The 72,089-nt window shown below is 36.1% G+C and overlaps 1 protein-coding gene and 1 non-coding gene across 5 annotated transcripts; one reads left to right on the top strand and one right to left on the bottom strand.

The window, feature by feature from the left end:
* Window positions 1-2,177: 2,177 nt before the first annotated feature.
* LOC131161809 (putative 1-phosphatidylinositol-3-phosphate 5-kinase FAB1D) lies at window positions 2,178-12,493 on the bottom strand. Of its 4 annotated transcripts, none has more exons than XM_058117791.1 (14): window positions 12,470-12,493; window positions 11,159-11,424; window positions 11,017-11,050; window positions 10,198-10,908; window positions 8,806-8,950; window positions 8,385-8,726; window positions 7,404-8,243; window positions 6,540-6,871; window positions 5,991-6,117; window positions 5,682-5,834; window positions 4,031-5,509; window positions 3,693-3,953; window positions 2,952-3,273; window positions 2,178-2,431 (listed from the first exon to the last, which is right to left on the bottom strand). In XM_058117791.1, the coding sequence occupies exons 2-14, from the start codon at window positions 11,397-11,399 to the stop codon at window positions 2,406-2,408; spliced, it is 5,013 nt and encodes a 1,670-aa protein (XP_057973774.1). In that variant the 5' UTR covers window positions 11,400-11,424; window positions 12,470-12,493; the 3' UTR covers window positions 2,178-2,405. The 4 variants fall into 4 exon arrangements, with proteins under 4 accessions (XP_057973774.1, XP_057973776.1, XP_057973773.1 ...); XM_058117793.1 differs by lacking the exon at window positions 12,470-12,493 and adding an exon at window positions 11,968-12,228 and having other exon boundaries at window positions 11,159-11,437; XM_058117790.1 differs by lacking the exon at window positions 12,470-12,493 and adding an exon at window positions 11,968-12,209.
* A 55,235-nt stretch (window positions 12,494-67,728) lies between these two features.
* On the top strand, window positions 67,729-67,835 carry LOC131163283 (small nucleolar RNA R71). The gene has a single exon (XR_009139053.1). It is a non-coding gene; the product is annotated as a small nucleolar RNA R71 (small nucleolar RNA).
* Window positions 67,836-72,089: the final 4,254 nt, after the last annotated feature.

Here is a 72,089-nt window from a genome sequence, read left to right on the forward strand (position 1 = left end):
GAGGTCTAAGTTAGTGAATAAGTTTGAGATCAAAGTGAGAAAGAGAGAGAAATTTCTTAGAGCCAAAATTTCCTCCATGGTTAAGTGAACTTACCTCTTTCATTCTCTCCTCCCCCCCCCCCCCTCTTGGTTCCTCTAGAATTAACCATCTTTGGGACATGGATCTCCTTATCAGGGAATATATAGTAGTGTTTACATTTGTGGACACATGCGTATTCAATTGCTCTTGGTGATTTTGGTGGATAGTTCCCATTTATTTCATTCCCTATATGAATTTAACATATAAGCAATGTGCATGCCTTGCACATGTACCTAAAAAAGCTCAATTGAGTAGGTCAACCTTTGAGGTCCAACATGCACGTGCTTTGGATGTGCACCCAAGTGAGGTCGATCTTTAAGGTTAGCCTTTGGGATGCACATGCTTATTAGGTGCACCTAAGTGAGGTTGGTCATGCACATGTGCTAAAGTGAGGTTGACCTTTGAGGTTGGCTATACACGTGGTTATCACATGCATCGAGGTAAGGTCAAACATGCACGTGCTTTTCACGTGCACCAAGGTGAGGTCAGCTTTTGAAGTCGACCTTTGAGATTAGCCATACAGGTGCTTATAATGTGTTCCAAGGTAAGTCCTTCCTTTAAGGTCCGCTACACACGCGCTTATCACATGCACCAAGGTGAGGTCCCCTTTAAGGCCGACTATGCACATGTTTTTCACGTGTGCCAAGGTGAGGTCGGCTTTTGAGGTCTGCCTTCGAGGTTGACCTTTGAAGTTGGCTATACATGTGCTTATCACATGCACTGACATGAGGTCGGCCAAGCATGTGCGCCAAGGTTAGGTAGGTTGTGCACATGCTTTTCATGTGTGCCAAGGTGAGGTCGACCTTTGAGATCGGCCATGCATGTGCTTATCACATGTGCCAAGGTCACACGCTTTCGTGTGCACCAAGGTGATGTTGGCCATGCACATGCTTTTTATGTGCGCCGAAGGGAGTTTGTCCTAAAAGTTCCCCTATGAATCTATATAAATATCATAGGAGAGATAAGAACTAATTCTTTTTTTTAAAAAAAAAAAAAAAAAGATCATTTTTGGCATCAATAAAGCAACTGAAAACCCATAACAATTTTACGTTATATAGTGGGAAAATGATTTCAAGGCAACTAAAAGCCCGTAACAATTTTACATTATAGAGTAGGAAAATGGTTTCAAGGCACCTTTACTGACTACTCTTCAAATTTACGTTATACAGTAGGATTATTCTTCTTCCTCAATTTTACGTTATATAGTAAGAAAAAGATTTCAAGGCGCCTTGACTGCCTTGGATTTGTGTTTCACTTCTTCTTCTTCTTCATCTTATTGGTTTAGTGGATTCTTATTACGTATTGGAGCGTATTGGAGCATAATGTGATGATTTCTTAGGGAGCTAATTTCCAATTTTGTGAACTGAAATTAAACTAGGTAAAGAGCAGAGTCCCTTTTTCATTCTTTTTCCTTTGATGCACATTTCTTTATTTGCAATTATTAAAACGAAGACAGTTTGACTCATCGTTGACTTGGTGCTATGCTTCATAATGGTTGTTGTACTAAAGCTTTCTTAGAACTCATTGCAAAGATAAAAAATCATAATGACGACAGTTCATAATGTAATGCTCCACAATAATTAAATTGAAGACAATTTGAAATGCTTGATGCCTACAAGTCCTCAGGGTGAAGCATGACTTTATGTTCCTAACTTATGCCACAAATAATAGCAAATAATGGCATGCACTTAAAGGCCTGGCTGTCTGAAGCCGGGAACACAACCCAAAAAAGGCTAGGGCATTATTTGGCATGCATTTGAATTTAGCTACTTTTTTGGTTCCCCTGTTTCTTTTTCAGAAGCCATTCCACCTCTAGATTTCATTAGTTTTATGTTAGTTTAGGATTCATTCATCAGAGACCACACCATTTATGTTGCAGCATAATTATGTGCTGTAAAAAATGTTTTGATACTATTTAACCAAGAATTTGAGTTCAGTTAGGGTTCACTTATAAATTTAGTCATCCTGCATTTGATAAAAGTTCTTTTCAATAAAAGTAATTTAGACTTGCGGATTTGATTTCTTAGGCAAAAAATATTGGACCTGCTTAATTTCTAGTAGTTTTACTCTATCTGCCTAAAAATGGTCGCATAGTTAATTGGCACAATAATATACATTTATTCTAAAGTTTTCCTTTGGGCTGCTCACAGAATTTTATAAATAATACAGTACTTTTTAATAAGAAAGAAGAACAATATATATTAAGAAGAATACCTCTTCAAAATATATATTAAGAATAACATAGACTACACACAAAAATCTGCATTACTTTGATGCTTGGGTCTCTACTATAATAGATTGAATGGTAGATCCCCCAGCAACTGCTTTAGCATCTCCCTCTTCCAATAATAGCTGAATATCAAAATCACATTAAAAAAAAAAAAAGAATAATAGAAACCACCAGGCGCAAAGGTCAAAGAAATAGACCCATGAGGTACAAAGGTCCAAAACCAATACAGCATAAATATTATGCTGCTGCTAACTTAAGACGAAGAAAAATGAAGCTGAAGAAAAAAACACTGGGCATTAGTGCATATGATGCCAAAATCTCAAGTGTAAAAGAAAATTTTCATTGATTCCAACATCAGGTAATCAAAAGGGTATGTTCCACTATAGCAGCTTCCTAAAAGGCTGAACTGATAATTCACAAAAACTATACAAATATATACACTGCTCGAAAAACATGGTGCAGCTATAGAAATAAAAACTATACCTAGAGATTTTGCAAAAATAATTGCAGGACGAACCAGCTGGGGTACAATGACAACCATCGTGTACAGTAATTCTAAGCTGCTAACTAAACACAAAGCTAGAGAAATGAATGAACGAGTGAACAAGGACTGCAGGACAAAAAAAAAAGGGAATTAGCTACCTTGCTTTTGGGATTTGGATTCAGAAGAATGGTTTTCTCCTGTACCATGAAGTTTGCAGGGATCATACGATCCATCTGAGCACCAATAATCTGGGACACTTAGGAAGTGTGTTGACATGAACTTCCTGAATCGCTTCTTATACTCTGTTGGAGAGATGACAGTAGGCATCATATGTTTAGGGACAACAAGTGAGGACTTAACCCATGTTTCGAGTTGCTTGTCCCAAGTATATTGCCTGAGATAATCAATAATGCCACAAACAAGTTCATGCCGCTGATTGTCCACCACCACAAGCAGAGAATAATCCATAACATTAACAGACTGCACACAAAACAGACATAAAAAACCATCAGCTGTCAAGTACATTTTTCACTTGATAAGCATGGGTGCTCTCTCTCTCTCTCTCTCTCTCTCTCTCTCCCTCTCATTGTTCGACTTACATAAATTATACTTAGGTTCTCTAATTTTGAACATGGACAACATAAATCATAATTAATGCGCCATATACTTAGGTCCTCAAATTTTGAAAATTAACAACATAAATCATAGTCAATGCACCCCACCACCAAATCTAAGACTAAAATTTGAGTTTTGGGAATTAATCTGAAAAATAGAAAAACAAACAAACAAGTAGGAAAAGTAAGATGGGCCATTTTAGAATCAGATTTGGGATTTTCTTGGGATTTGGGGAGTACTGGAGCAAAAGCAATTTATTTCAGTTGGTTGAGCTACAAACTCACTTTGAGGAAACTTGTGTCGTTCCAAACAGCCCGCTGCAGCAGACGCTTTGATTTATTGCTAACATACAAAGGAGAGATATTCATGTCATTAACAAAGTTCTGATCCAAAAGAACATCCTCAGAACTAGCACCAGCCGAATTGTATCGAGCATGCAGAGCCCCTTTAAGATCGTATTGACGAGTAACTTCTCGACCAAAAGTAAGATTCTCCATTACCATTAGATCATGCTTCATCTCTTTTCCATTTTTCATCCGTCTAACCTGCAAACAAACATATGCCAATTATTGCTTAGAATGAAGGCAAAGTCATCAAAGGTAAATTATTAGAGCAAACAAACCTGATAAATCCCCAGAATTTTTGCAAGGCAAGTCTGGCTCCCTGAATCGAAAGACTGATTGATGTGCTTAAAATAATCCAAAGCAAACTTCATGAATGAATCAAATTCTGTTTTCTTAATTTCCTTGATAATAAACCTGTCATCCAGTGTTTTAGCAAAGAAAGATTTACTCTTCCCACCTTTGGCATCCCAGTTTCTACAATGACTCAGTGAAGCAATATAATCAAGCTCAGATGGACAACATCGGCTTCGCAAATCATGAAACTGGTTCGCATAGAGACAAATTACTGAATATTTACCCTTTCTAGGTAATTTCCCAGCCCCCAGAGAGACTTCTGGGTGGAGAGCACTGAAGGAAACTAGAGAATTCAACAAAGTAAGCCCATCAAAACTAGATAGGCGCGACTCTTCTGAAGAGACATTTGATGTAGAATGAGGTCCATCAGAATCCAAAGAACCAGTTGCAGGACAATGTGTCGCAATTTGAGGCAGGCCATGAGAACTCTCTGTTGTTTTAGGGGTCATTCCTTTGACTTTCCTAGAATCCTCAACTGGATCTTCTCTAATTACAGGTGAATCCTTCAACAAGGCCAGAGCGCAGGCAATTATGCTTGAGAGCTCATCCTCAAAATCCAACACCATAAAATCATCATTGCCGAGACAAATGTGCAACCTTGACCCCTCCTCACTGATCAATTGATGACTTAATGGCAAGATTTCTGAAGTATGGCTGCTAATAGGTTCAAATTTCGGCAAATATCCTCGCTGGAGATCCTTCGTGCAGTCCTGTCGAATCTCTGAGAAGGGAGTCCAGACATATTCCCTTGAACTTTCCAAATTGGATAGCGGAAAATGCAGAGAATTTCCCCTTCGAAATATGTGCATGTCAACATTGCAGGTTTTTTCCCCAAGATCATCAATAATTGGAATAATTCCACCCGATTCTAAAAGTTCAGACGAGGGAAAATCTTCTTCTCCACAATTTTCGGCTGCAGAAGGAAGATGTGCAGAGATATTATCTCTCTCCAAGAAACCTTGGTCAACCAAATCATCTGGGCTTAAACTCCCCACAGCAGACCTCTTAATATCCTGAATCTTGGTTGTGTTGAACAGATCATTTTCCTCTTGAGATCCTTCAAGTGGACCTTCAACTGGTATATCTACGTTTGGAAATTCACTTTCTTCTAGAGATGTTTCCAACTTAAATTTTACCTCTGTGCCATCATGTGAAACTTCACAGCCATTTGCTGTTTGTTCATGTCTTCGACTAGCAACTTCAGCATCTAAATTATATTGCCCTTTCACTGCTTTATCCAGTCTTCTGCCATCAATCATTCTGGATTTAGAAGTGAGCAGAAAGTGCAAACGTCGATCCCACACGCATGATTCAAGCAGAAGTTCCCAGAGCAATCGATTCAGGCTCAGAAGCTTGCATACAGTCTTGCCTGAATCCCCATTCTTAACATTCCTAATGTTTACCTAATATTTTTTTATTGTGAATGATGGAGAAAAAAGAACTTAGATTTTGCAACATGCAAAAAAGAAACATTACCAAATGATAGATGATAACAGTAACTATACACAAAACACACCAAAACAAAGCCAAAAAAAAAAAAAAAGACGACGTATCTCCAATTTCAACAACACTAACCTCAAACTCGGATCTTTCCTGCTTTAACATATATTCAATATCAGATAAATTTGTCAAACCACTGAGGTTCAGAGCCATATCATCGAATCGAGATCCAATACGCTGCAGAGTGTTCTCCACCTCCACAAACAGCAGTATCCCTTTCTCATGCACCTTGAAACAAAGCAGAAAATAAAAAATAAATAAATTCAACTTCTAATTATAGGAAAGGAAAATAGTCGGGAAAAAAATGCCACTTCCTGTACTGTTCAAAAAGACATTAAAGCATCATCAGATTTAAACAAAAAAAAAAAAAAGACTTTGACATACATTCTCAATTTCCTTATCCAGCCAGCTTTTTCTAATTGAATTGCTGAAGTCCAGCTTCTGAGGTGGCAAGGCCACAGAATAAGTTACCACGGGCGAGTATCTGAACATTGCAACCATCGACCCTAATCTGCATGATGCACAGATATAGCTTAGAGTTGCGAGAGCCTAAAAACATATAAGCTAGTTGTATGCAGGATGAATATGGAACCAACAAACAAGGAATGGAATGTAGCTCATTTGTATCTTGCAACTGTAACTGATACGGTGCATTACAGCACCAGTGTGCATTAATATCTGAAAGTTCTCATATTAACTGATATGGTGCATACAACTGATAAGATACATGCCTGAATGTCACTCCACCTTGAAAATGTTTTCCAAGCCCAACCATATTCTAACCACCAAACCACCCCCCCAAACCCCTCATTCAGCTCTTCAGAAAATGGAAATCCATTCTTTGAACAGAAATTGATTTTTCTCTTATCAAACACAGCTTAAAAGACAACAAAACAATTGAATCTTAGTTGACGTTACTAGAATCATCCATACCCAAAGAAGTACAGAAAGTCCCATTCAAGGGAATGCCCACAGCCAGATGTTGTAAATGAAGAATCAAGTGCAAAGCTCATCTCCAAGAACTTTCCGAATGACAACCCCCGGGCAGCAGTGGATATTAGCACCCTTTTAGTAGATTTTGAGATTCCATTCCTAGGTTTACATTTACCACAGCGACTCCACATCCAAAGCTTTCCTTCTGCTTCCCCAGGCAGCTGCTTTCCTGTATGAAGCCGCTTAACTTGTATAGTAAGCTGCTTCTTATGGTGTGCATAATAGTAAAAATGGGCTTCGGGCAGTTCACCACAAGTTGTGCAATGATGCCTCTACATAATGCAAAAGTTTAAATCAGTGGAAACCAAGTCAATAGGACATAATTTATTTTTATTTTTATTTTTAAAAAAAGTTAAGAACGCAAAAGAAATTCCCAGAAAAGTTACTAGACCAAAGACCAATCATATCCTGCTACATTATGGATATAAGGATTGCACTAGAAATCACAAAAAATCTTTTCATCCAAGGAAGTTACTTGAAATCGGAAAAAATAATTTCATCCATAGAAATTACTAAGCAAGCTTCAGCACCCTGCTGTTGTGAATCATTCTTTTATTTCTCAGTGATTTGGTGAAAAGTCCCCAAAGAAATGCCATCATGCTTAACTCATATAGAAGCAAACAGTAAGTCATACTGCATTTGGGAACTTGAATTTCAGGCCTTGGATTTGGACAAAACTCAATACCCCTTCTCATGGAATTTTTTCCAAGTCCACACAACTCCAAATCCAAATCTCCAAATCCATGTTCCCAAACACCACATTATAGAATTTAAAGTGCCTCAATAGATAAAATTTACAGAAACCTGATTGAGTAAATTATCTTCCAAAAACTTTCCAAGGGGAACATCAAAATTCTTATAGAACTTTATACGAGAAAAATGGCTCTGCTCACAAATAGTCCCCCTCAACACATTACGACTAGACATCAGAACCAGGATACTCTGAGAATCCAACAGTGTGCCAATGTTATTAGATGAAATCTGGTCTTCATCATGCGCATCAGACTTTCTTGTGTTCAAAGGGACATCTTCACAGCTCCATGAAAAAGACGAGAGTGCTCGCTCCCTATCAATTAACTTCTCTTCATCAGAACTACACCTTTGTTCCACATCACAAAAGTCAAGTGCCACTGGAGATGTTAAAACTGGAGCAGCAATTGTCATCTGACTATCTTGTTTCCTTCCACTGAAGCAAAAGTATGAGGACAGGGGCTGAAAGGAAGGAGAGAAGAGAGGGTAGCTGTTTCCTATAACTTTCTTCAAAGATGCTTGAAGATATGGTATGTTAAAAAATATAGCTGGGTTGTATGGCTGGCAAGATATTGTGGAACTGCCTTCCACTCCCAGACTTGATATCTCCGACCCACCATTGGAAATGGGAATATCAATTGTACATAATGAAGAAGGTTTGTCAGTATGCTCCTCAAGACAAGAAACACTTGAATTTACAGGGCCAACAAATGAGGATTGTTGATCGATTGGTGAGGAATTTTCAGCTCCTATAAAAGGAATGGTATAGAACATTGCTCTTTGATCAGCAAGGAAAGAAGTCTCCAGTATTAAATGGTATGCCATGACAAATGCACAGTAAACAACAGATTTAATCTTCTTCAATTCATCACTGTGACTCCCCCTTAGTAAAATCTGAAACATAAGAATCATGAAAACCATCTATCCATTAAGTTGAGCGCTTTCAACAGAAATACTGTAAGAACTGCCTACCAAAAATTCAAATTAACCTTCTAGAATGTATGAGAAAACTAGCATAAAAAGGGATATGCTCACCGTACAACCAAGACGAGTAGGACAGCCCTCAAGGAACATCAAGGTCTTACTTGGCCGCTTTCCCCCTTCACCAGAGGTTGCATGTTCTTCAATGAATTTTTCAAAATGAAAGTACTCACACTGTTTTAGTTTGTGGCCCATCAGAGTGTCAGAGGATGAAATTGGGGAACCAATACAACGAGCAATTCTTTCCAAGCGATGGAGCTTCATATCAAACACTAGTGTGATTCCTTTTTTGAGAATAAATTCTTGCACATCACGAGAAACAGTTTTCTCCACTAAAACCACATTTGGATGGCACATTTCAATCATTTCTACCACAGAATTCAAAGAGTTCTCTTCCTGTTTGTAAACATATTGTTAGAACACATAGTAGTACACTTTACCAAGATAAAGGCTGAGAACATTCCAATCTTATTACCTGTTCCATTAAATTAAATGACGACAACCTACTCAAACACTGTCCAAGCATGCCCCGGATCAGCAACAATCTAGGATTCCTGTACTTGGTTGGCATGTGCTTGTGAGCAGCATGCTTTTTAAAGACCACTCCTTTTATTACCTGACTGCAAAATCAAAAAAGTTGGTTTAATTTTCAAATATACTCTTGGAACCTTGATGAAACGTATGCAGGATTTTGGCACTGTATTAATAAACACTCAATTGCAATTTATATATGCAGTATTCAAAATAGGGCTTGACAAAAAAGCCATTTGATACTTGTGTGTGCATGTTTCTCCACTAACAACACATTAACTAGGCATTTAACGAATGAAATCACATTCCTAGAATCCTATAGATGGAAATAAGACTCCATTCCCATGGGAATTCAAGGTTAACAAAGAAATAAGAATGCCATTCCGCAAAGCTTCCTTGAAGCAAACAGCTAGAAAATGTGTCAAAAAACTAGTCTATTTAAGTAGTGCAACTTGCCAAAAAGGGGAAGGCATAAATTTATTTCCCGGTTAAGTCCAGGGGTTCTCGACAACCAGAAAATACTAATTTACTCATATTTGATCAAAAAACCTTTCAGGAATAAAGCATGTGTTTCATGAAAACAATTACCACTAACATCAAGATGGATTCCCATAATGGAATGGAACTAGTGTCACTATTCTATATCAGATATGTACTAGGGAGATATTGGGCTATTAGTTCATTCAAACTCCAACCATGTGAGGCACCTTATATAGGATAAAACCATAAGGCTAGTGGATCAAAGCAGGTAATACCTAACTGGAGTTAGGCCGAGATCATTACATTTGGTATCATAGCCACCTCGGGGTACTATCATGTGGGTCGACCCGACACAGAAGTGTGGGCCGCTCTGACGAAGGAATCAAAGATCAATTGAGAGAGCATGTCATAGTCCCACTTCAAATGTATACTAGGAATACTTTGGACTTATAAGATTGGTTTAGACTCCAACTATAGAGGCACCTTTTATAGGACAAAACCGTGAGGCAAATGGGTCAAAGCAGACAATACCTCACTAGAGTGGCCAAGACTATTACAACAGAGAATGGAATGAAATAAAGTAAAAAAGTAAATTGAGAATATTAAAAAATCAAATAATAAATTAGATTTTATTCCATCCAAATCTGATGCCATTCCCTTTCTACGTACGAAACATGTAATAGCGTCTCGAGAACATGTAATAGCGTCTTTTCTCGAGATAAAAAATTAGAAAGGCATACAGCTAATAAACCCTTCAAAGAAATGCAAATATGTGTCCAATTATAAACTTAGGCTGCCTATTTGGTCCAATAAACGTTTACTAGAAACTGAAAAATCACTGGAATAAGCATACCACCTTTGGCTGCGAGACCCGCTTGCGATACACTTCACCTTGACATAGCCACTTGGATCCATCGCTTTACCCTCAGTAGCAGCTGGCTTCACAAATGAGGCAGCCTGCCATGATAAGCAAGTGACCACATCTACCCAACTTTCACAATCGTCATTTGAAAGGGCAACACCAACAGATTTGAGAAGTTGACCCACAAGGGCCTTTAACTTCCCAATCATCACCTCTACCACTGCTTTTTGCCATTCCTCTTTAAAACAGTAGCTTCCAATGTCTTCTCCAAATTTACACAAAGAACTTGGCTTGCCCCACTTTGTTCCATCACCACACTCGTCGTCATAGTCATCATTATTAGCCACACCACCTTCCATGTCATCATCTAAATCTTCTGGTTCAGGGGGTTCCCAAATTTCGGCATCCAATTCTTTATCAAAAGAATGAGGCACATTTGTTCCTTGACTAACTTCATTAAACGATCCACCAACACTTTCAATAGCATTATCTGTTGCTTCTTGACTATTACTAATAATTTCTACATCTCTTGCAGAGTATTCAAGATCACCCTGAATTTTTTCCTTAAGGTTGTTTTCCATTGTTGCGGTAGCTCTATCACTTCCGTCTAAAGTAGTTGCCAAGCTTGAATTCTGCAAATGTCCATCCAGTCCAAAACTGACAATCTTATTACAGCCATCTGAAGAACCCTCCACTTGATTACTCCTAAAAATTCAAATGGGAACAAAACTGAATGAGCCACCAAGAAAAAACAACAATTCACCAGTAGTATTTTCCAAATATCAGAGAGAGAGGAGCGAATTGCTGTTGTACCTGCCATAGGAGATTATATCAACAGACGACTCACCTGAAAGGCGAGAAGATGAAAGATAACACAACACTAATCATACTCATAGGCAAATAGCAGTCTAGATTGTTTGCTTTGTGAAGACATATCCAAAGGGGGAAAACTTACTGCAGCTTGAAACGCAGCTATCAGTGCTCGACAGAGGAACTGTGGGACTGATCAAAGGTGTTGTATAGGGACTGAAATCATCCTGCTTTACAGATTCTTGCTCATGCTTCTCTATACACAATTTACAAGGCGAATAGGGGTCTCCGCAATTTATTTGTAAGGAATTCTCATGATCTTGATTATTATTGCACTGCTTTTCCTTCGCCAATTCCAGGCCGCAAAACTGGCACATATTACACATCTAATCCCAAAAAACTCCTCCTGTCCTGCTATCCGATTCTGGATAAGATTAAAAAATAATCGCCAATATGATTCAAGAAAAATGGAAAATTAGTTTCTAAAAAGAATAAAAAATAAAGCATTCTCTCAAATTATATTAATATCTAAAGCTTCCCCAGAGAATTGAAATGAAAAGCTCACATGCTCCAAAGCATAACCCCAACCCTCGGAATCAAAATCAAAAGTTTATTAGTCTTCCGCTATACCAAAAATGCTTAAATTCCATAAACAAACAAAAAGGACATTAAAAAAGTGAATAGAAAGTAAAAGCCCAAGAATCAATTATCCAACCTTTCAATCGCAGGAAATACCATAGAACCGAAAGAAGAAGAAGAAGAAGAAGAAGAAGAAGAAGAAGAAGAAATCGCGAATATGAACATATATAAAAGCTTCAGAAAAGGACCCAGATTTCAAAAAAGCAAAGACACCCGTGTGGGAAAAACTCTGGAAAAGGATAACAAAAGAATTCGAAGGCAAATTAACATTTCCATCTTTAAAAATGGAAATACTTAAGCAAATAAAAGCATTACTTATTATTGAAGAAACTCGGTGAACAAGAACACGATGGCCTCCAAAACTGTCTCAAGTATCATCACCATCATCGTTGGCTCTGCTTCACCTTCTTCTTTAATCTTTGTCTCGAAAGAAAGCAAAGCATAAGGAGAATTTCGGGTTCAGAAGTAAGAGTGGGTGAGAGTTAAGGATTAACAAAAAAATAAAAACGAAATAAAAAAGGGTTGAAGAACAGAAGGAACTAGGCCGAAAGCGTGTAGTGCGGGGTCCGCCGGCCTACAGCTACTAGTTTGCAAGTGCAGACTAGTTAACACGGATTGAAAGGACGGTGCCCGACATCTGTGCATGAAAGTCAAAAACTGAAGCTGGATATTTGGAGAAATGACGATAAATGTTTTTGAAAGAAACGATGATCATTAATACTTCTGCCAAAGATTACGAGAGCATTTGTCTCTAGGCATTAGTAGGCCAATCATTCTAACAAGAAATCAAAGAGCAGCACTCGTATTAGGTGCATACCTTGCAGCCTCATTTAATCATTCTTGCAGATACAAACTAGTACGTATTGAACTTTGTTGTTAATCATTTAGTATATATATAATATATATATATATATATATATACATTTTTTCTTTTTCATTTCCACCACTTCACTCCATCAAAAATTTTATGGGGCTACTAGTGTCCTTAGGGATTGCCCACACTTCTATTCGATCCTTATATTGTTTTATTTTCCTATATTTTTTATTATTATGAGTGTATAAACATCATATGCCCAAATAAATTTATATTAATTTTCTTATAATATTATTCATATCACATCATATTAAAGCTGTATTAGCTTGCAATGTATCTATGTAGATGAATAAGAAGATAATTTCATATAGCATATATAGGAACATCAATTTTAAGTGTCAAAATCGAAGAATGAATAATACTGGTAAATATTTCTATCAGTAAGGTGGAATGTATAGCTCTTATCAATGCTGGATGTACGTGGTCTTGTACAAAAATTAGATTTCCAAAAGTAACTTGGGAATAAGAATCTTCAAGTTATAATTGATAATAATGCATTACTCCATTTATCAGATAATTTTCTTTTGGCAAGTAAATTCCTTAGGAAACATCAACCATTAACGATATTTTCAGAAGAAATAATCCTAAATAATCATTTCATTTTAAAGTCCTCAGGTACTATTATAAACCCTTTCTAAATAGGAACTATAATTTGTAGTTTAAATTTATATTATAATACTATAACTTTTTAAATTATTACTATCCTACTTTATTGTAATGTTGATTTAAACATAATACTCAAGTAATAAAAACAAGTAACACCATATTAAATATTGTAACTACAAAAAAGAATTCAAGAAAAAAAAACGAGTCGATGTATCTAAGTACTTTCAATACAAAAATTTCAAATCAATTAGAATATCTCACAATTGTCTTTCTTTGGAGAATTTTCATATTTTGGAACCATTTCATAATTAATTCATTTTCAATTCAATCAAATATTTCTCTCTCAATGCACATAACCAAGTAGTCATTCATCCAAGCATCTATTTTATAATTACAAAGTCCATTTTTCATAATTTTCATTCTAGAAAATACCCTTTCTACATTGCTATTACAACTCACGATATCAATGCGACTTCACAATTAATAAAGCTAATGGATAATTAAAATCATGCCTCCACACCAACAAACAAGTGGGAGTGGCAGGATTTTTTTTTTTTTTTTTCTTTCTCTCAATACCCGCCTTTAGTTTTGTAGACTATCGTACAAGGTAGAGCTCAATGCCCGCACCTCCAATTTCGACAAGCTAGCGAGAACCCTAAAATAAACAACTAGTTTAACCTTGAGAGGGAATTATGGATCACTAACGGTATCCCCACTGTACGTGGTTGCCTTGGGGACAATTTCTCTCTTAATTGCGCAGGAATATGAACAAAAATATATGTTATCTCAGCTAACTTTTTTGCAAAGTAATCAATTCCTCTAAAATTCAAAATGCACAACTAGAACACAAATCTACATAAGAAGTCTCAAATTGATTGTGTGATCAAAAGAGAATAAATTTTTTTAAGACAAATCATCTTCTGCTTATCTAAAGCCAAGAAAAAAACATTGTTTGAATTAAGTCATGCCACACAGAAGTAATTCAACTACTCTTTTTTAAGTTGCATAGATATGATGCTTTAAAATATATTAACACAATAGCAGTGCAACTTTGTTACTTGTTGAGCTTTACACAGTGTTCGCCCAATGATGACAAAAAATTCACCCCATGTTGAGAATTTCAATATAACAATTGTTAAAAAACTATGAGACTTCATCTATTAAAGGTTTTCATCCATCCTCTCGCATATTTTATAATAGCTCCTTTGATACCTCAATCAATTTCATGGCAGTAATGATATCACGGTCTTTCCTTTGCAGTGGTACTGACAATTCATTTCTAAATCCAAAAATATTTTTCATTAATTGTAAAGTGAATACAAAATCAAATGATTATAACTAATCTAGCACACTAATAACTTCAACTCTTTACTCTAAATATGAACCATGTTCCATAGATAATGATGTTGTGCAAGTTAATGCATGCAGAAACATGATTGTGCAATGCAGCACTTAATGGTGAATTATACAGAATCACAATCACATAGATAATAAGAGTAATAAACACACGACACAAGATGATGGGGATCGACATGTCCTATCCATTCCCTTTGCAAACATGGTGACACGTGGACGAACTCCCGATGTCCACTCCTTTTCCGCCATGATGACACGTGAACAACCTCCCAATATTCACTTTCGGTTTGTAACTATTTTGTTGGTACACATGGATTACATGAAGACTTTCGGTGCATGAAGACCCTAATTGATATGTCGAAACAAGTTTGAGTTCGAGACCCATGTGGGCCCGCACAGTCATGTGGGCCCCACACAGCTCCAATGGGCCTCCTTTTGATATATGTTTTATATTTAATTTGTAAAATGCAAGCATACTTTGTCCCCCCATGATTTGTAACCCATGAATATTTTTCCCCATACTTTGTTTCCCCCATGTTTGTTTCCTCCATACTTTGTCCCCTCCCCATGATTTGTAACTCATGTTTGTTTCCCCCATACTTGTAACGCCCCGAACCCTTAAACTCGGTCCGGTGCATTAAACCTAATTAAATCCTAATAATCCATTATAAATAAATACATATGCAGTAGAAAATATAACTATGATCCTCAATCATAAAAATAAATACCAGAGTTTACTATATCTATCTATAAACCATAATAACCATTCATCACCTATATTCTTATATATACACATATCTCCAAAACATAACCTACACTTCCAGTATTCATAACCTTCCATTTTCCAGAAGATTTAAAACATAAAACATAAAATATTTACATCTCAAATATCATCAAAATGTTTATACCCTTTCTCTTTCTATAATCCCAAAAATGTTATATCCAACTTGAGCTCTCTAAGTTCGATCTCGTGGAGGTCCTAAAAAAAATAAGTTCATATTCGGGTGAGACACATCTCAGTAAAGGAAGAAACAATATATTAAAAATAGCGTGTGGTCAACATGAGATTTATATATAACATTTTATTCATCATTTGCAAACCATTAACATAAATTCTAAAAAATATTTCCTGATTCTATTCAAACACATGCAAAGTATTTACCCACGAGACTACCCAAGGATAAGGGTAATTATCCGCCCATACAAGTAGTACCCCTCTGCTCTGATACATTAGGCAACCCAAAGGTCACAATGGAAGCATATTAGGGCACTCACCTGACTCAGTAAGCTCTCAAGTGATAGATAAATCCCGTACTCACACCATTCATACAAAAATTTACCAACGAAGGCCCCCGAGAATAGGGAAATCTACCCATCCATACAAATAGTTTCCCTCTGCCCTAGTGCATTACGCAGCCTACTACTACATTTGATACTACTAGTGCACTCGCCTTTCTTAACAAGCTCTCAAGCGAAGAGTTTGCCCCGCCCTAACGTAACATGTTCTACTAGTATAAATACTGATATTACCCTAATACATTATTCGGTCTGTCGTTATTCAACCATCCATATCTGTTATGTTCATAACTTTAGCATTTCATAACATTTCACTTTACGTAACTTTTCACATTTTACATCGTTCACATTTCACATTTTATATCCATTTCATTCACATTTCCATTTCATTTCATTCATTCGTATTACAGCTCCTTTTAGTTGTACATCAGTTAGTCCACATAGATATGCGCTAAATCTGCTAACAGCTCATTTTAGCTGTCATCAATTAGTCTACAGCTCCTTTCTCCTATTATTGTATACATGGTTGCATTATCAAACACAAGCAACATAATCCTTATAACATTTTATTATCAATGCATTTATTACATAGCCTACATCTCATACATATAACATATGTTTACACTGCATTACTCTCCACTCATGTCACACAATTTTGTAGTAAAATTCATACATTGCTTATAAAATAAGTCAACCAACATTTAACGTTTATATATTGAAAATATGCCTTCATTTCTTACATAATTATCCTGAAAATATTTCCCACTTTCATCAATTTATTTTCACATATACATAGCTAAATGAGCAGCCCTAAGCTCAAAAAACATAATTTAGATGGTTGACATTTTATACCCACATGAAAACATATATACATATATATAACATAGTCCATTTTCATTTAATTCATGAAAACCTTATTAAATATATAAATTTCCCCTTACCTGAACCTTGAACTACACCAATAGGTATCCCAAACTGATGTCTGTGGTGCTCACCCAGACCCTAAATCAAAACCCTAGTTAGATGAGATAAACCCCAAATAACCTACTATTTTAGTAATTTCTCAATTTATAAACTTCAATTAAACCTTTAAAAACCCAAAAACTATGAATCTAAACCCTTACCTCAACTTAGGAGTGTTTCCCAAAAAGCTCAGTTTAGAAAACTGATCCGCTAGATGTGTAAAGAATCTTCTCTAGAACACCGTAGCGATCTTCGATCGTCGATTCAGACTGAATCTAGGTTGGAAAGCTAGAGAGAAGGTAGAGGAACTTTTAGAAAGAGAAAGAAATGAAGGAAAATAAGTTTCCTTTGCGTGGAAGCTTCCCCAAACCTTCTTATACTCAACTTTGCCACGTGAACTCATCGACGAGAAGACAGAACTTGTCGACGAACCACAAAGAACACTCGTCAATAAGGTCGTAAGCTCGTCGACGAGTTTCAGAACATCTCAAACCCTCTCAGTTAATCCTCATCGATGAGACTTGCACACTCGATGACGAGGCTCACACAATCTCTCGTCAACAAGAAAATCCTGCTCGTCGACGAGCATTTGCTTGTTACCCTTTTAAAATTCCTTTTCCTTTTTTTTTCTATTTCCCTTTTGCTTGTATTATCTTTCTTATTATTTTAAATAGTTAAAATTCTCCGAGTCGTTACTGTAACATCCTCAAAATTCTAATCATTATATATATATATATATATATATATATATATATCTGCATATCTATATCCATACCTAAGCAGCGGAAACACATATCATATAACCATTCACATATTTACTATACAATACCAGAATCCAGTATATACAGACCATAGCCATATAAAATACCTTTCCAGCATCATCTACCCAAAAATATACACAACTCTGTCAAAAACTCACCTTATAACCAGGGAAATCAGAACACTCTCTATCCGCAAGCTTGATCTGCTCACCTAACTGGCTCTCCTGAAAAATGTTAAAGTAATGGGGTGAGTCCATGCTCAATTAGTGGAAATATGCTATTACTAGTGTGTGCCAACTAAGTTAAGGATACTTTTAAAATAATAACTGAACTGTAATGCAACAAATAATCTGTAAAGCATATCTTTCTTTAACAATTAAAATATATTGTATCATTTGTATTTTCTACTTTTCATACTGATAATATCATACTATACTCATTATATACTGTAAAACTGTTTACATATACATATCTATGCTTTATCCCTGGGACTCTGTACATCATGATTTGACCCTTCATGATAGGGTTGTGCAGCCCGTAGACGGGACTTCATCTGGTCGGCCCTCCAGATTAGTCAATATACTCTACACTACCTCAGCCCGGCCAAACTGCATCCTCTCCTAAGCTCGAGACTGGCTACTACCTCATCAAACCGGCCCCCTCCACCCAGTGAACTGGGGAGCTGCATACTCTCCGAGCACGGCTAACGGTACCTACATACTATCTAAGATATGTGGTTGCACTCTATCTATATCTAGCAACGGTACCATGCTCTGTATTCTATATCTGTACTGTATCTATCTGTAATCTTTTCACAGGGATCTGATACTATATATATATATATATATATATATGCATATATATATATTCTTTTACTGTTTTCATCATGTTCCCCAAAATTACCATGACGTTATATTTCTGTACTGTAAATACTGCAATCTTAGTATACTATATCTGTAGCATCTTGATGCTACCTCTTTATTTCTGTCTATATACTCTGTCTGTATACTCTGTATGTTATGGTAATAGGAAACATGACATACTATAACTCTGTATGTATATTGTTCTGTATAAAACTGTGATATAATATTGATTTGAATAAAACTTTATACATGTATATGTGTGTGTGTGTGTGTGTGTGTGTGTATGTCTGTTTCATAAAACTACTCATATGAAAAAATGTATATGCATGTAAATTTCTCTGTATGCTCTCGGTGTATATAAATCTATATCTGTATATTCTGTGTAATCTTATATACTGGAAAAACTATATAAATTGTATATACTATCTATATCCGTGTACTCAGTATAGTATGATACTTATAAAAGCTGTATAAATTCTTCATCACATGAAAATCTACTCAGGTCACACAAGCATTTAAATTCATATTCTGTAAATACTGTATAATAAACTGATATGAATATATGTCTATGAAATCTCTGTTAACTCTATTAAAACTCCTGGCATAGCATATTTCTCTTACCTTAATTCTGAAAAGCCCCTATAAAACTCTGGCTCTATACCCGCATGGTTTCTAATTCAACATCTTGAAAACACAATCCCCTAGAACAAAACATTAATATTTTCTTACTTACAACATTTTTTATAACTGAGGGAAAGGCAAATATTGAATAAAATGGCTTACCCTGAGATTGAGACGAAATCCAACCAAACTTTTCCAACGATCAGCTCCGGTAGACTTGCAAAGAATTTCGCCAGGAGCGTCGTGGCAGCCTCAGATCTTCAATCCGGCGAGAAACAAGCCCGGAAACGAAGAGAGAAGTGAGAGAGGGTCGTAGAGAGAGAGAGGAGAGAGAGAGAGGGACACTTAAATTGAATAAAAATCTCAGTTTTCCACTATTTATACTGCCAGATTCGTCGACGAGGCACGTCACCTCATCGACGAGGCACGTCACCTCATCGACGAGTCCTTTATTAAATTCGTCGACGAAATCCTATATTCGTTGACAAAATTCAGAGCAGCCCATATTCGTCTCTCAGTATTTTCTCGTCGACGAAACCTTATATTCGTCGACGAATTTCCTTATGTACTCGTCGACAAACCCCTGTATTCATCGACGAGTCCAGGCAATTCCTTGAAATTATTTTTATTATTATTATTTCCAAAATGTAATGTCGTCGACGAAGTCTACTGCCTCATTTTGTTCCTATTTCCATTTTCCTCTCTCTTTAATATTTAAATATCAATATTTTCCGGGTCATTACATTCTCCCCTCCTTATAAAATTTTGTTCTCGAAAATTACTATCTGTATCCCCATCTATACACTCCATCATTCTGTAGAAGAAAAAGGGGTCTACTTATTTTATTATCTGCCCTCACTTGTGGCAGAGGAATACCGTGATTACATTTACGTCCTGGAAGAATACACATATAAACCAAAACTATCTACTAACTAAAATTAATACATGTACCTGCAAAAGAAACCTATCTAACTATTATACTTTACCTGAGTACCTCTATACCTCTTGAAACAATCGCAGGTATCTCTGTCTAATTTGCTCCTAATGTTCCCAAGAAGCTTCCTCTATGGCGTGATTCCTCCACAAAACTTTAACTAACTGTATTTCTTTAGTACGTAAGGTCTGTATCTTTCTATCGAAAATCTGTACTGGTACTTCTTCATATGCCAATGAATCCTTAAGCTCTATCTCTGCATAGCTAATGATGTGGGATGGGTCTAGGACGTATTTCCTTAACATGGCAACATGAAACACGTCATGAATACGAGCCAAAGATTGCAGTAAAGCTAGCTTATAGGCAACTGACCCTATTTTTTCAAGTATCTCAAAAGGGCCAATATACCTAGGGCTCAACTTGCCCTTCTTTCCAAACCTCACAACTCCTTTCAGAGGAGCTATCTTCAAAAATACTCGATCTCCCACATCAAACTCCAACTCTTGGCGGCAAGTGTCAGCATAACTTTTTTACCTACTCTGTGCTGTATTAATTCCTTCTCTAATTAATCGGACTTTGTTGGATGCCTCCTGTATTATCTTAGGACCCAACACTCGCCTTTCACCTACTTCATCCCAGAAAAGAGAAGAACAACATCTCCTGCCATATAATGCCTCGTATGGATCCATGCCGATACTAGCCTGATAGCTATTATTATAAGCAAACTCAACTAACGACATAAACTGGATCCAACTGCCTCCAAAATCAAGCACACAAGCACGAAACATACCCTCTAGTGTCTGAATCGTTCTCTCAATCTGACCATCAGTCTGGGGATAGAAAGTAGTGCTAAAAGCTAGCTTCGTACCTATAGCCTCCTGAAAACTTTTCCAAATCATGAAGTAAACCGAGGATCTTGGTCCGAGACTATGGATACTGGTATTCCATGAACACGAACTATCTCCTGAACATATATCTCTGCCAATCTGTCCATAGAATAACCAATTTTAATAGGGATGAAATGAGCAGTCTTCGTCAAATGATCAACAACTACCCAAATTGCATTCAATCCCTGCCGCACTGGTGGTAACCCCGTAACAAAATCCATCGAAACATGGTCCCATTTCCACTCTGGAATAAACAACGGCTACATCTGTCCTGTTGGTCTCTGGTGCTCAGTTTTGACCTGCTGACACGTTAAGCATTGTTGAACAAATTCGGCTATCTCCCTCTTCATTTCACTCCACCAGAAATACTCTCGCAGGTCCCTGTACATTTTAGTACTGCCGGGATGGACCATGTATAGGGATCTGTGAGCCTCTTCCAGTATAGTTCTCCTGATCTCAGTATCTGCAGGAACACATAGCCTAGTATGGAATCGTAGAGCTCCATCATCCAATATGTTGAACTCCTTACCCTGACCATCACGTACTCTAGTCATCACCGCTGCCAACTCTGCATCATCACCCTGAGCTGCTTTAATTCTCTCGTATAGTGTAGGCTAAACCACTAAACTCGCAATAATTTCCTGAGGACTCTCCTCCACCAATTCTATACTGCGCCTCTCCAAATCCACCAGAATCGAGTGCTGAATCTCCATAGCTGCTAGTACGGCTCCTCCTGATTTCCTGCTCAGAGCATCTGCCACTACATTTGCTTTTCCTATGTGGTAACTAATTGTGCAATTATAATCTTTAATAAGTTCCGACCACCTTCTTTGCCTCATATTCAACTCTTTCTAAGTAATGAAATATTTCAAACTTTTATGATTCGTGAAAATCTCGCACTTCCCACCATATAAATAACGTCTCCAGATTTTGAGGGCATACACCACTGGTGCAAGCTTTAAATCATGGACAGGATAATTCTTCTCATATTTTTTAAGTTGTTTAGATGCATATGCAATAACCCTGCTGTGCTGCATCAACACGCATCCAAGACCCTTCAAAGAGGCATCACTATATATTACAAAACCATCCTCCCCTGATGGAATAGCCAGTACTAGAGCTGAAACTAACCGCTGCTTTAACTCTTGAAAACTCTGCTCATAGTCATCAGTCCATTCAAATTTTACATTTTTCCTCGTAAGTCGTGTTAATGGACCTAATAGCCTAGAGAAACCATCCACAAAGCGCCAGTAATAACCTAACTAACCCCAGAAAACTCCTGACTTCCCAAACATTTCCCAGCCTTTCCCAATTCACCACTGCCTCTATTTTTCTTGGATCAACTGATACACCTGCTTCTGAGATCACGTGGCCAAGAAATGTGACCTGCCTTAACCAAAACTCACATTTCTTGAATTTTGCATATAATTTCCTTTCCTTTAATACCTGCAACACTAGTCTCAAATGATGCTCGTGGTCCTCAAAACTCCTCAAGTAGACCAGTATATCATTAATAAACACAACCACGAACTGGTCCAAATACTAGTGGAACACCTGATTCATCAAATCCATGAAAACCGTTGGTGCATTAGTCAATCCAAATGGCATCACTAAAAACTTATAATGCCCATACCTGGTACGAAATGCGGTCTTCGAATGTCCTCTGCTTTAACTTTCACATGGTGGTAACCTGACCGCAGATCAATTTTAGAGTAAACCTGGGTCCCCTAGAGCTGATCAAATAAATCATCGATCCTAGGGAGAGGATATTTATTCTTGACTGTCAATTTATCTATCTCCCTATAATCGATGCATAACCTCATGGTTCCATCTTTCTTTTTCACGAATAAAACTAGCGCTCCCCAGGGCGACACACTGGGCCTGATAAAACCCTTATCTAATAATTCCTGTAGCTGATCTTTCAGTTCTTTCAACTCAACTGGTGCCATACAGTATGGTGCTTTAGATACTGGTGCAGATCTCGGCAACAAGTCTATAGTGAACTCAATCTCATGATCTGGTGGCAAACCAAGCAATTCTTCTGAAAATACGTTTGGGAATTCCCGCACTACTGGTATGTCAGCTTGTCCCAATTCTTCTTTTGGCAATTCTTTTATGTATGGGACATACCCCTGACAACCATCCTGTAGTAGTCTCCTCACCTGAATAGCTGACACCAGCTGTGGTGAGGCACACAGGTGTGAACCTGTAAATCTAAATTTTGGCTCACCCGGGGGTTTGAAAATTACTTCTTTCTTATGGTAATCTATATTAGCATGATAAATGGTCAACCAATCCATACCCAGTGTCACATCAAATCCATGCATATCCAGGACCACAAGATTGGCTAACAACACTCTCTCCTGAATACTTACTGGAAAATTTCAAAGTACCCTTCTGCATCTAATCATAGATCCCATCGGCGTACCCACAGATAGTTCTATATCTATTGGTTGTGTCTCTATCCCAGCTATTTTCACATACCTCGCCGATATAAAAGAACGGGTGGCACATGTATCAAATAAAACAATCATTCTATATGGTAAAGCAGTAAGAATACCTGTGAACACGTCTCCAACTATCTCAGCATCTCCCGGTGTTAATGCGTAAACCCTCGCCGGTGCAGTGTTCCTCTGCTGACCACCGCGGGGCGTCTAATATCCACCTCGAAATGGTTTGGGAGCTTGTACATAATTCAATGGCATCTGACATGATCGAGCCATATGATCGGGTCTCCAGCAGCGGTAGCAAACATTCTCCCCAAATCGATATTCACCCGGGTGTCTCCGTCCACATCTGCTACAAATGGCGGGAGGCTGACTACCCTAAAATCCCCTGTGTTCTACCATCTATCTCTAGCCTCCGCCAAGTCTACCTCCTCTCCGAGGGCCTCGGCTGGGACCCTCCTGAAAACTCAAGGGCGTAGTCTCTTCCTCTAACTCTATGTCTCCATCTCTCTAAATAAACTCTCCTCTGCTATAGTGGCCTATCTACCAACTCTAAGAAATCCTGGATCCTCAGTACTGCCACCTGCCTATAAATATCACGCCTCAAGTTTCTCTCAAACATTCTAGCCTTCTTTGCTTCATCGGGAACTACATAGGGGCAGAAACAAGAGGGCTCAATAAATCTCGCCACATACTGTGGGACAGTCAACGACCCCTGGGAAAGACTCAAGAACTCCTGTACTCAAGCATCTCTAACTATAGTAGGATAATATCTATCAAAGAACATGTCCCTGAATCGGGCTCAGGTCATTTGCACTGGTATAGTCCTCTGCTCCTCCAACAACCTGGTGGCTGCCCACCATCTCTCGGCCTCCCCCGCTAGCATATAAAACTCTCTACTCGTCGGTGCAATGGATTACTGTCAGAATCTTCTCTACCTCCTGCACCCAGTTCTCTGCAACTGCAGGATCAGTCGTTCCATAAAAAACTGGCAAATTCATCTTCATGAATTTCTCTATGGTACATCCCTGAGCTGAGGATGGACCTCCATACTTTTTAGAACTCCGCGCTATCTCAGCCATGACTTGCTGAGCCACACTGCGTAGCATAGCATCTGAATCCCCACCTGTTGCACCAAAAGGATCCGCTCCATCATCCCCACTAGCATGAGCGCTATTGCCTCCTAGGTCCATCCTGCAAACATATAGAACACTGTTTCAAAATTCTATCTTCCTACACACCCAACTTATTCAACTAAAACTCCAAATCCTCTATTAACTATCCCTCCTACTTCCAATCCCAAAAATCCACTCCTACAACCCAAACACATGACTCGTCGACAGTTTACTATGGTTTTCCTGAAATCGTCACCCCAGGAAAAACACAGAAACTACCATGAAATCCTGTATCAAGATCACAGAATAAAACCTAAAATCTTTTCCTTATATTCTGGTATTGTTTCCCACTGCACTCTAGAGTCTACAGAACCTAGCAACCAAGACTCTAATACCAAATTGTAACGTCCTCAAAATTCTAATCATTTATATATATATATATATATATATATCTGCATATCTATATCCATACCTAAGCAGCGGAAACATATATCATATAACCATTCACATATTTACTATACAATACCAAAATCCAATATATACAGACCATAGCCGTACAAAATACCTCTCCAGCATCATCTACTGTTGACCTTATAGGTCACGCCTAGTTTTGATAATGACAAACACTCTTGTATTTGATGAATATCTAGTTCTTGTCCAGGTCTACATTAGCTGATACATTGACGGCACGAAGAGAAAGTGAAGTTGAAGACCAAATCTCCTTTTGTAATGCATTTCATATCTATTTGGTCTGTAATAGTAATTACGGAATTTGGTTTGTAATAAGCTCACATACATCACATGTATGATCTATTTTGTAAGCTCAAACCATATGCGAACTAAAAGTGACCTTAGAAAGACCTTAGGGTTTTGGTCGACCGACACCGGACTTTTTCGGTATCTTGAAATTGGACCCCAAGTGACCCTAGGACACACACATTTACACATATATTTGTTAGGCACCTGAATAGGGTTTGTATGCTTCAAAACGGGACTAAAATGCACACTTGGTGCACTTTTGGTCGACTAGCCAAGTCAGTTCATTTTGACCTGGTCAACCAAAACCTCCCTAGGTCAACTGATTGACCAAGGTTTTGGTCGACCGAACCAAAATAGTTCAAAAAGCCCCGGTCAACCGAAACCCTCTCTGGTCAACATTTTTGACCACCTAGTTGACCGAACCAGGTAGTTCAAAAAGCCCTAGTTGACCGAAACCCCCTAGGGTCAAAAGTTTGACCATCTGGTTGACCGAGACAGAAATAAACTCCAACTACCTGGTTGACCGAGGGTCCTCGAGAGAAATCCCAACGGTCTGGTCAACCAAACCAGCCAGTTCAAAATGGCCTGGTCGACTGAACCTCGAAAAATTAAGAAATCGCCCTCTCCTAGTCAACCGAGCTCTCAGTTCAAAAGTCCCCTGATCGACGGAACCATATAAGACTTGGTCGACCAAACCTATTCTTGTCGACTGGACCTCTTGGGTTGCCCTGATTTTTACCGTAGTTAAACAGGGTTAAAATGTTTTAAACATCATTAAACTTCCCTAATAATACCCAATATGTCCCCAACGGTCATATTTTCTCCCATGCCTATAAATATGAGATCATTTGTTAAAAAGAAGCATGATTAACTACTTTGATTAGAGGAGAATCCTCTGAAAACCTAAAATCCTATGCTACTCATTTTTTAGCCTCATTCACTCAAGCTTACCCTATATTGCTGTCTAAATCATTTGTAAGTGGATTGAGTGTCTGTTTGCAAAGGTTTCCTCTCCTTATTCTATTTGATAGATACAATTTTATTTGAGAGCAAAACCTAAGTATTCTTAGGGGACTTTATTGATAAGTCTATCCTAAGAAGACTTTAATAGATCTTCTAAGCTTGTACCTTCATTGTAAGATCTTGAGAAGATTGTATTTGTTTTTGGTTGCAAAATATTTTCAAAATACCTTCAAATATCTAGTCTGCTTTATTTTGATAAATATTTTAAAGAGATATTTGATTGTGTGAGAAAAATCTTTGTTGCAATATTTATTTATTCATATCTCTAGTTGAATACAAAGATTACACATCTTTTGCAAACCAAGCATATACTTCATTTGATACTTGCATTCTTGAAACATCCTGCTGATTGAAATACTTGAGACTTGACATCTTTGTGTGAACTTATTGGCTGAATATCTTGTGATACAAAGATTGCTTGTTTGACACTCTCACGTATGCATCACACTGATAGAAAATACTTTTGAGAGTTGAACCATCTAGACCACATTGATCTTACATATTGAATCATATTGTGATGTATGTTATTGCGCGTATTTGGGTACATATCTGCTTTACACGAAAGCACAATCACTGTACCATTTGATAGTAATACACATCTGTTGTATTTCCAAGCACGGGCCTGAAGAGAGAGATTAGCCCTAGAATAGTCTCAGATTGGCTTAGACCCGGTTAGGAAAGTTAGGTGCGTCGTCCTAATAAGGTGTGTAGGTTGAGGTCAGCCCTGCTAATTGACCTGGTTAAGGTTGAGGTCAGTGTGATTACGCGCCAAAACTGCGTAACTGGGCATCTTAACCCGGGCTTTACGGTTTATATTTTTAATTAAATGTCCAAAATTATCCAATATTTTAATAAAATGCCAAAATCATCATTCTTGAACTTTATTGCACTATTTATGAAGTTTTGGTAATTTTTTGTCGCAGGAAAATTCCCGGGAATCAAAACCGACACCTGTTCGTATTTTATGTATAACTTTTCCGTCCGAGCTCTGATCGAGACGATTCAAATTTCTAAAGAAATAGGAAAGGATTATCTACAACTTTTGCGTTTTGAGTTTTGTGAGAAAAGGACTTCAGAAGAGCATAATTTGCAATGAACAGAGAACAAAAAAATATAATAATTCGGGTCCTCTAAATGGGTCGGGTCTCCTATCCGGGTCTAGGGCTTTCTTCCCCAATCTCTATTTATTTTTCTCTTCCCCTCTTTCCCAGGGTGTGCCCTGCGCACCAAGCTTTTCTCTCCTCTCCTTTGCTCTTCTTCTTCTTCTTCTTCTTCTTCTTCTTCTTCTTCTTCTTTAATCTTTTCCTGTTTTGTTTCTCTTTTCAGTCTCTCTCCTTTCTCTCCTTCTTCTCCTCTCTTCTTCCTCTTCTTGCTTTGTTTCTCTCTTTACTTAGTTATCTCCATCTCTGTCTCCTTCTTTTCTTTTCCCCTCTCTGCTGCTCCCTCTCCGTCCTCCACTGCTGCTGCCCGTGAACATCCCAGCAACACAGCAGAACTTCTACGGCACAGCAACTTCTCCGGCACAGCAACTTCTCTCTGTTTCCAACTCCGTCCAGCCCTCTGCAGCAGCCCCTATTCCAGCAGCCTCTCCACGGCCAATTCCTGCAACTCAGCCCCCGTCGAAGGGTATCCAGCTGCTGCACAGCCCACGGCCTACCATGGCCTTCTATCTCCTCTGCTCTCTCTCTTTCTCTCTAACTCTCTCTTCTTATTTCTTTCTTTTAAGTATGTTAATTGTTATTTTTTTTACCTACAGAATTTTGTTGGATAACTTAGTTAATTAGTTTTGTTCTTTCCATCTTTCTTCCTCTTACTCTATTTTTTTTATTTGTTATTTAATTAGATGCTCATATTGATATAAGTTAGTTTTTAGTATTTATTTTTTATTGAAGCTATTTCTTTACTCAATTGAAGTTTGGGTTGATTCCAAAATAAAAAAATGTTATTGTTTCAAAGTTTTCCCAAAAATCACGTCTCTTCATTGAAGCTTGATTAGTTTAGGTTTTTATTAAAGTTTGTGTTTTGTTTTGTTTTGTTTTTCTCTTGTTTTGTTTTCGTTTAAATCGTTAATAGTTTAATTTTACTTCAAGGTCTTGCTTCGTGTTAAAGGTCCAATTTTTATTGCGCGCGTGTGCGTATTTGATTGGGTTTCCATTGCATACTCTATTTCTTTGTTTGAAGTTGCCATTTTTAATTAGTGCGTGTTTCGATGTTTCCTTAGGTAGATTAGAGTATGTTTTAGTTCCATGTTTTAGGTTTCTAGTTTTTATTAACGCATGTCCCAATGTTTCTTTAAGTAGACGTAGGGTTTTTATTCTTGTTTTCTTTTATTTAGTGCATGTTAATTTTAGGGTTTAAATTGTGTGTCATTTAATTTTTCAAAAGTGAAATTGAATCATCTTGAAAAACCCGAATCTGAACTGAGTTCAGTACCTTTTTAATTTCGATTGGAGGAACGTAAAATCTGAGATTAAACGCATTCCCTGAGGAGACGATCTAGCCTTTGGGCTTAATATTACACGACGTAACTCCTATACTTGGGATAGCTTTCGAACTGCTCATTTTTCGAGTGAGTCAAGTTTTTGACGCCGTTGCCGGGGAATGTCGTTTTTAGTCTCAAATTTATGTTTTTCCCGTCATTTTTATTAGTTTTATGAAAAAGAAAAAAAATAGAAAACAAAAACAGAAAAAATTCTGAGTTTTGAAAAATGGCTGCACTTGCACCGCACACGATAATGGACTTTTTGTAGCTTGAATATGCCACTGCATCCTCTTCCACTGTTTTGCCTTATGACGAGCTTAATTTCATGATGCAGCGTGGGAGGACATCATTGCTACCCGAGTTTTACGGGACGGAATCTGAGTGCCCATATCAACACTTAGCAAAGTTTGAATTAACCTGCAACATGTTTTTCTCTCATGCTAAAACTGACAAATCTACTAGACTGAATTTATTTCTTGCTACTTTGCAGGATAGGGCACTGATTTGGTTTCATTCCTTGAGACCTCACTCTATCACTAATTGGACTGATATGGAGCGTGAATTTCTGCATGCATTTTGTCCCTTACAAAAAACTCAATTTTTGCAAGAACAAATTCTTAATTTTGTGCAGTAGGATGACGAGACATTTGGGGCTTGCTGGAAACGATTCAAGGATCTGCTAAGTACTTGCCTATATCACGGGTTTGACTCATGGAGGTTAGCTGATTATTTTTATACTGCTCTTACCCCTGATTGCAAGTGTTTTGTTCAGACTATGTCTACTGGAGAGCCCGTCAGTGAGGATCCAAATTAGGTATTATCATTCTTTGATTACTTAGCTGACAATGTCCCACAGTGCAACACACGATACACTCAGGCACCCATGACTACACACCCTATCAGCACAATTAGTGGTGGTGATGCATATGAACCATCAAAATGCCCAAACAACCCTCCGCCTCAATATCAGCCACAACAGATCTCTCCGAGCTGTACGTCATCAGCCCTTTTCAAGGATAGCATAACACAGATGGCGAACATGCTCCAACAATTCATGCAAACTCAAGTTGATCATAATAATGAATTGCGGGATACCATTAATGCGATAAGCACGCAGTTAGACATCTTAGAAAACAATGAATTGCCCGTGGAACCTCAGCCTAGTCCTCAAGAGTACCAGCAACCACAACAACAAATGCACGATGATCTCTTTGAGGCATTTGAGGTCGCCATCACTTTAAGAAGCAAGAAAGAATTTCCCCAACCTGAGATGCTCATCGTCGAACAACCAGTTGTCCCAGCACTAGAAGTCATGGCTGAACCAGAAGAGGTCAGAGAAAAATCAGAGGAAACGGGGCCACAAGCGAAGCATTTAGTTGATGATGAGACTGATACTCATACGGAGTACCAACCTGTGGTACCTCCTACTCCGAGCTCAGAAATCATGAAATTCTCACTCCCGCCTAAATCAAATGTTAAGGAGCCTAGTGTGGAGGCAGACTCCTGCAGTGGTATGATGATATGTACACCCAATAAAGAGGGTGACTAGACTGGTGAGAGCCTAATTTTCAAAGAACCAGGTAAAACCTTTAATGTTAATGCTTCTGAAGAACTGCAAGTAATTATTCCGTTCACTTTCTCTCAACCGTTAGTTCGTAAAGAAGCACATTTCCTAGACACAATGTTGAATTAAGACCCTTTCTTATCCACACAAGAGGGTCGACCTGCACACATTTTGTTTGGTATTTTGACACGCATTAATTTATCTGGGGTTGATTTTCGTGCAGGTTTGAAGACTGATCGATTTTGGGGGCTCAAATTTGGAGAACCGCCATTGCAATTTATATACCTGCGGCCACCAGACGAAATTCCTCCTGAGCCTCCGCCAGACAATTGTGATGTTTTTCTTTCCCTTATTTTCCTTTTATTTTATCTTATTTTATTTTTAGTTAGTTTTCAGGATCATTTTCTTGTAGTTCGATTTTTGTTATTTCGCCACTCAGGTACGCTTTACTTTTCTTGTGCACAATCCTTTTTATTTCCCCTATGCTTTCACATTGAGGACAATGTTCCACTTTAGTTGGAGGGGATGAGCATTCGCATGTGACACTATGCACATACACGTACTGGGTTTTATTATTTCAAAACAAAAACAAAAAAAAAAAAACAAAAAAAAAATCAAAAATACAAAAAAAAAAATTCAAAAAGAAAGAGAGAGAAAGAAAGGAGGAGCACTGATGAATTGCATTGCATTATGCCATGCTTAACACTTTGTATACCTTTCACATACTCATGTATAACTTACGAATTACACACTTGAGTCAATCATGCGTAGTTTCTCTCTATATGATCTTATGACTCCATGAAGAATCGATTGGTAGTACATTCGTGTTAATTTGGCTATATAATTTCCTATATCTACATGCACCTCACGAGACTAAATAAACACATTCGCGTGATTCATTGCACTTAGGGTTTCTTGTAAGCACTGAGAGAACACCTGTGGCAACTATGACACCTTGTGAGATATCCTTGAGCTATTTATCGTCCTTTTGAGCGTTAATATCAAATCAGAGTTCACAGAACTCAATTCTCTTTTTCTGGATGATTCCTTGTACACTAGTCTCTGTTTTTGATTTGCTAGCCTAGAGGTGACACCTAGTGGGGAGATAGAAACCTAGGTCTTGTAGCCTACTCAAGATGTGAAGGCTGAGCCACCCCTAGAGATAGACTTAATTCATGAACTTCTATTCGAGCTCAATTCCCATTCATGGTATGAAGATTACAAAAGAAGTGTTAATATTGTCCTTATTGCTCAACAAAAGATAGAAAATAAAGAATGAGCAGAAAAAAGAATAAGCAATACACATGCGCATGAAATGAAAAGTCAATGCCGGCCCAAATACATATCACAAAAAGTCAAGGACGACACATGTTTTTCCACGTATGAAGATGCTTCAATCGGTTAATGCCCCAGATGTATTTACGACAAGTTTGTGAGTAAGTTGATCTAGGGTGGTCTCAGTTGGATATGGCGAGTAGGTGAGAAGATGCTAGGGTGAAGGACCCGACACCTCATAGATAGGCTAGATCCTTTCCAGACTAGTCCACTCCATATACTTAGCGTTGTTCCTTTTAATATGTGGGATGTTTGATCGCGACACTCCTCCTCACATATGATGAGTGAACCCATTTTCTTTGAGTGTTTTTTTAGGGTATACCAGTTAGGCCGAGTCAAACCGACCGTTCTGTAGGTGTCCACTGGCATCCTAGGTGTACTGAGTCACACACATCACACACACCTCGAGAGTTTACCTATTTATACTCGAACTTATATGATTGCATTAACTCTGAATGTGCCACTGACTAATTTCATGAGCATACTACTCTTAAATGACATATAAATGATGAAACTTGCATGAGTGACCTGCTTTGGAGTTGTATGCATTGAATATGAACGAGCTTGTGTGAAATTCAGTATGTTCTTGTATGTGAAGTGGTATAATTATATCGCATGTGCATTGATTTCATGATTATTGGAGTATGTAGTTGTAGATACCACCCTGAGATTCATTCACGTCATTTGCTAAAGACTAACAAAACGTTAGTTGAGGGGTGTGATACGCGCCAAAACTGCGTAATTGGGCATCTTAACCCGAGCTTTACAGTTTATATTCTTAATTAAATATCCAAAATTATCCAATATTTTAATAAAATGTCAAAATCATCATTCTTGAATTTTATTGCACTATTTATGAAGTTTTGGTAATTTTTTGTCGCGGGAAAATTCCCGAGAATCAAAATCAACACCTGTTCGTATTTTATGCATAACTTTTCTGTTCGAACTCCGATCGAGACGATTCAAATTTTTAGAGAAAGAGGAAAGGATTATCTATAACTTTCATGTTTTGAGTTTTGCGAGAAAATGACTTCAGAAGAGCAGAATTTGCAATGAACAGAGAACAAAAAAATATAATAATTCGGGTCCTCTAAATGGGTCGGGTCTCCTATTCGGGTCTAGGGCTTTCTTCCCCAATCTCTATTTATTTTTCTCTTCCCTTCTTTCCCAGGGTGTGCCCTACGCACCAAGCTTTTCTCTCCTCTCCTTTGCTCTTCTTCTTCTTCTTCTTCTTTAATCTTTTCCTATTTTGTTTCTCTTTTCAGCCTCTCTCCTTTCTCTCCTTCTTCTCCTCTCTTCTTCCTCCTCTTGCTTTGTTTCTCTCTTTACTTAGTTATCTCCATCTCTGTCTCCTTTTTTTCTTTTCCCCTCTCTGCTGCTCCCTCTCCGTCTTCCACTGCTGCTGCCCGTGAACATCCCAGCAACACAGCAGAACTTCTACGACACAACAACTTCTCTGGCACAGCAACTTCTCTCTGTTTCCAACTCCGTCCAGCCCTCTGCAGCAGCCCTTGTTCCAGCAGCCTCTCCACGGCCAATTCCTGCAACTCAGCCCCTGTTCCAGCAGCCTCTCCACGGCCAATTCCTGCAACTCAGCCCCCGTCGAAGGGTATCCAGCTGCTGCACAGCCCACGGCCTACCATGGCCTTCTATCTCCTCTGCTCTCTCTCTTTCTCTCTAACTCTCTCTTCTTATTTCTTTCTTTTAAGTATGTTAATTGTTATTTTTTTTACCTACAGAATTTTATTGGATAACTTAGTTAATTAGTTTTGTTCTCTCCATCTTTCTTCCTCTTACTCTATTTTTTTTATTTGTTATTTAATTAGATGCTCATATTGATATAAGTTAGTTTTTAGTATTTATTTTTTATTGAAGATATTTCTTTACTCAATTGAAGTTTGGGTTGATTCCAAAATAAAAAAATGTTATTGTTTCGAAGTTTTCCCAAAAATCACGTCTCTTTATTGAAGCTTGATTAGTTTAGGTTTTTATTAAAGTTTGTGTTTTGTTTTGTTTTGTTTTTCTCGTGTTTTGTTTTCGTTTAAATCGTTAATAGTTTAATTTTACTTCAAGGTCTTGCTTCGTGTTAAAGGTCCAATTTTTATTGCGCGCGTGTGCATATTTGATTGGGTTTCCATTGCATACTCTATTTCTTTGTTTGAAGTTGCCATTTTTAATTAGTGCGTGTTTCGATGTTTCCTTAGGTAGATTAGAGTTTTCATTCTTGCATGTTTTAGTTCCATGTTTTAGGTTTCTAGTTTTTATTAACGCGTGTCCCAATGTTTCTTTAAGTAGAAGTAGGGTTTTTATTCTTGTTTTCTTTTATTTAGTGCATGTTAATTTTAGGGTTTAAATTGCGTGTCATTTAATTTTTCAAAAGTGAAATTGAATCATCTTGAAAAACCCGAATCTGAACTGAGTTCAGTACCTTTTTAATTTCGATTGGAAGAACGTAAAATATGAGATTAAACGCATTCCCTGAGCAGACGATCTAGCCCTTGGGCTTAATATTACACGACGTAACTCCTATACTTGGGATAGCTTTCGAGCTGCTCATTTTTCGAGTGAGTCAGTCCTGTGTTAATTTGACCTGGTTGTAAACGGTGCCGCTCCACCTTTAAGTGAGTTATTAGTGGAATCCTCTAGCTTGCAAGCTAGAGGCGGGGACGTAGGCACTTTTGGCCAAACCCCGATAACATATCGTGTGCCTCGTCCATAGTTTTGCTTTTTATATTTACCGCACATGTATGTTATTGTGTGAATGATGCGCTTAATTTAAATTTTAGTATACTATATTTATCAGCGCATTTGGAATTGCATAGAAAGACCCTAGGTTGGTGTAATACTGATTGTAGGATTAGTTTAACCTAGGAAGACACCCCCCCCCCCCTCTTGGGAATACACCTTTTCTAAAATCTACCCAAAAAAAATACAAAACTCTATCAAAAAGTCACCCTATAACCAGGGAAATCAGAACACTCTCTATCCGCGAGCCTGATCTGCTCGCCTAACTGGCTCACCTGAAAAATGTTAAAGTAATGGGGTGAGATGACACTCAGTAAGTGAAAATATGCTATTACTAGTGTGTGCAAACTAAGTTAAGTATACTTTTAAAATAATAACCAAACTATAATGCAACAAATAATCTGTAAAGCATATCTTTCTTTAACAATTAAAATATATTGTATCATTTGTATTTTCTACTTTTCATATTGATAATATCATACTATACTGTTTATATACTGTAAAACTGTTTACATATACATATCTGTGCTTTATCCCTGGGACTCTGTACGTCATGATTTGACCCCTCATGACAGGGTTGTGCTGCTCGTAGGCGGGACTTCATCTGGTCGGCCCTCCAGATAAGTCAATATACTCTACACTACCTCAGCTCGATCAAACTGCATCCTCTCCTAAGCTCGAGACTGGCTACTACCTCATCAAACCGGCCCCCTCCACCCAGTGAACTAGGGAGCTGCATACTCTCCGAGCACGGCTAACGGTACCTACATACTATCTAAGATATGTGGTTGCACTCTATCTGTATCTAGCAACGGTACCGTGCTCTGTATTCTATATTTGTACTGTATCTATCTGTAATCTTTTCACAGGGATCTGATACTATATACATATGTGCATATACATATTCTTTTACTGTTCTCATCATGTTCCCCAAAATTATCATAACGTTATATTTCTGTACTGTAAATACTACAATCTTAGTATACTATATCTGTAGCATCTTGATGCTACCTCTTTATTTTTGTCTGTATACTCTGTCTATATACTCTATCTATATACTCTGTCTGTATACTCTGTATGTTATGGTAATAGGAAACATGATATACTATAACTCTGTATATATATTGTTCTGTATAAAACTGTGATATAATATTGATCTGAATAAAACTTTATACATGTATATATGTGTGTGTATATATGTCTGTTTCATAAAACTACTCATATAAAAAAATGTATATGCATGTAAATTTCTCTGTATGCTCTCGGTGTATATAAATCTATATCTGTATATTCAGTATAATCTTATATACTAGAAAAACTATATAAATTGTATATACTATCTATATCTGTGTACTCAGTATAGTATGATACTTTATAAAAACTGTATAAATTCTTCATCACATGAAAATCTACTCAGGCCACACAAGCATTTAAATTCATATTCTTTAAATACTATATAATAAACTGATATGAATATATGTCTATGAAATCTCTGTTAACTCTATTAAAACTCCTAGCATAGCATATTTCCCTTACCTTAACTCTGAAAAGCCCCTATAAAACTCTGGCTCTATACCCGTAGGGTTTCTAGTTCAACATCCTGAAAACACAATCCCCCAGAACAAAACATCAGTATTTTCTTACCAACAACATTTCTTATAACTGAGGGAAAGACAAATACTGAATAAAATTACTTACCCTGAGATTGGGACGAAATCCAACCCAACTTTTCCAACGATCGGCTCCGGTAGACTTGCAAAGAATTTCGCCAAAAGCGTCATGGTAGCCTCAGATCTTCGATCCGGAAAGAAACAGGCCTGGAAATGAAGAGAGAAGTGAGAGAGGGTCATAAAGAGAGAGAGAGAGAGAGAGAGAGAGAGAGAGAGAGAGAGAGAGAGAGAGGAGAGAGAGAGACACTGAAAGTGAATAAAAATCCTGATTTTCCACTATCTATACTGCTAGATTCGTCAACGAGACACGTCACCTCATTGATGAGTCCTTCATTAAATTTGTCGACGAAACCCTATATTCGTCGACGAATTTCCTTTTGTACTCGTCGAGGAACCCCTGTATTTGTCCACGAGTCTAGGCAATTCCTTGAAATTATTTTTATTATTATTATTTCCAAAATACAATGTCGTCGACGAAGTCTACTGCCTCCTTCTGTTCCTGTTTCCATCTTCCTCTCTCTTTAATATTTAAATATCAATATTTTTCGGGTCGTTACAGTTACAATACTTGTCCTCCTACGCTAAGTCTATATATACCTTCTCATTGTAAGAACAAAAATGAATAGAGTTGAAGTTTAATAGAGAAGAAGCATTTCTTTGCTTAAGCTTGTTAAGCTTGTTCCTCTCCTTATGAGTGAGTAGTGTGAGGTTACAATGTTCTCTCCGAAGATCAAATGGTGAGAGACCACTAATCTATTCCGCGACTTTTTCATCCCCTCCTCTATCTAATACTCTCACAACCTCCATCAACACCACATGGCCACCACCAACATACACCCACACAGTCAGCTCCCCGACACTCCATAGCTATGTTTGTCTTGATGTTTCAAAGCTTGTATGAAGGATTTACAGTGTGATCTAAATACGTATGAAATGACGTCAAGTTATTCAAATGACCTCCCAATGTCCACTCCTTTGCCGACATGATGACATGTGGATGATTGGTAGGCTCGCCAAGGCTTGGGTCCTTAACTACCAAAAATAATATTTATAACCTAACTAAGCCCAAGTTCAGTAGAATAAGGAGTGAGTCGGGTGTCGAACTTCAAGGACTCTAGTGCAGTAGTGCACCAATTCTAATCTATTTTACTACGCTTTGCATAAAAGGAAAAAGATAAGATTTTTGGGTTGTTTTCTAAACTACACAAGTGTTGACTCTATGAGTTCAATCCTGTTTTGATAATGACAAATTACTTGGTATTTGACCTGTGCAATGACAAATCACTTGGTATTTTACATGTGCAATTGAGTTTGTGAACATGATCATGATTTAGAATGCATGAACGATAAGTTTGATATGAAAGCCCCAAGGAATCTAAAGTACATATCACTTGGCTTAATCCATGGAACTAGAAGAATAAAAGGATGAAGAAGCAAGCTTCAAGTTCAAGATATTCAATGGGAATGAGTATATAAAATTGAATGTATTTACATATGTCATATGATATAATTCGAAGCTCAAAGATACCTTATACAGACCTTAAGACTCATGCATTTCATGAAATATTCATTTACATTTGTTCTAGGTTGAATGAATTTTTAAAGGCAAATTTTAGAGGTCTCATCGACGAACCACATGGCCTCGTCAATGAATGCATGAAGGCCGCTTGGTGATGAATAGTTTTCTCTCGTCGATGAAAAAAATACCAAGAGCCCAAAAAGTTCAGATAGTGCTCTCGTCGGCGAACTCACGATCTCGCTGACGAACGAGTGTTGTACACTTGTCAACGAACGTACCCATTCATCGACAAAGTTCGTGGTGCAAAATGACGTTTCAGCGTGGACACAGATGTAAATATGATATTTTAAATGATCTAACAGCCAGAAATTGTTTAGATTGTGAGATTGCTCATAAACCTAAACTCTAAACCCTAAAGCACCACTTTTTGCCTATCTCTTGAGAGCTTTGAACATATTGCATCAATCTTTGGTATACTCTTAAGAATCCTTGAACATATTGAAAGACTCTTGCCTGCACACCAAAGCATACTCATCAAGTTTGAGCATTAGTTATGTTGATCAAAAGGCATCCACGCTCATATTTTGCAATCATTGTTGGTATTGAGGTTTGAGTATTTTAAGCATTCAAATCGTATTTTTGTTTTCTCATACTCATTATATTTAATATATTTCTTGGGAGCAAAAATCATAATCTGTGTATTTTATATGCATTGATTGAATAAAATACTTGAGAAGAGTTAAGATCTTTGCGATACTTGAGAAAAGTTTTTCTAAAACTAAGATCTTTGAGATATTCAAATCTATATTTTCTTTCAAAGACTTGATATTTGGTTATCACAAAAAACTATCTGATTGCAAATTCTAAGAGCTCCTAGAGACATATTTTTGAGGAATATTTTTCTAAATATTGTTTAAATCTTTGCAATATTCAAAGTCATATTTTTATTCAAGGGTTTAATCTTACAAATTATTTGATAGCAAGAACTTAGATCTTCATATTATTCAAGACTATTTTTTAAAGCTCTTATTTAGTATTCTTGCATAAAGTATTTTGAAATCAAACCCTAAGTTCCCTGAAGCATTTATTTATAAAAATTATTTTCTTTGAGATATTGATTAAATGGTAGATTTGTGAAGCATCTCATTCTTTGTATAAAGATCATATCTTTACATAAACTCATTGAGCTTCAAATTTTATCATATGAGTAGGTACTAGAATTTATCTAGCTTGGTTAGAAGCAAATTGAGTTTTGCATAAATTGTATTCATTATTTTATATACACGGTTCAAGCTGTGAACCGAGGTTGAGGAGGTAGCTACACCTTTTGTAAGCAGCAGATTGTAAGGGAAGCTCTGTCCCAGTTAAAGGAGCGGTTTTTTAGTGGAATCCTTTAGTGTGTTGTTTAAGGTGAGGACGTAGGCTGGGGTAGGCCGAACCTCATAAAAATCGTGTTTGCCTTCTCTCTTCTCTTAACTCTTTCTAATTTCCACTTGCATTTAAATTATCTACTTATTGTGTATGAGCTGAACATATGGTACATTTGTGAGTAATTGGGTAAAATTGTATGCTTGATAAAGGTACACATTAAATTGATTAATTACGAAACATTAAGCTAGTTATTAAGTGGCTTGCAAGTTTGTAGTTAATAGTTTTCAAAATTATAACGTGAAGGACTTAAGTTTTTGATATACCCAACTCATCCCCCCCCCCCTCTCTCAGGATAACACCAGAAATTCACATTTGGTATTAGAGCGCTAGGTTACATAGACTTAACCATTATTTTTGTAAAAGATCACATGGCACACATCGGTGTAACCCCATTCGGTGAGGGACACTCGTCCACTAGACCACCAATCTTTTGCAGTGTAAATTATACCTATTGGAAATGAAGGATGAGTATATATCTTTTAATTGTTGATTGGAAAGTGTGGAGAATAGTTTCTAAAGGAAACCATGTTCATATGAAAGTAGTTGATAAAGTAAATATACGTAAGACTGAAGATGAGTATACTAATGATGATTGGAAATATGTTCAAATAAATGCTACTGCTATAAACCTCCTATACTGTGTACTAAACTTTAATGAATTTAATAGGGCAATGGCCTATAAAACTGCTAAGGAGATATGGTAAAAATTAGAAGTAACTTATGAAGGTACTAAGGAAGTTAAAGATAGTAGGATAGATATGCTCACTAGTGAATATGAGGCATTTAAAATGACTGCTGATAAGTCTATTCAATCCATGCACACTTGATTTACACACATCACGAATTCATTAAATGTTCTTGGTAAATCTTACCCTACTTATGAGTTGATCAGGAAAATGCTTAGGGGACTACTGCCAGTTTGGGAAGCTAAAGCTATTGTCATAGCCGTAGGAAGGAATCTTTAAAAGATGACAGTTGATGAACTAATAGGTTCACTCATCACGTATGAGCTTGCAATAAATGAGAGAAAAAATGAGTAGAATAAAGCAAAGAGAGTTACAAATCTTAAGGCATCATCTAGTAGCTCTAGTGAAGGAAGTGACTTAGATTCAGAAGATGACATGGCCTTACTAACAAAGAAGTTCATAAAGTTCCTAAAGAAGAATAAGAAGTTTAACAGAAAATTTTGAAACTTGAAATGAGAAAGAGGAGAGTCTAGCAAGAGGAAATAAAAGGAAGATCTACCAACTTGCTACAATTGCAGAGAGGTTGGGCACATCAAGCCTGAATGTCCTAAACTAATGAAAGCCTCCAAGAAAAAGAAGAAGGCTTTAAAAGTCAGTTGGGACATGCACAGCACAAGCAGTTCAAACACTGAGTCCAATGATAATCTAATAGCCAATTTGTGTCTAATGGCACATGATGATCTTGAGGTACAATCATCTTTCTCAGCATCTTCTTATTATTCCAATGATTCTGAAATTGAAAACAACATGCTTTCTTATAATGAATTGCAACAAGAATATTCATGCACTCTTAAAATGCTTGAGAAGAAAACTACGAAAATTTCTGATTTGAAATGTGAAGTCAAAGAACTCTCAAAGTTTATTGAAAAACATAATAAGTCCCATGTATCTGTGATAAAAGAAAAGTATTTAGAAATTGAGGAATTGGAAAGAAATTTGAAAGATAATTCTAAAATTATTCATAAATTCACAGAGGGTTAGAGTAACTTTAAAAGACTCCTTGGGGCACAAAGAAATTCCCTAGATAAAGAAGGACTTGGTTTTAATGGAAAGGAAAACTTGAAAAAAAAAAAAAACATTTTTACATGGGTTACTTTATAAGAGAATCAAAAGCTTATGCTCCATCTAAAGACTCTTATAAATATACTACATGCTTTAAATGTAAAAGAATGGGTCATATAAAATTTGATTGTCCTTTTAAGAACAAAGATATTAAAATAAAAAAGGTATGAAGAGTTAAAGGAGATTCAAGCACTAACCCCCATGGACTTAAGAAAAAATGGATACCAAAAACAGTTACTTAAATGTCTATTGTTGGTATGCTTGAGATCATCATCCTCAAAAGATAGATGGTATATAGGCAGCGGATGTTCATGTCATATGACTGGGGATAAAGCTAAATTCGCATCCATCACACCAAAGGATGAAGGATTTGTCACCTTTGGGGACAAAGCAAAAGGGAAGATCATGGGAGTAGGTAAAGTTGGTAACGATCCATCACTTATTATAGATGATGTCTTACTAGTTGATGGTTTAAAACATAACTTATTGAGTATAAGTCAATTGTGTGATAAAGGTTATAAAGTATCTTTTGAACATGACAAGTGCATTATTGAATATAAAAGTGATAACAAAATTCTATTCATTGCTAAATGTCATGAAAATGTATATACCACCAGCTTTGATAACTTAACTTCTTAACGTGTAACATGTTTCTATGCTATGAATGAAATTAGTTGGATTTGGCATAGGAGACTAGAACACGCAAACATGGACTTAATATCAAAACTAGTTAAGGGAAACTTAGTTAAGGGATTACCTAAGACGAAATTCGTGAAAGATAAAATCTGTGTTGCATGTCAATTAGGAAAACAAACAAGATCTAGTTTTGAGAAGAAGAAAGTAATTTCTACTACTAGGCCACTTCAAATGCTACACTTAGATTTATTTGGACCAAACCCAATTTAGAGTTTAGGAGGAAAATCATACGCATTTGTTATCGTTGATAATTATTTTAGATTTATATGGGTACTATTTTTAGGTCACAAAGATGAAGCATATGAACAATTTATTAAATTGTGCAAGAAAATACAAAATGAAAAGGGATATACTATCACTAAAATCTGAAGTGATAAGGGTAGAGAATTTAAAAATCAAGGTATGGAAGAATACTGTGATTCATTAGGAATATCACATAACTTTTCAGCTCCTAGAACACCTCAACAGAATGGTGTAGTTGAAAGAAAGAATATGTTTATACAAGAAATGACCAAAACTATGCTTAACGAACATAAACTACCTAAGTACTTCTAGGCTGAGGTAGTAAATACCGCATGTTATGTTGTAAATAGAGTCCTGATTAGAAAAGCTCTAAATAAGACTCCATATGAATTATGGAATGGCCATAGACCAAACATCTCATATTTCCATGTTTTTGGATGCAAATGCTTTGTACTTAGAGACAGTGAACATTTAGGAAAGTTTGACGTGAAATCAAATGAAGGTATCTTTCTAGGATATGCTTTAGATAGTAAAGCCTATAGGGTATATAATAAACGAACATTAACCATTGTAGAATCCATTCACATTGTATTCGATGAGTCTAATCCATTTGCTCAAAAGACTCATGAAGATGAAATTGAGATAAATAAAGAATTTGAAAAATTGTCCATTGAAAATAATTCAGATAAGAACACTGAAGTTAAGGAAACATCTTTTGAAGACAATTAAGTAAAAAAAGAGGTTAATAAACTACCTAGAGAATGGAAGTACATAAAGAATCATCCTATAGATCAAATTATAGGAGAACCATCTCGTGAAGTAATTACACAATCCTCACTTAGAAATATGATTAGTCATTTTGCTTTCTTATCACAAGAGGAACCTACAAATGTGAGTGAAGCTATTGAGGATGAATCATGGGTAATATCCATGCAATAAGAATTAAACCAGTTTGAGAGAAATAAAGTTTAGACATTAGTTCCTAAACCTAAGGATAAGACAGTTATTGGAACAAAATGGATATATAAGAATAAGAAAGATAAACATGGAATAGTTGCTAGAAATAAGGTAAGACTAGTAGCTCAGGGATATAATCAGGAAGAAGGAATAGATTTTGAGAAAATGTTCGCACCTGTAGCTAGAATGGAAGCTATTCAAATGTTGTTAGTTTATGCTACTTTTAAGGATTTCAAGCTGTATCAAATGGATGTCAAAAGTGTATTTTTAAATGGTTACATAAGTGAAGAAGTATATGTAGAACAACCCCTAGGTTTTGAAAACCATAAGCATCCAAATCACGTTTATAGACTAACTAAAGCCTTCTATGGTTTGAAGCAAGCTCCTAGAGCTTGGTATGAAAGGCTAAGCGGTTTTCTACTAGAAAATGGATTTACTAAAGGAAAGATTGATACAACACTCTTCATCAAAGCTCAAAAAGAAAATTTGCTCCCAGTACAAGTATACATAGATGATATCATATTTGGAGCAACAAATGAAGATTTGTGCAATGAGTTTGCAAAGTGTATGCAAAACAAATTTGAGATGAGCATGATGGGAGAACTTAACTTCTTCCTAGGACTTCAGATCAAACAATCAAAACATGGAATCTTTATAAATCAATCAAAGTATATTAGAGACTTGCTCAAAAGGTTTAATACGGAAGATGGTAAAATTCTAGAAACACCTATGAGCTCTTCTTTAAAATTAGACAAAGACAACAAGGTATACCGGTAGATGTTAAGCTCTATCATAGGATGATTGACAACTTACTATATCTGACTGCCAGCAGGCCTGACATAATGTTAAGCGTATGTTTATGCACAAGATTTCAGGCTACACCTAAAGAGTCCCATTTATTAACTATCAAAAGAATGCTTAGATACCTTATTGGAACCACTGAACTTGGATTATGGTATCCTAAGTATACCTCCTTTGAGATTATTAGGTATTCGGATGCTAATTTTGCCAGTAGTAAAGTGGATAGAAAAAGTACGAGCGGTACATGTCATTTCTTAGGACATTCTTTAGTTTCTTGGTTTTCAAAGAAGAAAAATCCAATTGCTCTTTCCATAACCGAGGTTGAATATATAGCGGCTGGAAGTTGTTGTGCTCAAACGCTATACATGAAGCAGCAACTTATGGATTTTGGAATACACTATAACACAGTTCCTATAAAATGCAACAATACGAGTGCAATAAATATTTCAAAGAATCCTATATTACATTCACGAACTAAACACATAGAAATTAGACATTATTTTCTTCGTGACCATGTATAAAAAGAAGATGTGACACTTGAGTTTGTATGCACAGATGAACGAGCAGACATATTCACGAAACTACTTCCGGAGGATAGGTTTATCCAAATTAGACATGAACTAGGTCTGATGCATAGTTGAGAAGTTGCTTAAAATTACATTAGACTACATAATTAATGGGGAGTAACTTATATTAACATTAACATTTGGTTTTTTTTTTTTTTTTTTGGATACATCACACATGTGGGTGCTCAAAAAAAACTTTTGGACTTTAATGGACTGATTTGCTTATCCATGTCTATGAAAATTGAAATACTTTGTATGTTTACATTGAAAGTTATTTCAACAACACAAATATACATTATAAAGGAGGAGAAGTAAATTGAGTAACACAAGGAGATATATTTCGTAGTACAATTTTGAAACTTAAAGGTTGAATTGTATTTTTTTTTTTTTTTTGCAAAGATGAGATATATTTATGTCAAAACATTTTTTTTATATACCTTTTTGTTGATGTCAAAAAGGGGGAGAAATTAGTAAGCAAAAATGATAAAATGATTTTTGGGAGAAGTTAGTGATTTTGGGAGAAGTTAGTAAGCAAAAATAAATTATGATTTTTCTTTTGTCAAAAAAGGGAGAATTAAGCAATTTTTTTTCATTTGAAATAAAGGGGGAGAAGAGTATAGTATCGATGTATATACTAGAAAAAATATTGCATATTCTACAATGTGTATGAACTTTATTGTGTGTAAATTATATTGTTGCATTGCTGAATTCTAATTTATGCATTATCTTAGGAGGAGCCTTGTTAGGCATAACACATTTTTGCTCATGTGTTTGTCATCATAAAAAATGGAGAGATTGTTCACTCTATGAGTCCAATCCTATTTTGATAATGACAAATCATTTGGTATTTGACCTGTGCATATGAGTTTGTGAACAGGATCATGATTTAGAATGCACGAACGGTAAGCTTGATATGGAAGCCACAAGAAATCTAAAGTACATATCACTTGACTCAATCCATGGAACTAGAAGAATAAAAGGATGAAGAAGCAAGCTTCAAGTTCAAGATCTTCAATGAGAATGAGTATTTAGAATTGAATGTATTTACATATGTCATATGATATAATTCAAAGCTCAAAGATACCTTAGGCAAACCTTAGGACTCATGCATTTCATGAAAGATTCATTTACATTAGTTTTAGGTTGAATGAAGTTTTAAAGGCAAATTTTAGAGGCCTCGTCGATGAACCACATGGCCTCATTGACGAAAGCATGAAGGCCACTCGGCGATGAATAGTTTTCTCTTATCAATGAAAAAAATACCAAGAGCCCAAAAAGTTCAGATAGTGCTATCATTGATGAAATCATGGTCTCGTTGATAAACAAGTGTTGCACACTCGCGGACGAACATACCCATTCCTCGACAAAGTTCATGGCACAAAATGACATTTCAACGTGGACACGAACGTAAATATGATATTTTTAAATGATCTAACGGCCATAAATTGTTTAGATTGTGAGATTGCTTATAAACCTAAACTCTAGACCCTAGAGCACCACTTTTTGCCTATCTCTTGAGAGCTTTGAACATATTGCAACAATCTTTGGCATACTCTTGAGAATCTTTAAACATATTGAAAGACTCTTGCCTGCGCACCCAAGCATACTCATCAAGTTTGAGCTTTAGTTACGTTGATCAAAAGGCATTCACGCTCATATTTTGCAATCATCGTTGGTATTGAGGTTTGAGTATTTTGAGCATTCAAATAGTATTTTTTTTTTCTCATACTCATTATATTTAATATATTTCTTGGGAGCAAAAATCATAATCTGTGTATTTTATATTCATTGATTAAATAAAATACTTGAGAAGAGTTTTTTCTGAAACTAAGATCTTTGAAATACTTAAGAAAAGTTTTTCTAAAACTAAGATCTTTGAGATATTCAAATCTATATTTTCTTTCAAAGACTTGATATTTGGTTATTGCAAAAAACTATCTGATTGCAAATTCTAAGAGCTCCTACAGACATTTTTGAGGAATATTTTTCTAAATATTGTTTAAATCTTTGCAATATTCAAAGTCATATTTTTATTCAAGAGTTTAATCTTACAAGTTATTTGATAGCAAAAACTTAGATCTTCATATTATTCAAGACTATTTTTTAAAGCTCTTATTTGGTATTCTTGCATAAAGTATTTCGAAATCAAACCTTAAGTTCTCTAAAGCATTTATTTATAAAAATTATTTTCTTTGAGATATAACTTTGCCCATGATGCACTTAATGTCCTAATTTTTTCACACACAGCTAGTTCCAAGCCCAGGTAAAGGAGGAGGGTTGCGTTAGGTAGTTGACAGCCAACGTAAAATTTGTCAGATCACTATGACATGAATCCTTACCGAATATTTGCTGGGGCATCCCCTACGAGCGACACATTGCACTTGAACCACCCGGGTGTAGCAAAAAGTGGGCGAGGGTGGGTTAGGTCATCGCCCCGAAGTGACGTGTCGTGTCGGCGCCCCGGTATGGTGTCAAATATGCGAGGGTTCTTGCATCATTCTGGACGTGGGCAGGTAAAGACGTTAGTTTAGGAAACTAGGATTAGATTAGCAACTTGGAATAAATGGATACTTGGGGGTAAAAGTATGGAAATTGTGGATACAATGATTAGAAGAAGAATTAATATAATTTGTCTTCAAGAAAGTAAGTGGGTGGGGAGAAAGCTAGAGAAATCAATAAATCAGGATTTAAACTTTGGTACACTGGAAAAGAAAAACATAAGAATGGAGTAGGCATTATTATAGACAGAAACTTAAAAGATAGCGTTATGATTGTAAATAGATTAAAGCATAGAATTATAAAAATCAAGATGATATTAGGACAAGAGATAATAAATATCATTAGTGCTTATGCTCCTCAAGTTGGCTTAGCAGAAAATCTTAAGAGGCAATTTTGGGAAGATATGGATAGTATTATATAAGATATATCACAGACTGAAAAAATATTTATAGGGGGAGATCTGAATGGACGCGTTGGAAGAGATAATAAAAATTATGAGAGGATACATAGAGGATACGGATATGGAGACAAAAATGAGTCTGAGGAGATGATCTTAGACTTTGCTATGTCATATGATTTTAGTCTAATGAATATTTGCTTTAAGAAAAGAGAATAACACTTAATAACCTTTAAAAGTGAACAAAATAGAATTTAAATAGATTTTTTTTTTAAAAACTAGGAGGGTAGATCATTTATCATGCAAGGATTGTAAAGTTATTCTAGGTGAAAGCCTAACCACACGACATAGAGTCTTAATGTTAGATATATGTATTAAAAAATGGAAGAAAATGATAAAATAAACTAGTGTAGGAGAACTAGATGGTGGAACCTAAAGGGGGGGGGGGAAATAATAAAATTTAAAAATAAAATGATCAAAGATGGGGATTGGACCATAGAGGATAGGATAGATACAAATACTCTTTGGAATAGATTAGCTAGCTCTATAAAAAAGATAACAAAAGAGATTTTAGGTGAATCACGAGGAAGATTCTCAAATAGCAAAGAGAGTTGGTGGTGGGATAAAGATGTACAAAAAATCATAAAGATAAAAAGAATTTGGTATAAAACATGGCAAAAATGTAGAAATAGAGATAACTTTGAAAAATATAAGGAGGCAAAAAAAGATGTAAAAAAGGTCGTTAGTGAAGCTAAATATAGATCTTTTCATAGTTGGTATGATAGATTAGGTACAAAAAAAAAATGAAAAAATATATATTTAAACTTACTAAAGCTAGAGAAAGGAAGGGCAAGGACTTAGGAAATGTAAAATGTATAAAAAGTAAGGATGATATTGTCTTGGTTGAGGACGAAGATGTTAAAGAAAGATGGTGAAGTTACTTTAGTAAGTTGTTTAACAAAAACCAAATAGAAGCTTAAACTTAGAATTGTCAAATGAGGAAAAGACTAAAAATATAAGATTTATTCGCAAAATTAGAGTTAACAAAGTTAAGTTTGCACTAAAAAAGATGAAAAATGCGAAAGCTATAGGACCAGATAACATCCCAATTGAAGTTTGGAAATGCTTGGGTGATAACGGAATTATATGGTTAATTAATTTATTTAATGCAATTGTAAAAACTAAGAAAATGTCAGTTGAATAGAGGAAAAACACTTTAATACCTATATACAAAAATAAAAGAGATATTCAAAATTGTAATAACTATCGTGGAATTAAACTTATGAGTCATACGATGAAACCATGGGAAAGGGTAGTTGAACAAAGATTAAGGTTAGAAACGAAGATCTCAGAAAATCAATTTGGTTTTATGCTTGGGAGATCTACCACAGAAGCTATTTATCTTTTAAGAAGATTAATGGAAAAGTTTAGGGAAAAGAAGAGGGACTTGCATATGACCTTTATTGACCTTGAGAAAGCATATGACAGGATACCTAAGGAAGTTCTATGATGGGTTTTAGAAAAAAAAAAAAGGTGTATGTTGTTGGTATACCGATGTCATTAAGGATATGTACGATGGAGTAATAACTAGTGTAAGGACTATAAATGGAGAAACTAGAGAATTTCCAATTACCATAGGTGTACATCAAGGATCTGCTTTGAGTCCTTATCTTTTTGCTTTAGTGATGGACCAATTGACTAGGAGTATTCAAAAGGAGGTTCCATGGTGTATGTTGTTTGCAGATGATATTGTATTAATTGACGAAACTAGGGACGAAGAAGAGGCTGAGTATATTTTATGGAGAGAAGCTTTGGAATTTAGAGGCTTTAGGATAAGTAGAAATAAAACAGAATATATGAAATGTAATTTTAGTAATGATAGGAGGAATATTAGAGACAAAGTTAAACTTGATGATGAAGAAATAAATAGCACTTGTAGATTTCGATACCTTGCATCTATTATGCAAGTTGAAGGAGAAATTGAAGAAGATGTAATGCATAGAGTTAAAGCAGGTTGCGTAAAATGGAGGAGTGCTTCAAGTGTGCTATGTGATTGTAGAATACCCTTAAAATTGAAAGGGAAGCTTTATAGGATAGCTATAAGACCAGCTATGCTATATGGATCGAAATGTTAGGCGACAAAGAAACATAATATCCAAAAAGTAAAAGTTGTCGAGATAAAAATGCTTAGATGGATGAGTGGTATAACATTGAAAGATAAATTAAGGAATGAACATATTCGTGGTAAGTTAGGTGTAGCTCCTATAGAAGATAAGATAAGGGAGGGATAACTCAGATGATATAGACACTTGCAACGTAGGCCACATAGTGCACCTGTGAGGAAGAGTGACTTAGTTACTGTGGGGGGCAGTAGAAGGGGTAGGGGTAGACCTAAAATAAATTGAGAGGAGATAGTGAGTAAGGATTTAATATCCTTGAATCTATCAAAAGAAATGATCCATGATCGCATAAATTGGCGGAAAAGGATTCATATAGTCGACCTCACTTCGTGGGACTAAGGCTTGATTTTTTGTTGTTGTTGTTGTTATTGTTGTTGTTGTTATCTTCTTTGAGATATTGATTAAAGGGTAGATTTTTGAAGCATCTCATTCTTTATATAAAGATCATATCTTTACAAAAACTCATTGAGCTTCAAGTTTTATCATATGAGTATATACTAGAATTTATCTTATACTCACTAGCTTGGTTAGAAGCAATTTGAGTTTTGTAGAAATTGTATTCATTATTTTGTACACACAGTTCAGGCTGTGAATCGGGGTTGAGGAGGTAGCTACGCCTCTTGTAAGCAGTGGATTATAAGGGAAACTCTATCCCAATTAAAGGAGCAGTTCTTTTAGTGGAATGTGGGTTGTCTTGGACTAGTTAGGCTTACAAACTCTTGGTTTTGATGATAACAAAGTAAAGTTATCTAATGTGTTTCCAAGTGATATTATTTCAGGTAAAGATGATTTACTCAAATTTCACATACCCTTACATGAAAGCTTACAAGGATCAAGGAACAAGGAAACAATACCATAAATCCATAATGAAAGCTCATAGAAGTCTGAAAGATTAAAGAGTAGCATCAAAAGGACTCAAAGCAAAGAAGTGTCAAATGTGTTTATAGAACAAGCTTTGTAAGTACTTCAAAGTTGATTCAAATATGAATTTTCATTTTGAAACTCATTAGGTAAAGACACACTTAGAAATCTGAAGTTTTAAAATCTTGGAACATGTTTTTTTTAAAGTTAAACAAGTTAAAATTCCAAGGTTAAATTAACCAAAAGAGAGAGAAATCAAAAATGACTTGAAAATAGAAATAGCTAGCTGACAGACAACTGTCTGTATAAGGACAGATGACTAACAAGTTAAACAACCTAAACTAAGAAGAACAAAAGTCTGACAAACGACTGTCAGTGAAAACTGAGACGTCTGTGCATGTTTTGTCAGCCAACTACCACTATTATGAGTATGGTTTAAAACTGAGTTGTTCTCATGACTAAAAACTACCACTTTTAAGGATAGGTAATTGCCACCTCTCTGTTTGTGAATTTTGTAGTTGTAATGTATGGACAACCGACTGCCAGTGACTACACGGTCGTCTGGCTCGCAGAAATTTTCAAAATTCTCAATGGGCATATCTTTGAAATTTAAATTATTTGAAGCCCAAATTATTTTAAAACTTGGACCCTACTCCAAGTAAAGTTGGGGAACAAGCAAGAAGTCTTTCTACATGTATAAATACCCTCAAGGTTCATTAATTTAGACATCAAGAAATCAATTCAGCTATCATACTTTCTTAAAGCTTACTGAAATTTTGAAAGCTCTCTATTGCTCTCATCACTCATGAAATTCTCTGAAGTCTTGCTGAGTTTCTCACTATGATTGTGCACCAATTGTTGATTCTTTCATCTATTGAAAGATACTTATGCTGATAAATCTTTAGAGCTTCATATTGAATTTTCATATTATGAATTTACTGAAGTACGTAGTTTTTCAATTTGTACTAATCAGCTCTTTGAGGAGCAAGTTCTTATACGCCTTGTTTTGAATCTTTGTAACAGATTGATTTATAGTTTGAGTGCTGAATCATTGGACCAAATAAGGGGATATTGTTTGGAGAAGGCAAGCTCTAGCTTTACCCAAGGAGTATTGTAACTAGTATTGTGTTTCGCCTGGTAAAGGAACGATGATAGTGAACCCTTTGGTGATTTTACCAAGGGTAAGGATGTAGGTTGTGTTAAAGCCAAACCTCGTAAAACCCTGTGTTCTTCTTTCTCTTCCCTACTCTTTATTTTTCAGCAAAAGTTACAATCTGTGTGGTTGCTTTAAAATAAATAAATTCTGAGTGTTCGGTTGTTAAATAGACCGGAAGGTAATTTGTTTTGGTTTGATCAGCATTGATTGTGGAAACCAAAAGAGACTACGTTGGTTGATCTTCCTTAACTTATTATACTGAAAGTTTATTTAAAAGCTGAACATTGGGAAGAGGTGTAATTGTGATACACGGCTTATACAAGTTCAGCAAATTTTCATATTGATACAGGGCTATTATTACAAGAATTGAGTGGTTGATAATTTTACTTTGATTATGATTACTCTGAATTAATTTTGATTATATTTTAGCATTGATTATTGTTATAACACAAAAGTTATTAAAAAGGAAGAATAAAAATTTTAAATCCCAATTCACCCCCCTCTTGGGAAAGTTATTCCAATTTCAAGTTGCCCAAGCCGAGGACATAGGTTGGGGTAGGCCGAACCTCATAAAAATCGTGTTTGCCTTCTCTCTACCCTTAACTCTTTCTAACTTTCGTTTGCATTTGAATTATCTGCTTATTGTGTATGAGCTAAACATAAGGTACGTTTGTGAGTAATTGGGTAAAATTGTATGCTTGATAAAGTCACACATTAAATTGATTAATTTTGAAACATTAAGTTAGTTGTTAAGTGGCTTGCAAGTTTGAAGTTGATAGTTTTCAAAATAAAAACATGAAGGACTTAAGTTTTTGAAATACCCAATTCACCCCCCCCCCCTCTTGGGATAACACTGGAATTCACAACAAGCAATGAAATTAAATTGAAATTACTTCTAGAAAGCGAGTCTCAAATTATGAATCCAGCTTAGGTTGTCGTTCGCAATAACTATCTCCGATTAGCTATCTGCTAGGTTCAACGGTCAAGTGAACCGCTCGAGTGGCATAGGGTAGCGAAGTTACACCAATTGTTCGGAGCACGATTAGGAACCAAGGTATACCTTATCCAGTGAATGCGGAGTTCTTTATAGGAACCATAACCAATTAGGTATAATTGACTGAATACCTAGCTTATGCTATCCTATCCCCTAGGATTTCATTACAATCAGAGAATTAATTGTGCAATAAAGTAAAGACATGAAATTTAAATTGCAAAATTGACATCAAAGTAGAGTAAATTGACAAGTATTGAAAATGGCATCAATTGAAGCTCAAAGGCCTATCACTAGCAATCGGAGTTACAATTGAGAACCAACTACGGCAGCACTCAGAATTCGAAGGTTGTCACAGGCCTTCATAGAATCCGAATACAAACCAGACATGAAATTCAAAGAAAGTTGTAAATCCTAATCTAAATGGCACCCATCGACACTCTAGGTCTGTCACTAACCAAAGAGGGGCCAAATGGGAACCCTGGACAACATGTTCGAAGTTTAATTATATACCCAAAAGGGTTTACAAGCATTTGAATTAAAATCAAGAAAGTTTTGGCAAAAATCTCGTGAAACAGGTTTTGGATTCAAACACAGCCAACCAGGTCGCACCTTAGTCTTCCCCTGGTCGCGCCCTGGTTGAGATGCTCGGGAAATTCGAGGGATCAATTGCATGGTTCCTCAACCTGGTCGCGCCTTCAGGATTTCCTGGTTGCGCCCTTAGTCGAAGCTCGCAGTATCTCTTCTTCAATCAACACCTTGGAGTCTTCATTTTGTGACCTGGTCGCCCCTTGTGTGCACCGTATGGTCAAGCAAGGTCTTGTTTGCTTTGATGTGTAACAACCCAAAAAATAGATATACACATGTAAGTGTAAAATAATAATAAATAATAATAAAAAATAAAAAATAATTAATTAATTAATTAAGTAAATAAATATTATTAATTAAATAATATAATATAATGATATATTAATATAATATAATATAATGATATATTAATATAATATAATATTATATTATATATATATAAGCTCGTGAAGGATTAGGAGCCTTCAAGAAGCTTAAATTTCCCCCGCCCCCTCTTCTATTCTCACTTCTCTCTCTCTCCTAATTTCTCTTCCATTTCTCGGCCAAATTGAAGAACGGACATCATTCCCAGGTCCCAGCTCCGTTCTTCAAAGATTCAAATAGAGAAATTTCGTCTTCTACGTGTTGTAGGCACCACTCCAGGGTTAGGGTAAGTGGGCTAAATTATATCTGAATTTATTTTAAAATATGCATGATATAAATTGAGTACGAGAATTTAATTATTTCTATGTTCATATTTTATTTTAAAAATATGTCTGTTTTAAATTGATTATGTGAATTTAATTATATTTATATGCCTGATTTAAATTATGTTTTTTTAAATTAATTATATTGGTTTTATTCAAATATATACCTGAGTTAAATTAAATTACACAAATTTGGTTTTTTTTAAATACATGCTTGAGTTCAATTAAACTGCAAGGATTTGATTATATTTGGGTTTTTAAATATGTTGGGGATTAAATTTAAATATGGGGAGTTGATCATACCTACACTTTTATTTAAATTTAGTGAATATATATTTATGAGAATTTCTCAGATAACTTATGAAATTATAATTATTATATAAATCGTGTGACATGAGTTTAATTTATTTTAATGCATAATTAAGTATGTTTGGAATTTTACAGTGTTATATTTGTTACATGTTAGATTCGGAATAATGAAGAGATTTATCATAAATTTTACATTGGAAAAATGATGAGAGTATTAGACTCTGTTATTGCATAAATTGCAATTATATGTTTTGAGAACCCGATGGACTGGATGTGGTGGATGCTTGGTACCGTAGCTATAGATGAATATTAGTGCAACCACACTGTTGTGAAAGTCTTGGTGGTGGATAGTGGATTTGGCTTGAGTAGGGGAGTACACACCTGTTTTCGGACAAAGATGTGAGGCAAATCGCACTTACAGACATAAGCCTTTGATTTAGCTTTCGTCGGCCAACCAATGATAAGTCCAGTGTTCGGACCACACAACCCAGTCATGGGAGTTAAACATGACATGCATCGACCAAAAGGTGTTCTTTTATACATATTTGGATATTTATGTTGTTGGAATTGGTGTGATCCCAAGAGGGGGGTTGAATTGGGTTTTAAAATTTTTTTGACTAATTTAAACATTTCGCCAATTCACCACAAATCATATCTCATTCAATGTACATACATGTATGTAAAATAATTAAATTAGGAGTTCAGGTATACACGTGTGCATTATCTCATTTAATTTAAATGTGTGCATGCAAATAATTGTAATCGTGAATAAACAAACATACACATACAGAAATTTAAGTGTAGAAATATAAATGAGATAAAGAAAGAGTGACACACAGATTTGTTATCGAGGTTCGGCCAAACCAGCTTACGTCCTTGCCTTGGGCATACCTCCCAAGGATTCCACTATCCCTTCTCACTTAAACGGGCAGAGCAAAAGCCATTACATCCTCTCCTTATGGGTCGAGATAAACCCCAACTCACATATAAGGTTGAACCCAACTTGTCTCCCTTACGGGACGGAAACTCCCCAGTTCAATTTTCGGGTTGAACCAAACCGGTCTCACTTACGGGGCTGAGACTCCCCAATTCAATTTATAGGTTGAACCCAACTAATACATTAAAAATATTTTTGTACAAGATAATGCTTCTGAAAATACAAGCAAAGATATACATGTTTAAGCTCTACAATGCATTCTCTAATATGATATGAAATATGCTCAATAGAGAAAGGGTGTTTTCTCAAAATAATATTTTGAATCTTTGAGAAATGATGTGTATGATAAAATATTCAAAGATATGACTATAATAAAATTTTCTCCCAAAAATTATTTTTTCAAAGAATAACAGGAGAACCTAGGGTTTTTATTTATTTATTTATTTATTGCTCTAAATATATTTTTCCAAAAACTAATATATAAGATCTTTGATGTTATATGAAACTGAAGGCTTCAAAGATCAAATATAAAACAAATATTTTCTCCAATAAATATTTTCAATAATATTCTTTGGAGAGGTTAAGATTTATGCTCAAAAGCGTTTTTGCTAGAAACACAATATGAGCTTTTGAATCTTGTAATGGATGTGCAAAGATTCAACAAGTTACGAAGAGTTTTCTCACAAAATATTTATCAAAGAAATAACATGGGAAAGACTCAAGACACACTCTCAAAGATGATTTTCAAAATGAAGAACAAGTGAGAGTAAATGCATATGGATGATGAAAAATAAATGCCCTAAATAGAAACTCTCTTTCATAAATGATTTTTCAAGTAAATGAATGAATGAAAGAGATTTTGAGGAAGTATAAAAAATTTGCCCCAAAGAAAGAATTTTGCAATGAAAAATAAGTTTGGGGGAACTTTGATAAAAATTAATCCAAAATTTTAGAAAGAAAAATTTGGCTAATCAAAGTTGTTAATCAAATCAAATGAAGGGGTATTTATAGTTTTTCGAGAAATTATGACTGTTGGGGACACGCTGGATATTTTCCAAATTTGTTGACCTGATAGGTCACACCCAATTTTGATAATGAAAAATACTCTTGGTACTGATATTTGTACTAAGGCTTGCATGCAGGTTCACCCTACATATGTATTCGAACTAAAAGATGCATCATGATGGTGTATGGTGATCAAGCAGACAAATGAAGAAATTTGTGTTGTATTTTGTAATTATTATTCATTTTTTTCATTCTAAGATGTAATTTTATTATGGACTGTACACCCATATGATTTGTAATAATTTGCATCATGCATGATAGGTAGATATGCTCAAAACGACCCTATTTGTACTTTAGATACTTACACATGGTGCACTAAGTCCCCAACATCACTTAATATATCAAGGGAGTTAACTAAAGCAAAATTGGACTTAAATGAAAATTTTGGTGAGTGGTCGGGTGACCGAACCTAGCAGTTCAAATTGTCTCAACCGACCGAACCGTGGAGTAAAGACCCAAAAATTTAAAAAGGATTAAAATAATTTAGAAAAAAAAATAATAAATAAAATAACAGACAAATAAATAAAAAAATGACGTGGGAAAAAGAAAAAAAATTAAATTAAAAATTTAAAAATTTAAGAAATTAAATTAAATTAAGATAAATTAAATAATTAAATAACTATTTATTAAATTAAATATTATTGTATTGGATTTAAAAATAATAATAATTAAAATAAGATATATATATATATATATAAGTAAGTAAATATATATATATATATATATATATGTAAGTTAAAGTAATATATAATATATATATATTTATGTAAAGTTAAGAATCTGATAGAAGATAAGGAAGAAGAAAGAAGAAAGAAGAAGAAGAAAGAAGAAGGAAGAAGAAGATCAGGCGCAGACCCCCCACCTGTGAAATTTTTTGGTGCGCGCGCCAGCCCTCCGTCTCCGCTTCTCTCCTTCTCTCAATTACTCGGCGAGTTTGCGATGGCTTGGGAAACGGAAGGTGTCGTTAGAATCCTGGTTCCGCTGCTGACGCTTCTACTGGAGCAGATTTTTTATGGGAAAGGCTTCGACACTACTCCTGGGGAAAGGTAATTTATCCCCATTTTCTTAATTTCGTCATTAATATTTGATTAAATCAACGAACTGATACCACCACGAGGTCCTAGTCGTCGTCACCCTCATTTTGACGTAGGTAATTTGTCAATTGGGATTTTCTAGGCCCTACTCCAAAGCGAGAGTGGGATTTGAGAATTTGGCTAAATTTAAGGAGATAATTATTTATTGGGTATTTAAAGGCCTAGGAAGTATTAAATTAATATTTTATTCATGAATAATTTATTGGAACTAGGAATTTAATTTCAGGGTCCGAGTGAGCGCCGCAGGTATTTTTCGGAGTTCCTATTGGCGTAGTTCAAGAAACCAAGTAAGGGGAAAAATATATATTAAATCAAAATTTTTATGAATTTAATGAAAAAATAAATTGTGTTATATGTACGTGTATATGTTTTAGTATGGGTAAAATGCCAACTGTTTAAATTATATTTCTTTCAAATTTAGGGTTGTTTATTAGATATGTATATGCGAAAATAAACTGATGAAAGTGGAAAAATATTTTATGGATAATTAACTAAGAAATGAAAGGTATTTTCAGTATATAAACACTAAATGTTGGTTGGCTTATTTTACAGGCAGTGTATGAATTTTATTGTTAAATTGTGTGGCATGAGAATCTGTGCAAATTATATGTTAAATGTATGAAATGCATGCTAAGTAAGTAAAACAATGAGAATAAAATATGATATGGACAATGTTGCCTGTGTATGTTAAATGCAACCATGTAAATGTAAGACAGTTGAAAGAGAGCCATGTTAGCAGATCTAGCACAATTCTGTGTAGGCTAACTGATGACAGCTAAAAGGAGCTGTGTTAGCAGATTTAGCACGTTTCTACGTAAACTAACTGATGATAGCTAAAGACCAGCTGTAGTATGAAGTAATGAAATGAAATGTTATGCAATGAAATGACTGATGAAATGATAATGAAATGAAATGACAAAGGCAAATGATGTAAATGGGAAAAAGTCACTTAAAGTGAAATAAAATGCAAAGTTAAGTTATGAACAGGAATGAATGTGTATGAATGTATAATGACAGAACAGAATGATGTATTATGATATTAGAAGTACGTATTTATGTAGAACATGTTACGATTGGGCGAGGCGTACCTTTCGCCTGAGGGCTTGCTGAGTAAGGCGAATGCACTAGTAGCTACAGATGTGGCAGTAGCCACATAACGTACTAGGGCAGAGGGAACCTACTTGTATGGGCAGGTAGAATTCCCTATCCTTAGGGCCTTTGCCGATAAACTATTGTTGAATGCGTGAGTACAAGATTAATTTATCACTTGAGGGCTTACTGAGTAAGGTGAGTGCCCTAGTATGCTTAAACTGTGACCTTCGGGTTGCCAAATGTATCAGAGCAGAGGGGTGTTACTTGTATGGGCGGGTAATCACCCCTATCCTCGGGAAATCTTGTGGGTTAAACATTCGCATGTGTTTGATTAGGATCAGAGAATGCTTTTAAAAATTATGTTAAGGATTTTCAAATGTTAAATATTATGTTATATATAAACTCATGTTGGCCACACACTGCTTTAATATATGGTTTCTTCCCTTACTGAGATGTGTCTCACCCGAATATGAATGTATTTTTTTTCAGGATTTCCTCGAGATTGAGCTTTGAGAGCTTGAGGTTTTTATAGCGTTATTGGGGAATATAAAAAGTAAAGGGTATATTTCTATGTTAATTATGAGATGCAAAAATTTATGTTTTACGTCCTTATATTTTAAGTCTGTGGAGAAAAGAAAGTTGTGAACATACTGAAATGTTTTGGAGATATATGTAATTATGGAATTGAAGGTGTTGGATGATTTATTATAGATTATAGTTAGAATTAGTAAACTCTGGTATTATGTTATATGGAGATTATGATCATGTTTTCCGCTGCGTATGTTGTGGAATATGATTTATGAGGATATGATCAGGTATAACGCGCCGGACCCGAGTTTAAGGGTTCGGGGTGTTTCAGTGGATGGGTCAACAAGTTGACCTATGTTCGGCAAACCGAACCAAAATGTACACATCTTCCACGGTCGACCGAACCCTTGTCAGAGTACTTTTTACCAACCCGGGCACCCGAACCTTTGAGTTCAAAATGGCCTCATGCCTCATGCCACCGAACGTGTGAGTTCGGTCAACCAAACTTCAGACCGGGCACCCGAACTGTGGCCTTTTTGAGGAATTGCTTGGTTAAACAAACCGAACTACTTTTCAAGTGATCGAACCTCAAAAACACCTTTTTGTATTGTGTCTGTTCGGGCACCCGAACCTTGGACCGGGCACCCGAAAGCTCTCGGGTTGAATTAATTTTTACCGTAGCTAAAATGGTTAAATGGGATTATAAAACTTTTCTAATAATTCCCATTAGATCCCCAACGGTCATAAATCTACCCTTGCTTATGTATACTTGTTCATTTGCAAAAATTAGCAGGGATTAGCAAGATCATTAAGGCCAAAATTCTCTCAAATTCAAAAATCATATTTTAGCCTATACTACTCCCATACACTCATACACTTCATTTTCTTTGATCATTCAAGGGTTGTGAGTATATTTAGTGTGCTTGTGCTTCATTCTAATTTGCTCATACTCTCATTTGTTGTATTGATTGATTGATTTTTATTAAGAGTAAAGCCAGCCCTGGTAATTTGACCTGGTTGTAATCGGTGTCGTTCCACTCGTTAAGTGAGTAGTAGTGGTAATCCTTAGGCTTGTGAGCTGATGCGGGGACATAGGCAATATTGGCTGAACCCCGATAACATTTCTTGTGTCTGCTATTAAATTCCTACACTTTAATTTTCAGCACATGTATGCTTAGATTTAATTAATTATGAATGTGTGCATGATTTAAATATTGTGAATGATTGAGAAATATTTAGACAAACCCTAAGTTTTGGTATACTGTTGTTGGATTAGTTGAACCTACAAGAAATTTTTAAATACCCAATTCACCCCCCCCCTTTTGGGAATACACCAATTCCAACAGATCACCTCGCCCATGAGTGTCCCACATTTGCTGAGATAAGAGGGATGTATGAGGAATAATGTAATGCCTTAGGTGTGTGCAAGAAGCCATTTACACCTTTCTCTAATACCTATAATCCAAGGTGATGCAATCACCCCAATTTTAGTTGGAAGTCTGAAAACTAGCCACATGCACAACTCCCTAGATCTTATCTTGCACCATATCATGCACCTTCATCTTCTAGGAAACCTTTAGAAGACACTTTCCATGCTTTTATTGAGGCACATGGTAAGACTAACCAAAAGTTTGAATCTTTGATTACACAAATTGTTGAAGGAAACAAGGAGATAAAGAGCCAAGTGTCCAAATTGATGAGCTCCTTAAGTGTGAACAAGCGAGGTAAGTTTCCTTCTCATGCTCAGTCCGCACCCCATGGCCAACATATGGTGCAAGAGAATTTGAAGGATGTGAATGTCAATATGACACGAAGCAGTAAGTCATTACACATCCCAACAAATCAGAGGATGTGGAAAAGAATCAAGATAGTAGTGATGCTGAGTTGCCCAAGGAACCTGAGGCAACAAGGAGTCTTATTAAGGCACCATTCCCTCAAGCTTTAAAATCAAGCAAATGAACTCTGGATCCTAACAATGAAATCCTAGAGAATCTAAGGTAGGTAAAAATCAATCTTCCTCTTTTGTGCGAAAGTTCTTAAGTATTTGTGTACAGTTAAGAGGAAGCACCATGTGAAGAAGACAACGTTTGTAATGCCCCAAACCCTTAAACCTGAGTCTGGTGCGTTACACTTGGTAAAATCCTGATAATCCATAATCCATATCATATGCAGCGAAAAACATAAATATAATCTTCATATAACAATATACCAGAGTTTACTAACCCTATCTAAATTTCACAATATCCATCCAACACCTGCATTTCCATAAATACACAAATCTCCAAAACATTTCAGTATGTTCACAACCATTCCATTCTCAATAGACTTAAAACATAAAGACATAAACATAAATATTTACATTCCCCCAAAGTATATAAAAATATACCCTTTCTCTTTATACAATTCTCAGAAGGTTAAAAACCCTCGAGCTTTCTAAGCCCGACCTCGAGGATGTCCTGAAAAAGATAAATTCATATTCGGGTGAGACACATCTCAGTAAGGGAAGAAACAATATATTGAAACAGCGTGTGACCAACATAGGGTAAAAAGATATCATTTTTATTTCATTTGCAAATCATTATATAACATTGAAATCGTTTTCTGAACCTAAACAATCACATGCAAATATTTAACCCACGAGATTACCCAAGGATAGGGGTGATTACCCGCTCATACAAGTAGCACCCCTCTACTTTGATACTTTGATAAACCTAAGGTCACAATTAAAACCTACCAGAGCACTCACCTTACTCAGTAAGTCCTCAAGTGTAAGATTAATCTCGTACCCACACAATTCAACAATAGTTTACAGGCAAAGGCCCTAAGGATAGGGAAATCTACCTGCCCATACAAGTAGATTCCCTCTGCCCTAGTATGTTATGCGGCTACTGCCACATCTGTAATTATTAGTGCACTCACCTTACTCAGCAATCCCTCAGACGAAAGGTACACCTCGCCCAATCATAACATGTTCTACGTATATACATATTTCTAATATCATAATACACCATTCTTTCTATCTTTATTCAATCATTCACATCCTTTCTTGTTCATAACTTAACATTTCATTGTGTTTCACTTTAAGTGACTCTTTACCATATGTATCATTCACATTTTACATTTCATTTCATTGCATTATCATTCCTTGTCATTTCATTTCATAATATTTTCATTTCATTCCTTTGTACTACAACCGCTCTTTAGCCGTCATCAGTTAGTCCACATAGAAATGCACTAGAATTTGTTACAGTTAGTCCACATAGAAATGCGCTAGAATCTGCTAACCCGACTTTCAATTGTCGTGCCTTTACATGGTTGCATTTAACATACATAGGCAACATTGTCCATATCATATTTTATTCTCATTGCTTTACTTACTTAGTCTGCATCTCATACATTTAACATATAATTTGCATAGATTCTCATACCACACAATTTAGTAGTAAAATTCATACATATTTCTCATAAAATAAGTCAACTCATATTTAACATTTATATGCTCAAAATACATTTCATTTCTTATTTAATTCATCAAAAATTTCTTTTCACTTTCATTTGTTCACTTTCATATATACATAACTATATTGACAATCCTAGGCTCAGAAAACATAAATTTCATGGCTGACATTTTAATAATTCACACAAAAAACATACATATAATATAACATAAATTATTGCCTTTAATTTCATAAAATCTGATTTAATATATAATTTCCCCTTACCTGATTTCTTGAACTACGCCAACAAGAACTCCAAAAAATACCTGCGGTGCTCACCCAGACCCTGAATCAAAAACCCTAATTTCATTTAAATTATTCCTAAATAAAATACTATTTAAATATTTTCTAGGGTTATAATTTTCAAATTAACAGTTATACCCGCAAATTTAACTAATTTGCCAAATTTCCCAAATCTCACTCTTGCTTTGGAGTAGGGCCTAGAAAACTCCAATTGGAAAATTACCTACGCCAAAATGACGACGACGATGACTAGGACCACGTGGTGGTACCCGATCGTTGATTTAACCATATTTTTAAAGAGAAATTGAGAAAATAGGAAAAAGTTACCTTTCCCCAGGAGCAATGCCTAAGTCGTTCTCATGAAAAATTTGCAATAGTAGAAATGTCGGCGGCGGAACCAAGAATCCAACGGCACTTTCTGTTTCCCGATCCGCCGCAAATTCGTCGAGAAATTGAGAGAAGGAGAGAAGGAGACGGAGGTGGCTAGAGCTGCGCAGAAGAAATATTCAAGGGGGGGGGGGGTTGGCGGCTGACTTCTTCTTCTTTCTTCTTCTTCTTCTTCTTCTTTCTTCTTCTTATCTCAGTTACTTTATATACATATATACATATATATATATATATATATATATATATATATATATATATATTTCTCTTATTTCAATTAGTTTTGTTTTAAAAAAAACTAATGTAAAAATGTTTAATTTAATAACTAATTATTTAATTTATCTTAATTTAATTTAATTTCTTTAATTTTAATTTTAATTTTATTTTTTTTCCTTCTTTTTCCCATGCCATTCCTTTTATTTATTTATTTGTTATTTTATCTATTTTTTTATCTTTATTATTTCAATCATTTTAATTTTTCGGGTCTTTACAATGTTCCCGACAGAACAAGTTAGTGCTATAATTGAGCAGCGGATTCCTCCCAAGTACAAAGTTCTTGGTTGCCCAACCATTGCATGCAGCATTGGAAATCATGAGTTTGGGCAAGCCTTGCTAGATTTAGGAGCTAGCGTGAATCTAATGCCATATTCTATTTATTTGTAGTTGGGGTTGGGAGAAATCAAACCAACCACTGTGGTATTGCAATTGGCTGACCGTTCAGTCAAAGTACCCCGGGGTTTGGTAGATGTTCTAATTCAATTTGACAAATTTTATTATCCTGTTGATTTCCTAATTCTTGACCCTAGCTCTGTTGTTGATACTACTTCTAAAATTCCTTTGATTTTAGGTAGGTCTTTCCTTGCCATTGCTAATGCCCTTATTAATTGCAGGAACGGGCTCATGAAGCTCTCTTTTGGAAACATGAATCTCGAGGTTAATATATTTCATATTGCAAAACAACCAGAAGATGATAACGAGGGCCACCAGACATGCATGATTAACTCACTTATAGATAGGGGAGTTTCTACAACCCGTGATTTTGATCCCCTTGAGTATTTTCTTATTAATTATGAGTTTGATTCTATCAGTAATCCATCTAATGTAGTTGATATTTGTGCTATTCTAGACAGAACTCAGGATTATGGCACCCGAGCATGGCAACCAAAGTTTGAGAGTTGCTTGAGAAAGGTATAAAACAAATTCCTTCAAGTGTGGAAGCACCCAAGGTTGAATTGAAGCCTCTGCCTAAGTGTTTAAAACATGCTTTTCTACGGCATTTTGAATCATATGAATCAGAGGTTAGATGAGAGAGTTACGCACAGATTGTAAAGTACCGTCGGTTTTTTAGCTTCCAACAGTTGCTCTGCAATAAAAAACACCAAAATTTCATACATTACTCAAGAAAACCCAAATTTTATAAATAGAACACAATGTTAGAATATTGAGAGTAATTAGGCATTTGTATACAAAATATCATTTACAATGCATGAATTAAAGCACCTAATTATGCAATTTAAGCGCGTAATCACACCCCCCAACTAAAGTTTTGCTAGTCCCTAGCAAATAACGTGAATGCAATTTAGGGTGGTGTCATACCAATTTCAATGAATGAATACACAGGCAACACAACTATACCCTTTCACATACAGGAATATCACCAAATTACACACAAACTCATTCATACCCAATTCACGCAACTGCGAAGTAAGTCATTCATGCAAATCTCATCATTATATAGTCATTAAGAACAATAAACTCACGTAAAATTAACCAGCGAGCACAATTCAGAGTTAATGTAGCCATATAAATTCAAGTATAAATAGGTAAAATCTTGAAGCACGTGTAATGTGTGTGACTCGTTACACACAGGATATCCGTGGACACCTAAAGAACTGTTGCTTTGACTCGGCCTAACTGGTATACTCTCAAAAACACCTAATTGGTATACTCTCAAAAACACTCAAAAAGGATGGGTTCACTCATCGTATGTGAGGAAGAGTGTCATGATCAAACATCCCACATACTGTAAGGAACAAACGCTAAATGTATGGAGTGGACTAGTCTGAAAAGGATCAAGCCTATTTAGGAGGTGTTGGGTCCTTCACCCTAGCATCTTCTCACCTACTCGCCATGTCCAACCGAGACTACCCTAGATCAACTTATTCAAAAACTAGGCATGAATACATCTGAGGCATTAGGCTGGTGAAGAGTCTTCATATGTGGATAACATGCGTCTTGTCCTTGACTTTTGTTGAAGTTGTGTGGAGCAGGTATTAATCTTTCACCTCTTCTAGGGTATTTCTTTCTCTTTTTCTTTCTTCTACTCATTTTTCAATTTCTTTCTTTTCATGGTCAATTAGGACAATCATAACACTTATTTTATTGCTTTCATACCACCCATGTGCATTAAGCTCAAACAAGAGTCCATGAAATAAGTCTATTTCTAGGGGTGGTTCGGCCTTCACATCTTGAGTAGGCTACAAGACCTAAGTTTTTATCTCCCCACTAGATGTCACCTCTAGGCTAGCAATTCAAAAACCAAGACTAGTGTACAAAGAGTATCCAGAAAAAAATAGGGAAAGTTGAGTTTCATGAACTCTGAGTTGACGTCAAAACTCAAAAGAGCGATAAATGGCTCAACAGTACCTCACAAGGTGTCAAAGTCTCCACGGGCGCTCTCTCAATGTTCACAAGGAACCCTAAGTGCTACAAGTCACGTGAACGTGTATTTTTTTAGCCTCAAGAGATACCATGTAGATACAAGAGTTTATATAGCCAGATTAACACAATTTCACGACCAATCAACTTTCAATAAGTCCTAGTTTAGCCATATAAATAGAAACCACACATAAATGACCCAAGTATGTACTCCTAGGTTATATGCAAGTATATGAAGGGCATAAGTAGTGTCACGCATGGCCTAATCATCCATATTCACACTTTTTTTTTTCAATGTTATTCAAAAATGAGAAGGATGGAAGAAAAGAAAGAAACTTCCCTGACTTATTGGTGAATCCGTCGAGAAGTTTAATTTTCAACTCTGTACTCATGCCAAATAAACCTGCATCGAAAATCTAAATTATTCAAAAGTGCATAGATAAATAAATAAATAATAAAGATAAAGGAAATAAACAAAATAAAAACTCTTTAGGTTGCCTCCCATAAGCGCTTGTTTTAACGTCTCCAGCCAAACATTTCAATCTTCATCAACCAGGATCACCAAGAGGAATAAATGCACAGTTCCTCTCCATTTGTTCTCCATAATAGTGCTTTAATATCTGACCATTAACTCTGAATATATTCCCTGGGAAGAGTTTTAATCGTGAGTTGAAGAGTAGAACCTGTTGTCCTGGAGCAAACTCACACCTACGAATTTGTTTTTCATGCCACTTCTTCGTTTGCTCTTTGTAGATTTTTGCATTTTCATACGCATCACCCGAGAATGCATAGCGAAGATGCTCAGGGAATTGTTTCAACTCTAAAGATATAGGTTGTTGTATCTTTCCTTTAGAGATTACAGAATCCGTCCTTGCTACCATAGGTTCTAGCCTCCCCACACGCTGCTGTAATGTAATATGCTGCAAGGATCGTTCTAGGTGATCAGCTTGTACATCTTTTTGAAAGACTTTTTCTACACCTTGCTGAATGACATCTACTCGAAAACAAGTGCTTGGATCTTTTGAGAATCTCATGTCTTGGTAGATGTTGAACATAACCTCTTCCTTATCCACTCTCAATGTTAACTCACCCTTTTGAACATCAATTAAAGCCCTTCCAGTGGCCAAGAATGGTCGGCCAAGAATTAGCGGGACTTCTTGATCTTCCTCCATATCTAACACCACAAAATCAGCAGGAAAAATAAATTTATCCCTTTTTACCAATACATCTTCTATGATTCCACGTGGATACTTGATGGATCGGTCTGCTAGTTGCAACAAAATGGTTGTTTGTTTCATCTCTCCAAGTCCCAATTTCCTGCAAACAGAAAGTGGCATAAGATTAATACTAGCACCAAGATCACATAAAACCTTATCAAAAAATAAATTTCCAATAGTGCAAGGCAAAGTAAAACTCCCTGGATCTTTTAATTTTTGAGGCAATTTCTTTTGAAGAATAGCACTACACTCCTCGGTAAGTTTCACTGTTTCAAACTCCTCTAACCTTCTTTTCTTTGAAATGATGTCCTTCAGGAATTTGACATAATTTGGCATTTGTTCCAAGGCATCTGTAAAAGGAATATTTATGTGAATTTTCTTAAAAATATCCAAAAACTTAGAAAATTGCTTATCTAGTTTTTGTTTTTGAAAACGTTAAGGATAAGGAAGTGGAGTAGAGAGAATAGGAGGATTGTCAGGAAATGAAATTGTTGGTGACGTGTCAGTCTCTCTTGGTGTGTCATCCACCATCTCGTCTTCTTCCACTTTATTCTTGCCTTGACCATTATTTTTAGCTGTAGGTGTTGTCATGGTTTCCTTTGCTGGTGATTTCTCAATTTCTCTTCCATTCCTAAGTGTGATGACATTGCATTGTTCCTTAGGATTCACTTCTGTGTTGCTAGGAAAAGTTCCTCTCTGTTGGGTATTTATAGTCGTGGCCAGTTGCCCAATTTGTATTTCAAGGTTCTTCATAGTGGCTCCCATATTGTTGCAATGAGTCTCAATGTTGTCTAGCCGTGCATCTGTCTTTTTAAACCTTGCTTTTGTCTCCTCAACAAAAGATATCATGGCATCCTCAAGTGACATCTTCTTCTCACCTTGATGACTCTCAAATCCTGCAAGAGGTTGCAGCACATTCCTTGTATTTCCATAAGACAAATTCTCATAATTTCGAAGCCCTGAATGGTAATATTGTGGCAAAGGATCACCACGATAATTGTAGTTCCAATTATTGATGTATTGAACCTATTCTTGACTCGCTCCAATTCTCGGATCTATCCTATTTGTAGCTGCCACATATTCTGCGCCTTGTGATATCCTCTGGGTTGTCAAAGATGAAATCTGATGAGACAAAGAAGCAACTTGAGCTGAAAGTGCAACAAACGGCTCTAATTCATGAATTCCAACAACTTTCTTAACCATAGCTCTTTCAGTTGGCCATTGATAGTTATTTGAGGCCATTTCTTCCAAAAGAGCAGTAGCTCCCTCAGGTGTCTTTGACATCAAAGTTCCCCCAAATGCAGCATCAACTAAAGTCCGCGTTTGCTTATTTAACGCATTATAGAACATCTGAATTTGCAACCAATCCGGAAATCCATGTTGTGGGCAGCGTCGAATCAAATCTTTATACCTTTCCCATGCTTCATAAAGTGATTCAAAATCATGTTGCTTGAATTGACCAATCTTACTCCTGAGTTGAGCTGTTTTTGCAGGTGGAAAGAATTTAGGCAGAAATTTTTCAGCCATGTCCTGCCAACTAGTAATACTCCCAGGTTGTAGCGACTGTAGCCAACCTCTTGCTTTGTCCCTCAAAGAGAAAGGGAATAATCTCAGTCTAATGGTGTCTTCAGTAACCATTGATCTTCACAGTATCACAAATCTCCAAAAACATTTCCAGATGGATATTGGGATCATCAAGTGGCGATCCACTGAATTGCGCTTGCTGCACCATGCTGATTAATGCGGGTTTGAGCTCAAAATTGTTGGCATTAATGGGCTGGCGTCTGATACCCGAATAATTGTCATTCACAACTGGTCGCACATGATCCTTCAAGGCGCGTGGCTGCGCATTATCTTGTCCGTTCTCCATGGCTAATACCCTCTTTTTCCTTAGTGCTCTGAGCATTCTTTCAATCTCCAGATCAAAAAGAATAATGTCACGTGTTCTAGCACTGCGCATCCAACATAAAAAACACACCAGAAATACAAAAAAATAATAATAAAATAAAATAAATAAATAAAAATATAAAAATAAAATTATAAATTAAAACCAAGATTACTTTGTATCGATATTGGCAAAAATAAGAAAAACTCAATCCCCGGCAACGGCGCCAAAAACTTGACTGGCGCAAACTGCAAGTACACAGTATCATAGTTTTATAATATAATGATGTGTACAGTATCGTTCTCAGGGATTGATGTCTTAATTTTACCAAGTACCGAAATTTTACTAACCTTGATTTTATTTAGAAAAATTAATAATTTTAGACTGCAAAATTTAAACAAGGCTACTTTAAATAAACTATTCAGGAGAATTTAAAACTGGATACCGCGTGTCAAATTGATGATGGTGAAAACTTCTAGGAAACCAATTTCACCTAGTTTCTCACTATGCTTTACTCAGTTAGCTAATTTAACTTCGTTTTCTCTATTTGTTAGCAAATCACCAATTTTTCCAAAAGCCTCTTTCGATAGTCAATCAGAACCTATTCTTGTTTATTATTTAACATAAGAGTATGCAAATTAATAACGTAAGAACGCAGTAAGACCCTCGATTTTAATGCTACGTAGGTTCATACAAGTCTTTCGATCTCTATATTTACCTACGCTGAATTATCCAAGATCTATCCTATAATCCCCCATTTTGGTAGCAAATCACAAGATTAAAATCATTTAATTAATGGCCAGTTAATTAAAAGCATTAAGCACAGAATAACTCAAACAAACATTAATGAAAACTACTTCAGATTAGCATCAAAGAGCAAGCATAGTTCGAAACTGGCTACATCGTTTTCCTAGAATTCAAAAATTTAGTTCATTCTGAAAATTAAATCCAACATAACAGATTTCACCATATTTTCTTCGATTTGGAGCGTATGGAAAAGATCAACACTCGCCGCACCGCCGTCGCGCGTTACGAACACCCCGAACACCGCCGTTGTTCGCCGCCTTCTGATTCTGAAAAGATAGTATTTTTTTCGTGCTTCCAACTCTCCTTTGCTGGCTGTGTGTGTATCTTCGTAGCACCCCCAAAAGAAAACCACAAGAAAGCTCCCCAAAAAATAATTTTTCCAAGAAACTTTATGTGGTTTGGCCTCCCTTGTGTTTCTCCCCAAGGAAAATCTTTTTTTTTTTCTCCTATGGTGCGGCCTCTCTCCAGCCCCCAGCGCACGCTGCCCCCCTTCCTCTCTTCTTGCACACGGCTCCCTCCACAAGGAAACCCCCCTTTGACTTTTCCATTCCTTTCCTTTTGCTTTTCTTTCCTTTTTTTTTTTCTTTCCATTCTTTTGTCTTTCCTTTCTATGTACCCAGCGCACACTGCCCTTCTGAGATGACCCGGCTACATGGCTGGGTCACATCTCATTTTTTGATTTTTTGAATTTCTTTTTTTTTTTTCAAAGGTACATGAACTGCCCTCCTCTTTCAAGCCCACTTTCGACCCTCTTACAACTCGTAACTCTCAAAGATTAAAACACAAAATATGTAGAGCTCTTTTTCAGCTTTTCCCAAAATTTTGAATCGTATCTATCGGAGCTCGTATGAGAAAGTTACGCCAAGATTACGAAGAATTGTTGAAATAATCCATAAAATGGCGTATGCTAACTTCACGTCTGATTGCGGCCTTGATGCTGCCATCATTTTGCAAAACACAAAACACAAAAATTGTAGATTGTTTTCTTATCTTTCTACGGCATCTTGAATCATCTGAATCAAAGGTTAGATGAGAGAGTTACGCACAGATTGCAAAGTACCGTTGGTTTTTTAGCTTCCAACAATTGCTCTGCAATAAAAAACACCAAAATTTTATACATTACTCAATAAAACCCAAATTTTATAAATAGAACACAATGTTAGAATGTTGAGAGTAATTAGGCATTTAAATACAAAATATCATTTGCAATGCATGAATTAAAGCACCTAATTACGCAATTTAAGCGCGTAATCACTTATGCTTTTCGTAGAATGCCATTTGGATTGTGTAAAGCACTTACTACTTTTCATGGTTGCATGATGAACTTTTTTAGTGACATGGTTAGAAATTGCATGGAAGTTTTTATGAAGGACTTGACTACTTTTGGATCTTCTTTTGACGCATGCTTATTGAATTTAGAGAGAGTGTTGACTCGTTATGAGGAGAAGGAATTGGTTTTGAATTGGGAAAAATGCCACTTTATGGTATCTTCAAGTATTGTCTTAGGGCATATTATTTCTTCTATGGGGATATAGGTTAATCAATCTAAGATTGAATTAATTTCTAAGCTGCCTACACCTAGGACAGTAAAGGATGTGCAATCCTTTCTTGGTCATGCGGGCTTTTATCGGAGGTTCATACATAATTTTTCCACCATATCTAGACTACTATGTGACCTTCTAACTAAAGATGCCCCATTTGAGTGGACACAAGCTTGTCACGAGGCCTTTAAAACACTAGTTGGAAGCTTACCTCAGCACCCATAATTCAGCCACCTAATTGGACTTTACCATTTGAGATCATGTGTTATGCTAGTGATTTTGCCGTAGGTGCTGTTCTTGGACAGCAAAAGGAGGGGAAGCCTTTTGTTATTTACTATGCTAGTAGAACTCTAAATAGTACTCAGATGAATTATTCCACTACTAAAAAAGAGTTGCTAGTTGTAGTGTTTGCTTTGGATAAGTTTTGTGCTTACTTGATTGGTTCTCCGTTTATTATATTTTCATAGATCATGCAACCTTTAAGTACCTTCTTACAACAAAGGATGCTAAGGCGCGACTAATACGGTGGATTTTACTTTTGCAGGAATTTGACATCACCATCAAAGACAAAAAGGGAGTGGAGAACGTAGTGGCTAACCATCTCTCGAGGCTCGCATTTGAGAACACCTCTAACCACCTACCAATCAGGGATGATTTTCCCGATGAGCATTTATTTTCTATTACTTCTCTACCATGGTTTGTTCATATTGTGAATTATTTGGCTGCAGGTGAGATACTGGTGGATTGGAGCGCTCAAGACAAGAGGAAGTTCATGACTGAGGTACGTAATTTCTATTGGGATGACCCTTTTCTTTTCAAATACTGCCCTAACCAAATTTTAAGGCGTTGCATCCCTGATGAAGAGATTGCTGGCGTCTTAGAATTTTTGTCATTCCTAAGCTTGTGGGGGCCACTTTTCAATGATGAAAACCACTGCAAAAATTATGTACTGCGGATTTTATTGGCCCGCCTTGTTTAAAAATGCAAACACTTATGTGAAAAGTGTCAAAAGTTAGGAGTTATGTCTCATCGTAATATGATGCCCTTAAACCCAATTTTAGCGATTGAGATTTTTGATTGTTGGGGTATTGATTTTATGGGATCATTTCTTCCTTCTTTTGGATATCAATATATTATTTTGATAGTAGATTATGTGTCAAAATGGGTAGTGGCAGCAGCTTGCAGGAGCAATGATAATAGGACGATAATTAAATTTCTTAAAGAGAATGTATTATCTCGATTTGGTACACCACGTGCTATCATTAGTGACCAGAGTACACATTTTTGCAACCGTTCTTTTGAGGCTTTGATGAAGAAATATGGGGGGGTACATAAGATCTCTACTGCCTACCACCCCCAGGCAAGTGGACAGGTAGAACTTGCAAACAAGGAAATTAAGCAAATTTTAGAAAAATGATCAACTCGAATTGCAAAGATTGGTCTTTGAGATTAGTTGATGCGTTTTGGGCCTACAATACAACTTTCAAAACTCCCTTAGGT

This window comes from Malania oleifera, chromosome 8 (assembly GCF_029873635.1).
Source record: "Malania oleifera isolate guangnan ecotype guangnan chromosome 8, ASM2987363v1, whole genome shotgun sequence".
Taxonomy (NCBI): domain Eukaryota; kingdom Viridiplantae; phylum Streptophyta; class Magnoliopsida; order Santalales; family Ximeniaceae; genus Malania; species Malania oleifera.

Coding starts and splice junctions, on each gene's coding strand:
- LOC131161809 (XM_058117791.1), bottom strand. CDS start 11,399: ATGTGTAATATGTGCCAGTTTTGCGGCCTGGAATTGGCGAAGGAAAAG. Junction 8,244..8,384: donor CTACTCGTCTTGGTTGTACG/GTGAGCATATCC, acceptor CTTATGTTTCAG/ATTTTACTAAGGGGGAGTCA. Junction 2,432..2,951: donor ATCCAAATCCCAAAAGCAAG/GTAGCTAATTCC, acceptor TTTGATATTCAG/CTATTATTGGAAGAGGGAGA.